The sequence below is a fragment of the Acanthochromis polyacanthus genome, chromosome 9 (assembly GCF_021347895.1).
Source record: "Acanthochromis polyacanthus isolate Apoly-LR-REF ecotype Palm Island chromosome 9, KAUST_Apoly_ChrSc, whole genome shotgun sequence".
Classification (NCBI taxonomy): domain Eukaryota; kingdom Metazoa; phylum Chordata; class Actinopteri; family Pomacentridae; genus Acanthochromis; species Acanthochromis polyacanthus.
This window is the reverse complement of record NC_067121.1, coordinates 23,676,193-23,737,140: the sequence shown is the minus strand read 5'-3', so window position 1 is coordinate 23,737,140 and position 60,948 is coordinate 23,676,193. Positions and strand designations below refer to the sequence as shown.

Below are 60,948 nucleotides of genomic sequence, written 5' to 3'. Positions count from 1 at the left end.
GATACTTTAATATGTGAAAGTTAGAAAACCACTAGTGTATGTGAATCCTAGCTTCGTGCATGCTTGTTGCACTGACATGCCTGATTGGATCATCTGAAGAGTTCTAAGCTGTTGATGATTGATAATAGATTATGGCACTGAAACTAACAAAAAATAATGTCCAAAACAACTTCACCTTGGCCATTAGTGGTTGCATTTAGCGAAAATACCCAATGGCAGTTGCATCCAGAGCAATGGCAGCGTAACCTCGATTCCTTAAGTCGAGTACAATTTTATACCAAAGCATTTGTAGCAGGCATTTTTCAACAATTCTGTCTTCATCTCTCATTGTTGATTGCTAAGTGTGCTATTCCAGAGCGGGATGCAAATGGATTTTTTACCTTATTGATATCAGCCTCCCTTCTTCCACAGCCAAACCAAAACAGTTTTAATGGAACCCAACATTTCCTGCTGCTTCTGCTCATTGAACTCAACTGGAAAAATAAAGATTTGATTTTATTATGAAGCAGTCACAAAAAAATGCAGTGTATTTACCTCTAAGGTTAGGACTAACTACAGTCACATATCAAAATGATTCAAGTCTTTTTCTGCATTTTTTGACAGCAGATCAGTTTTTAACACTGACGACAGTAATTGAATGTGAGCTGCCAGCTACAGTGAGCTGCGGTGACAAGAATCACACCTCCACCTTCTTAGCACTGATGTTGTGCGGAAAACTACTTGTGTTGTGTGAAGCCTTAAATCAGAACACGGCGTGAAGGAAACGTCTCTCACATCTTAATTAAAACAACGTGAATTCATCGAGTTGCACTGTAAACGGATACACATGTTGCTTCTCTGTTGTAATTTTTTTTTTTTTTTTTTGTAAAATTAACTGCTCAGTGAGATTTTATAAAGTATTGAACCACGCTTGCTGTTATCACCAGTAACCACAGGTGTCGCCAAATCAGCCAGCACAGAAACGGTAAAAATCAGAACATTAGTGTTAATTGTAAGGCCAAACATGACAAGATGTCTGCTGTGTTGTGTTGATGTGTTTGAATGCACAGGTTGACCCTTCATAGCATTAACTCAACTTGTGCTTCATAAAAATGTCGATTTAAGTTCAGGACTTCTGAGAGTTGTAAATCCACATATCCTTGTGTATTATTGAAACTAATTCAAAGAATCATAAAAGCCCTTTGCCTCTTTGTTCCACAAGTCTGAAATGCCATTTTGATAGTTCCTGACTCAATACCCTGCGTTACCTCAAATATCTGTTAAACTTTTTCCTCCATATATATATATATATATATATATATATATATTTTTTTTTTGTTCTACTCCCCACACTTACCATTGTATTGTTCGACCTTGAGTGAGATGCTGTCAGGCGCTTTTTAGAACATAAGCGTTGCAGTTTCCCATAATCCACTGGGAGTGTTGAGGTGAGAGCTGTGGCCCAGTAGCACTCTGAGTGGCTGGCAGCGGATCAAAAGCAAACGAGGTTCCTGAGCTCATTCCAATTATAACAGCACACACTATCAACTACAAATACAAACAGCACATAAGTGATAGCGCTGGTGGCCTGGAGGACTGCTGCCAGAGAGCAGGCAGCATGCTAATCAGGATACCTCTTGCCATGGGCTATTTAGGGAATAGCCTCTCATCCCACCAATTCCCCATGCCTTAGCCAGGGAAACGAAAGAGAAGAAGGGGAGTGAATTCCCTGAGTGCACAATCCAAGGACAAAATATTAGAAAATGGATCTTTATCTTTGCTCTTGGCCAATATCCATATTAATTACAAAAAAAGGGAAAACAATGCATATGTACTGAATAAAATATAAAAGAGATTTGTCAAACACATACAAATTAAGACCACCTTCTAATTGCATTTTCTTATGATGCTGATCCCCTCACTGGGCAAGAGTAAAATACCACAAATGTAATTTTCTTTACATTGCATGCAAGTTCCACACAAGCTGTTGTTGACTGGACTGCTATGCTACGGTTTAACCTTTACAAAAGCCGATCAAGGAAAAACAAGATCCTCAGTCATTTGCACATCAGTTCACAGTGTTTATTGCAATTAGTCTGATTATTCATAGCATCTTCCTGAGCATCCTATTGTCGTCGGCCAATCCAGGAAAGTGATTTATATCCGGTCGACTGTCATGGGGGAAGGAAGTGAGATGTTTGGAATTGTTCTGTGGCAACATGCGCACGCCCCCACTCACACGGACAACCCCTCAGAGCTTGGCAACTCTCCAGAGCCATGCAGGGGCGGCGGAGTACAGCGGGAGTCTGAGTGAGAAGCACACATTGTGCACTGCGGGACCCCACCAGCCCCGGCCCGAAGGCACAACTCTCAAGGACATGGAGAACTGGGGCAGAGAACTTCCAAGCTTCCCACTGTTAGGGCAGGCTGAGAAAAAAAGGGAAAGTTTCCAAAGTGTCTCCGTCTGTGCGAGCGTAGCTGGTGAAATGTGTTGTGAAGTGAAGTACGCCGATTCTCTTGATCTGTAAACACTAATCTCGCAAATGTTTCTTGAATATACGGACGTTCCCAGGTAGCGTGTTGATGGAGGTGAAAATAAAACTGTAGAATTCACATCTAAATCCAATTATGTGTTAAAAACAGGGGTTACAAGTCATACAGGTGGGTTGCAGGCAAGTAAAATGGGGTTTGAACGAAGGAGCAACAGTCAGGCAGTAATACTATGTGTGTGCACGTAGATGAACATGACTGTGTTTGTGTATTTATCTCAGTGCATCCACACTCTGATCTCCTAGTCAAATATAATTACTGACTTGTACGACATCCCAGCAAGTGATACATTTGAATCAATGGCTTGTATAGCCTCATGGTGTCTATGGAGGGAATTGTAAGTCTAAGTTTTGCAGACAAACAAGAATATAATCTAAAAAAAAGCACATTGCAACTTACTGTTCCAAGAGCTGTGGTGTATATTATTTCAAATAAAGTCGCAAATCAGTGCATATTTAGTCTTTGCATTGCGTTTTAGGGTGGATTTGTGCAATGATTTGAAGTTCTTTTGAATATTTCTGTGAAACATGATCGGATGTAGCCCTGAAATAGACTGGCAACCTGTCCAGTGTGTCCCCTGCCTTCACCTTAAGTCAGCTGGGATAGACTCCAGCCCCCTCTGCGACCCTAATGAGGATTTAGCGGCGTATAATGGATGGATGATAGAAAGTGATGTATATTCTGTTTTTATACAAAACTGTACGACAAAAAGGCAATGTCCACGGCCGGGAACGGCAGTGGTAGCAGCAGCCCTTTCATTCATTGTCCTTCCAGTCAGGAGCTCAGGTTTACCGTGGGTCAGCCCTCCCCCCTAAACCCCCCCATTTCTGCATCAGGGGGAAGGAGCCACACTGATCCAAGATTGAGTACCCCCAACCAAACCTTACCACATCGACCCACGCCACCATCCTGGGCCTCTAATGGAAGTCCTGGGCATCCAGACGCCTCCCCCGCTCCGACATGGGCGTCAAGTAGCGCTCTTCTCATCACTGGAAGCAGCAGGCCTCACAGCCCTCCTTTTCTCTCTCTGGGACTGGCTTTTTTGGAACATTGCAGGCAGATGTGTCCAGATGAGCACGTTCTAATTTGTGGGCCCAGGTTAATGCTCCGCCAGAAGCCCCAGAGGATCAATAGCTTTATTTCCCTAAAATGCCGGCGTGGTGAGAACCAACTCACGGGGTGCTTTTAATACCGCCACAGTTCCAGCGATGACTGGGTTGTATTGATTGTGCCCATGTGGAACTACGTGCGCCTTCTGGGGAAGGATCTATTTGTGTCACCCTGGGCTGGGATGGGGGCTCCACTGGAGGAGTAGAGAGCTCAGCCAATGGAGGATGCCAAAAACATCAAAACAGCCATGTTTACAGATTACCCAAAGGGAAAGCAAATTACAGCAATTATGCAGGCTGTGGGAATACTGATATCAGCATACCTGCTATTTTACCTAGAGACTACTTTTTTGAGGCAAGAACACATACAAAACAGCACACTCAATTTGATTTGATGGCTAAACCCTCTACAAAAGATGGGATTTAAACAAAGCACTGCACATCTAATGCATGCAAAACAATGTCTTTCTAGGGGATCACTATGTTTGTGTGTGTCAGGTCCAAAAAATCTTTTCAGTTGTTTTGAAACTCGATATAATAGCCTATCCGAATGTCTGTGCAGCAAGTATGTATCTGGCAGACATAATGATGAACATGTAATACGGACTGTCGTCTCCACCATATTTTATTATTTTTCTCCCAAACAATAGCAATTATTCATTCTTTGTAAACACCGCAAATTGCTTTACAGAAAACTCATTTACCCTTCCAGCATTTATCTCATATATCAGCACGGAGACAACATACAGAAGAGTCTTCTCCAAATCATGGGCCTTTGTTTGCAGCTGTCGTGACATATTCATGACTGGGGCCATAATAGTCAGATTCCTGTTATATCCCCCAGGGAGAGCAGAGAGAATGGTGTCACATCCAATTACTGCGGCACACTGTAGAGGTAAATCAAAACTCGTGCCATGAACTCTGGAATCTGAGGTGCACACACACACCCACACACACACACACACACACACTGCATGAGCAAAGCCAGACAACATTTATATCAACATTGATAGAATATTGGAAAACACATTCTCCTGGTAACTTGGAGGTCATATATGGATTACACAAGGAAATGGGATTGGCTTGAGGCTGTTGGCTGCCTTCTCCTCCTCAAAACATAAATTGACATAAGATCCGGGAGTAAGCGAGGCAGACAACGCTTACTCAAGGTTTTACAGTTATGGATTTGTTCGCCAGTGTGCAGAAATTGAAATTGCAGATGAGGACAATGATTTGGCCCTTATTGGATGAGGAACAACCAGGTCACCCTGTTCACCCACACCTTCTCCATGGCACCAGTAAGATGCTTTTTTTTCTTCTTCTTCTTCTGCAGAGCGAAATGGATGCCTTTGTCTTTTTTTCCTCCACAGTAGTCTTTGGGAGGCCTGGTGGTTTGGTGGTTGGAGGGTATCTCAGCAGTGCATAGCCCCGTTTCACCCTGGAGCGGTGCAAAGCTCCTGCCCAATAAAACAGGCTGCATCCCCAGGGCCCCTCCCTCAAGCCTCCAGTCAGCGCTTGTTTTTGCACCATTTATTTAGTGTGACACATCTCCAATTAAACTGTGGAGGCTGCTGCATTCCCCCCATAACTACCTCTTATACCTCCCCATAGACTTTCTGTCACACTGAGAGTGTGGGTATGAGAGAGTGAAAAGGAGAGTTAGTGGGAGAGAGAGGGAGAGAGAGAGAGAGAGAGATCACATCTTGCCTGCCAGCTATGATCACAATGTCATTTTCTCCTCAGTGGTTAGGAGCCTCCTCTGAAAGGTGCCCTGAATTATAATTATCAAAATATTGAACAAGATAATCATCCTCTTAAATGATGCTGCCACTTCACTCTCACCATCACAGAACATGCGTGGAGTAATGCTCTCCTGTAAGCTTCCCTGATAACTCATTTACAACCACACAGCCAGAGTGTTCACTTTCACAGAATTGAAGACTCTGCTTTGGAATACTGAATGAGTCATCAATGAACCACCACAGACAGATACATACAATTCCAAACAGAGTCCCCCCCCCCCCCCCCCCCCCACTGCTCTGCTTTAAGTTGTGTGTCCATCAATTTAAATTCTTGTGCGCTTAAAGATCTTTCATAGGAGGTGAGAGTCTCTTTGCCACCTCTTCATCCTCCCACAACGGCCCCAGACACAGTCACAGGAGGAGTGACTTTGTCCGACCCCAATACCGTCTGCGAGAGCGCAGCTGAGGGCAGCAGCTGCCAGGGAGGACTGGTGGGGGAGCGCCCAAAACGCCAGCTCTGCCAAGCGGAGGGGCCGGGGGGAGCCCCAGTGGCAGCTGGGAAGGGTGGGGCAGCCAGCTGTGAAGCAGCAGGGTGGTGGGGTGACTAGGCGACGCCACTAAACCTGAGCAGGGATACACAAATGCGCACACAAGCACATACGAAACTCAAACATAGGCAAAAAGTTCACACTTTGCTGCTTCTTTCCTTAAAGCACTCCTCTTGCGCTCGGCCACATTTGCGCACACACTCATCACCGGCACCAAGGCAACCCGAGCAGTCTGTGGCCCTCTTAACACCAACACCGCTGTCCCATCACGTGCTTTGGCCACACATCTGGCGTACCATCTGTATCACTCCCCCCAATGTGACAGGTAGTCCCTCTCCTTCTCTGGAGGGAGCAGAAGGGGAAAGAGGGACATGGAAGGTAATTTTGGGTGTAAATGTGCTCTGGACCTCTCTGGATGCATCTGGACAAAGCAGACATGCTGCTGAGCAGGGCAGGGTCATTATCAGTTGGAAACTGACTACCAGATAGCCGATGAAGACAAAACAATTATATCATACTGTCACATTATGACAGCACCAATAGCGCACGTCTTGTTTATGTTGTCGTCAGGATAAATGCTTTTGCACATTTACAGCCTCTCAATAAAAGGTCAAACATCATAAATTACACAGGTCAGAATGTATTAAAGATTCTTCCAATTTATTATAATGTACAGTTATACATTGCCATGACACAAATGTGACCACCACTTCAATGAGGTGTAGAATGAAAAATATTAAAACAGCCATATAAACAATACCAGAGGACGTTGAATTCCTCTTCTTTATGCCGCTGTACATATGGGATCAATAAAATATGCACCATAATACAGATATCAAGCCAGTGATATAAAACTGCACAACCAGTCTTTACTGTGAAATTAAGGAATCCATTTCAGAACATTATTTTCACATCTTATGTTACATATTTGACAGTAACAATCTTTATTATTCACACACAACACTATTTGAATGACATCAACTTAGACGTTTATTCAAAGGGGAAAGGGATTCCAGCATTGTCAACTAACCAACTAACATTGTAGACTAACGAAGCAAAGTACTTGTCAGAAATATGTTATACCAAGTTTGACCTTTCCCATTCACCAATTTGCAGTCAATGGACAAGACTGAGGTGCTTGTACAGAAAAAAAAAGGCTCCAGAACGCATTAAGTTACAATTTGCAGTGGCACCTGCTACATATGACCTCTTCGGGTACATTTTTAAAATAAGGCCAATGGCCATTCCTCTATCAGGTAATGTTTTCAAAATCTACTACTGATCCAAATGTAATATTTTTTCGTTGTCAAAACTCAACACAGAACACAGCCATTGTTATGAGTTTTTTCAGACCTCAAATGTTTTCCAAATTCAGGTCTGCTGTTCATATTTGTTCTTTGAGGACCTTCTGTGCATGTCACATAATTTTCACATCAAGTATTCAGTGTCCATGTCACTGGAGTAGCAGATCTTAGTGAAAAGTTACACAGTTCGACAACAAAGAAAATGTGCTGGATGGGATCGTCATTAAAGAGCATTTAAAAAAAAAAACATTGACACATACACTTCATGAAATAAACAACACAGCTTTAGTACTAGTTTCCAATGTCTTATACAAAGTTAGCTTGATCTAAAAAGCATAAAATATATTTTTACATCATCACATACATCAAGACATGTACCATGGCCTAGCTGGAAGTTCATCTGGTGCATTATTTCATCTAAAAGTCCCCACATGTTTCCCTACTGCTGGCATTATTGCTTCTTATGATCAGGGAGTTGAAGGATAGAGAAACAATGCACCACAGTAAAATGAAACTGTACATTTAAATCATCTGCTATTCAAAATTTTGTTAGCCCATTTCACAATCTGCAATGCTAAAGGATAAGGCAGTTCCACTTTTAAGGCATTGCTGCTTTGAGACATACTGGACCAGAGGGTGAGTCATGCACTTTGACACTGTCATGTCAATGTACATGATGAACAACCATTTTGTAGGCAGGGATAAAAGCCCAAAGAGAGAGGGAAAATGTATCTTGTATTTTTGAGTGTTGTGTGTTTGTGTCCGAGAGAATCTCAGTGAGCTGAAACCATCATTAAAGTCTGCTTAGCAGTTGACCAGAGGTCAGAGCTCTGAAAGAGCAGAGCTGTGGAGAATGCTGACCATCTCTCATTGCTGGTAATTTCCATACTGGCCCTGTGGAGAGAAATACGACAGACTCATGTTACTGATCTTGTCAAAAAACACAAAGCAAAAGCTTATGTTCACAAATCTCAACAGAGTGCAAACAAACATCTGTGGTTTCAACCATATCCTACTGCAAACCATGATTTATGCCTGCACTGACTGGTATTAACCAGCAGGTGGCAGCATGGCCTCACAACTTGTGAGCTCTAAATGCTAACTTGATACCTTAGGTTTCGGCAGCAGCATGGTAGAGGACGATATTCCTTACTAACTAGTAGACACTAGTTTCAAGTGACACAAATTCAGTGTAATAAACAGTATTTGATGCATTCCAGAACAGGGGTCGAAGTACGTGTCTGGCATTAATGAAAAATGCAATGGAAACCAATTCAGAAAGAATGATTTGACAGTCTGATACATTTAACATTTTAATTCAGATAATGATTTATCAAAATAGTTCTGAAAACCAGTCTTGTAAATTGAAGAGCTTACAGACACAGTCAAAGCATGTGAGCTTTTGGCTGTCTCACTGCAGACTAAGCATGCTGTGTTTCTGGACCTCATGACTTACGATTCGACCCCTGGTTAATAACAAAACAAGAGTAAAATTAAGAAAAGGAAAAACTTAAGAAAAAGAAAGATGGGAAAGGATAAAGACATAAGAGAGACAGAAGAAACATAACAAATGCAAATTAAGGCTAGGTGGTCAAGCGTCTAGATTGGACGTTGAGGTCTTCACAGCAACCATTACCTTTGCTTCTTACAGAGCTAGTCAGGGGTTCAAATCCCCGGGTCTTTATTTCCTCATGTGCCCCTGAATATTCAAAGATAAAGATATCAAAGTGTAGCTGTGGTCCCCACATAAGACCACAGGAAATACAGGGCAACAAATAGATCTCCCTTTAAACACTAGAGCAGTCTGCATCAAGTTTAAGGAAGCATCCTCTTTAAAGCCCTCATATTTCACTGGAATGGCATACCACATTAGCCAGAATATATAACCAAGACTCAGTTTAACAAGTGAAAGACAATACTAACACATACACTCTTTGGGAAGAACAGATTTAACCACCCAATATGATGACAGCATGCATAACATACTACCTTTTAATGTTTACCTTCTAACTTCATTGACATTGATCTCTGGTCTCACTGAGAACTACACAAAATACACAGCTCAGTCTGATAATAAATATAAAAAGGGACAAACTAAGTCTGTTGTTTAGGCTAGTCTCTGTGGCTCTGCAGTGTTGTGGCTATACTCACCTGGTCATAACCGTACGGGCGCTGCTGCTGGCCCTGGGGGGTCCGGGCTGAGGAGGGCGATAGCCCCCATACTGCTGCCCCTGCCCCTGAGGATAGTTAGGATACTGTCCTGGGGCACTTTGAGAGGGACCTACAACAGACATCAAGAATTTAATTTAAAATGATCTACATCTGACAGCCTTAAAGGTACCTATGGACCTTTAAAAATATATGTTACAACACAAACAGAGGATTGAACTTCTTCTAAAACTGTCTGCACGTTTTGTTTCCAGCAGCACACAAATACTGGTCAACATGGGCACTTTATTTTGAATACAGGAGCAGTTAACTCTGATGTGCAGTGTGGGTCAGGAGATACCCATTTCCCGTTGGATTTCAGTCACTTTTGCCCCATGTTGTGCATAAAAGGGGTGAAAAAAAAAAAACCCAACATCTAATGTGAACAAAAAAATGACAAACCTGAGCCCACTCAAAAGATTACTTCCAGTTGAAATATGTATGAGCAGAGATTTACATTGGAGACCAACTTGGTGCAACCAGTATTCACATTATCACCTGCTCCATCTCTACCTGCTGAGGAAGAGGTGTTTGAATGAAACTCAGCTTTATGCTCAAACAAAAGAACCCAGTGTGTAGATATCCCAAGTTTTGCTCATTAACTGTCTCTGCTTCATATTTGTTATCCAGAGAACTTTGGGGAATCGCTATTAATTTACTGCAATAAAAAGCTGATGGATGACAAAAAGAGGATGGCAGATATGTCAGACCTATTTGTTTAGGCTGCCTCCACAACGCCTGACTCAGTAATGAATGAGTGAGTCGGGATGAAGCCAGTGGTTCCCTAATGCAAGGAGACATCAAGGAGATTCTGGTGGTCTCCATTAGAGGAGCAAGCGCCATTTAAAAATAAATAAATAAAAAAATCTCTTCATCAGCCCCCGTACACTGCAGCTATCTTTACAGACGCCGTGAAGGACCAAGCAAAGCCTGACTGGGGTTGAAGTCAAATGAGGCCCACGCAGCATCGTTAGGCGCTCATAATGCCTTATGCTGTTGCGTATAACCTTGTGGGGGCCTGAGAGAGCAAGCATGTGTGTGTGCCAGATGGATCTCACCTCACAGCCTCTGCCTCTCTACTAGCTCATTACTAACATGAGCTCTGGCTCAGACAGAGGGTGAGCGATGGAAAGTTCCAGTGAAAAATTGGATGAGGAAAAAAGCCCGTTGAGCTTTAAGAACTATTCTTACATTTCCAGTCAAATATGTTTAGATACATTTTATTGACTTTGGTTTAAATAGGGCTGGACCTGAACATCCGAATTTTCGGCCGTTACGGTGGTATCCGAATATTTATTTTGAGTTCCGAATATTTGGATTCTCCCCACCCCCTCACCACCACCATCGGACATCACAAATCAATCTGAATATTTGTCATTCATCGTTCCAAATATCCGGAGTCAGGAAACTGCTATTCGGGCCAGCCCTAATCTCAAAGTACAAACTCTAACGTTAGAAAACAAAGATCATTAATAGCCAGTCAATTAAGAGATGTCCGTCTTGAAGAATTATTTTACCACTTTATAATTTGCCTTTTTTGTCATGAGTGCCAAATATAATGAGACCTAAGATGTTTCTTTAATCAAAATGCAGACTTCAACATTTCGTTGTGAGCAGTCTGCACATCCTTTCCCCAATTTCTAAGCACATTAACCAGAGCTGCTCTCCTACTTCCTGAGAACAGTGCGTTACATCAAACTGAAGCACCAGGAGAAATTCTAATGTGTCGCTATCCACCACTGCTGATTAAACGTCTCCTCCACCAAGCTTGAATCCCCTAACCATTCATTAAGGTGGTCCTTTAATTCCTTGCTCTTGATGATGTCTTGACATGCACTTGGCACAGTTACAACAACCACCAACTCACTCAGGAGGAATTAGTATTCACCAGCTAATAAAAATGCATCCAAGGAGAGAGCTGATGGTGCCTCCTACAGGACAAACACGGGCCTCTATTCAGGAAAAAGTAACTCACCGTAACCCTGCTGCTGTGGTGGGTAGCCCTGCTGACCTGGGTACTGCTGTTGAGGAGGATAGCCCTGCTGCTGGGGAGGGCCTTGCTGGTACGCTTCCTGCTGTTGGCCATACTGGGCATTACCTTCAAGGAGGGGGGGTGGTAACGTCAGGCAATATGAGCAACATGTTCACAACTACAGCACAATAGCAATGCAGACACAGACATTAAGTGAAGATTCTTAAAATGGTGTTACTTAGGGACCAATTTTACTGTTAAAAGTATACTAGGATCTGATACCAACTGACCATAAATGACACACACTAGAGTGCTTTAACTCATTTATAGTCAGTGTCTTGCTATCATTTAAGTATCACGCACTGTGATTAAATGTTTGGATACAAATTCTGATGTGATAATCTATATGTTTGTACTATAAATGGTAACAAAAGTGCATCTTTATTTACATAAATGAATGCTTAAACAAATCAATGTCAAAATGATCCTGAGCACACATGAGGAAGGTATAAAGATGTTATCTATTACAGCACTGTTGTGAGGAATTCTCCTATGGCCTATGAATGCCTTCATTAGAATACAGTGGCTGCAAACTGCATTCATTAGAACCTAAATGAATACCTTCAGTTTATTCGTGTATTGCCTGGAATTTACAACAGTAAAAGTAATCTCAGCAGAATAAAATGAAACACAAACCATCATTGAGAAGTTCCTAGAATAAAATAGTGTCTTGATAGCAGAATTCCGAACAGCAATATTTTAGAAATTCATGTTTTGTTTTGTTTTTAAATGTCAAAATGACTGCAATTTATTTATTTCAAAAACAAAAGCAAAACAGTTGTGTTTGAAAGGTCAAAGGAAAATAGTGTAGTCAGTAGAGGGTAAAAACAAGACAAAAAAACAAACCACAAAAAGTAAATGTTAATTGGACAAAGAAAGAGAAGGAGTTTTTGGATTTTCATCTTGGCAATAGAACGTCACTAAACACATCAACATGGAGACACTCTGCAGTGTAACAGCTGCTTGTATAGATTTGAAGGAGAATGCAATGGTGCCATGTTTTGGAAAAACAGTCAGTGGTTTACATGTCACTAGTGCTGTGCTTCCATAATAACACTACTTATTTACTGTGGGTGCACATGATTAGAAGTGCTTATGCAGAATATGAATACACTAAATTGCTACTTCACCGAAAACCCATTCAAGTAGAATGCCATGTGCTCAGAAGTATTAAGTATCACATGGCATTTTTTTCCAGTGAGAATCTAAAGGATTACTATTTGTCTGTAATATAATTTTCATACAGCTTCCACCATTAAGACTAAGATATGACTGTCCCTGCCTTTTCTTTCACACCAACAGGTCAAGTACCTGTCATGACTTTGGGGGCTGGGGTGGGGCTGGGTGGGGGTGGGGGGTCGCATTACACAACTGAAATAGGGTGCACCTCTGGCATGTGGATGTTTCCTCAAAATCAGACACCATATTTAGTCTTTGAGCCCAAATTCACTTTGATTTCCCCAGAAAATAATGAAGAAACTGAAAGTTTGCCTTTGCTGCAGTTTCTTTGCATCATTTGTGTTTTAACACAACTCCTGGGTTGGATTTGTTGATGGTTTTCTCCAAGTGACTGGAGGGTTCTCCTACCTTCTGAGGCTCCCTGTCCTGCGTGACTGTACTGGTCCCCATAGTAGTCTTCCTGCCCTGGGTACTGCTGAGGGGGTCCTACATACACATACACACAACATACACACAAGTAGATTCAAGGTGTTGTTGGACTGGTTGTGTGAGGGGAAGAGTAGAGAGGATGGATTCCTTGCCGCTAGTTCTTGTTAGAAAGCTTTCTTTTGGTCACGTGACTAATTTTATAGAGGCTGGAGGCTTTAGGATACATCTTTAGTCATCAAGATGTCTGTGAGCTACAGAAGTGTAAACAGAGGAAAGGAACAAGAGTAAGAAATGCAAGAGGGTGGGTTAGGGAGAAGAAAGACCAACACTCACAACTTGCACACATAAGAGTCACACTCTGAGGGGTATACCTTGCTGTGGGGGTCTGTAGGGAGGCATTGGCCTCTGTCCCATGACATGATTCCCTTGGTTGACCTGGCCCATCATACCCATTGGGTTCTGTTGTCCCTGGTAGTGCTGTCCGCCACCACCAGGAGGCATGTTATACTGCTGTGATGGAGGCTGCTGGTGCATCATTGGGCCTGCGATACAACCAGCAATGAGCTAACTCTCAAACTGTACAAGATGGTTATTCAAGCTGTATGTGGCTAATCACAAACACTGGTAAATGAGACGATAAGGAAATCAACACAACCGCATGGATACCAAGAAATTGTTGTTTTACCTTGATTGGGCTGCATGTTCATGTTTGGACGAGGCCCATAGTTTCCCATGGGTTGCCCCTGGGTCATATTCATTTGGCTCTGAGCTGGCATGCCCTGGGAGGACGGGACAGTGTGATTGTAGCCACCCATCGAGCCATGGCTGCTGGGGGGCATATTCATAGTGCCACTGGGCATGTTTGGGGGCTGGTTGGGGCCTGGACCAGGACCTTGCATGGGCATGTGATTAGGACCTGGAAAAAAGAAGTACAAGAGACTCATGATTATTGGAAAAAAGAAAAAAAAACAAACCAAAAAAAAGACAGTAGTACACAGTTCTTTATTACACAGTGGTACATTTGAATCTCTCCTTTACTGCAGTTATATATGCAATTTCCTGCTAATATAATATTAAAATGCAATCCGTATCCAGTTAGAACTTTTGTTAATGAGATAAAATGCATGTTAATAAATAGCATAAAAGGCACACAGAATGCATAGGGATTGGGATTCAGCCAGATCAGATTTGGAGGTAGTCAGTCTGACACTGATCAAATCCCAGACAGATGTATAAGTTATCTGTACAATATGACCACATTCTGAAGAAAAAGCATCAGATCAGAAGTTGAAAGGTCATCCAACTTCAATTCCCCTTGCCAACCAATTTAATTAAAAATGAGAATCAGTTCTCAGCCAACTTACCAGGTTAAATAAAGGTTAAATAAAATAATTTTTTTTTAAAAGTTAGGTGGGTTGCATGGTCTGATGAGCCATGTATAGTGATGGGACAACCAGTTTAGCCTAATTCATTTGCCCGTTAAGATCAGATCAAACTGTGGCTACAACACATATTAATAATAGCAACTGATGTGAAGGCAAAGACCTACTGATCTGATGTCAGTATCCAGATCTGTTCAACAAGTTAATGTATGCTTGCATTTTCTTTTAATCCATTTCTCTTTTGTGATACCCTTGTATGGTGTTTGGGTGTGTGGGAACCTCTCATTTTTGTATCAAAAGAAAAATGATATGATGATGAATTATTTTTTCAGATTCACTGGCCTGGGCTCATTTTCTGTGAAGAACATACATGATGACCACACTGATCACACACTCTACACCCCTCCTACACATGTATACTACAGACAGGATGTTCAAATCTACTGGACCCAGGGCTAATACAAGTGTGGAAATTGCAGGTCCTCAGTACCTTTACACTGTCCTACTGTGTGTGTGTGTGCGCGTATAAGTGTGCGTTTTGTGTTTCTGCCCCTGTAGTTGCAACATTATTGCAAAATTCAAGTACCAACATCGTCTGCTCTGACACTGCCGCAAATTTTACCCCCTCTGTTTTGTGGGAACCAGTCTATGTTTTCCTCATACTCTATCCCAGCTGCAAACTGGTTGCGGGACACAATAAATACAGCTTTGCCGATGTGGGTCCTTATCACAATTGACCAAGATGGCCAAAAGATTCACTGTTCAGAGGGCCTTGCAGGTGATTTTGGGAGAGAGAGAAGCGTTTGATGATGATGTGGAGGAAGAGATTTCAGAATGTGGGGATCACATTTCTAAAAATTCAGAGTCTGCCAGTGACTTTGAAGCAGAGAACGAGATTGAGCATCAGCTAGTTCCAAAACGAAGACGAGTCACAGGACCAGAACAAGGCCGTCAGCAGCTAGCAAGTGAAGAAATATGGATGTCAAAAAAAAAAAAAAAAAAGGCGAGATTGAATGGTCTTCTCACCTAAGAAATTAGGCACCCCACATGGCTGCCAATGTGATAAGGATGCAACCAGGGCCAACAGGGATAGCAGTGACTTATGTGCATGACATCAAGCCTTCTTTTGAGCTTTTCATTCCAGATTCCATTCAGAAAAGTATTCTGGATTGCACTAATTTAGAAGGAAGGAGTATTTTTAAAAAGAGAGGTGGAAGACAATGGACTAAACCTGTTTACATATCTACTTTGGGGTTCATATCCTTGTTGGAGTTTTCAGATCCAAAGGGGAATCTACAGAATCCCTGTGAGACGCAGAAACTGGCAGAGAACTTTTCCGTGCAACAATGACTCTGGAAAACTTCCATCGAATTTTTTTCTCCACTCATATCTTGATTATAATTGATTTTTTAAAAATATGTTTTGTTAAAAAGCAAAAAGTTTAATTGCTAAATGTAATCTAAGCAAAGGTAAAGAGCAAATATTAACTATAAATGCTGTTTATGTTGCTTGTAATTGGGATGAAGTAAACATCTGTAGAATATTTTAACATAAAAGTGCTTGATTGTGTTGAATTAAAAACCCCAAAATACAGCAGGTAGACCAGACCCACGAACACTGGATGAATAACAAAAATGTTAACATCGTACAAGGGCAAAGGAAATAAATACAAAAGAAAGTGAACAACAATCAAATATTTCAAAATTTGTTTGTATGAAGTGAGAATTAACACCACGGGGTGGCCACTCTTTTTACTTTGCAGGAGCTATAAAATTACTCCAAACTGGCCATAATTTCGAGGACAGTACCTACACTCCAAACAGCTACAATAAATAACCAGACATATTGAGTCATTCAGTACTGAGCAAGAAGCTTCAGAAATGAATGAATATGATGGTGCTTGAATGCATGGCCATAATGCTGAAGGTCAGAAGCTATTACCCCTGTTGAATGACTCAATATAAATTTGAAAACGAGACTAGGTAGCACGGCTAAAGTATATACTATAGTGGTCTATGACAAAGAGCCCCTGACTTGTGTTGTGTGTGTGATACAAATGGCAATGCCTTTTCTTGACCAAATACCTATTTGGTGTTTGTAATACCGAAATTAACAAAAAAAAAACAACAAAATGTCTAAAAAAAAAAAAGATAGAACTGTAGAGAAATATGTATAAACTATGGTAGAAATGGAGAGCATGTCTAAGACCACCACAGCTGGCAAATCGGTGACATCATCCTCGAGCAGAGCGACCTCCCTCACAGTTCTGTGGTGTTGCTAGGCAACTCAAGTGAGACAGGAACTGAGCGAGAAGGAGAAAGAGAAAGGAGAGAAAGACAAGTAATGGAAGTTGAGGTGGGGGAGTTGCTTACCAGGCATCTGTCCATTCATCTGGTTCTGCATATGTGGGGCTGGAGGGCCACCGCTAACCATCCCCTCAGAGGGCATGTTGTGACCATGAGGAGGCTGAGGAGGGGGCCCACTTTGGTTCATCCCACCAGGGCCCATCGGCATGTTCTGAGTGGGCGGCTGTAGGCACACAACACAGACACAAAAATACACATCAGCCGTCTACAAACACATCTGAGCCACTCAAAAGTGAAGACTCAAGAAAAAAGCTGACAAAAGTCAAGATCTCTCTGCTGCAAATGAGTTTAACTTTGATGTGATTAAATCAATCAGAGACGACACAATCAAGAATATGTGTGTTCCAACATAGTCAACCACAATACGATGACTTAACTAATAGCTACTTAAAAAATTAGCTTTTGGTTCAAAGAGTCACTTTTACACAGATTTTTAGACCAGCCCAAAAAGGTTTTTAACAAGCACCATAATAATGCAAATTGGGGATAAAACAAGAAATTCATTTTTGTAACTAATTTTGTTAAGTGGAGTTTCACTAATTAAAGCATAAAGGATATTTCTGCTTATGAAACAGTCAGAAATAACAGGACATTTCATAGAGTTCTGTCAGTTAAGACAACAGAGATTCTTTGCACTTACTTTAAGTGCACCAGTCATAGTAGTCATCACTACAAAGGCCCATTCTGAGCCAAGAAAAATCTTGTTTTACATACATTTACAACGCACATCTCTCATTGTCACACACACATACACACACAATAACAAATAACACATTATGTCCACTTCAAGGAATACTGCAATATATTTGCAAAGAATATCCATAGCATTCTGAGACTTACAATACACTGATTGACTTAACAAATAAATGTGCATATATTTGCAACAAAAAGACAAGATCAAGGCTTTTGCTTCATTTGTATGAGGAAAACTTAAAAGATGCTAGATTCAACACACCAAAACATGGGACCATCAATAAAGTTTTCCAGACTTTGAAAAGCTCCCATGAGAAGCATGTAAGACAGTAGACAACAATTTTCAAATGCTGAGCAGTAGAACTTATCACTAGCAACACTTATGGTACTTATGTCATTAACAGGTGACAGCAAGTTAGACTGGATTTGTCAACAACAGCAACAAAAAAGAGTCAATCACCACATGTAACTAAAACTAAAATGACACATTTGATGAGCTGCCAGTGTAACTTTGCAGTTTTTTGACACAATATTACTCTGACATCTGAGAATTTTCTTCAAAAAAAGTAGATTTCTTTAGTATTGTTTCAGGTGATTTACCTAAACCCAAGTGGCTTGCTTAGGACATAATCTAATACAAAACTTTAACAGTTACAGTTGAACTTCATAAACTTATAAAGCTAAGAAGCCACATAATTATAAACAACTCATTCACTCAGATCATTTAGCAAGGACCAATACTCACAGCAGGGAGGAGAGACTGCATGTTCTGATTAGAGTCTGCTATCGTGGCCAGGTACACTAAATTTCTGTGCAGCATCTGCTGATACCTGAACAGGAGGAGAGTCATCAATACAGGCTTTGTGGCTATGTGAAATCAAAATTAATGGAACATGTAGAAAAAACAAGAATTCATTAACATACTGTGAACATTCTGCTGTTTTGCCTTTACTCTGGAAGTCCATTATACACTGAATCAGCTGGTTGTTTTCATCAAGTAACTGCAAAAGCGAACGTAGATATTTATGTCACATGTGTAATTCTGATTGACGAAATGACAAATTTAAAACTGTGAACACAAGAGCATTCGGCATGGTTAGTCCTTTGCTTGCTGAAGGTTATCCTGGCGTAATTTCAAAACAAAAGGGGGCGTTTTTGTGAAATGTGAGTGTGCGTTTCTAGCTAACAAAAGACGCGTCTCGCTAGCTAGCCGTCTTCTGCTAACAAAACCGCAGGCCTCCATTCATCTAAAATATAATTCTACATTAGCTCGACAAACCGAGCTAAGTCACGCTGTCTACACATGGCGCCCTGATTCCAGGGAGGTTCATATTCACCGCGCTTTGACCCTTTAACATTGTTTCCGATCTGCTCACTGTCGGACTTGGATGGGCACTGCTACATTGATTATCTAAACGGCTAGCAGCGTTTCATACCATAGCCTCCATCCTGCGACGCGCTAAAAAGATGAATTACCTTTTGTATTCCAGCGGGTGTTATATCACCCTTCCCGCGCTGCCTGTGAGGTGCAAACGCCACCGACATGGTGATACTGTATGAAATTAAAGTGGACTACAGCATAAAAGTCAAAAGTAGCTAACACACTGAACAAATCGGTAGAACTCAGATCAAACAGTTCAGAAATACGATGCAATTTCATAATGCAGTGGTCCGTTCTGGGGGGAGAGCAGTACATTGAAAAACACAGTAGATGACTATTGCTTATTTTGGTTATACATTCATATATGGTGACGACATTAATTTCAGAAAATGCATAATAATTACGCGAATTGATATAGATAGTTAGAAGCAAAAACAATTTGCCGTAAATTAATTACAATGTCACCTATTTTTCGAATAATGGAACAGTCCAGAGCGAGACCAAGAGGCCATGGGAGTGATCAACAAAAGGGGAAACACAGTAGGAGCTCTACCATAGATACTCTGCTGTATGTCTATAGAAATAATAATGTTGCAGATATTTTTAGGGAATAATGGTTGATTCAGTCTTTTTAGTGCTTGTTTTAAGCGTATTAGTTCAACCTTATCGCACTCTTATTCCACAGTGGCCTAACAAATGTACCGAGTGAATTCATATCAGAAATAAAATTATATCTTTGTCTTTATTTTTTAACTTTAGATTGAAATATATTACACTCGCAGAAAACACAAGCCACTTGAATTACGTGCGGTCTGTTGTGCTTTAATCACAACTTTCCACTGGATAACAGACTTTTGGTATCTCCCCAGTTCAGAGGTCATGCGCATGCGCTGTTTTCAACACAAGGAGTGAGCGGTTTGTTGCTAACTAGCTGAATCATTTGGTAGTGGTTTCTAGTTTTACTTGTGATTGTCCGTGCCTTGCTGTACAATGGCGGCAAGATATGACAGAGCAATTACTGTATTTTCTCCTGATGGTCATCTCTTTCAAGTGGAGTATGCACAAGAAGCTGTAAAGAAAGGTTCTACAGCGGTAGGTATTTAAATCAAACTAATGCTAAAGCTAACATTAGCAACATGGATGTCGCTAATTTGCCAACGTCAGTTAGCCGAGCAGCTAGCCGCTAGCATTCACTGTAATTTCTCATGTATTTAGCAAATTGTCTTGTTGAACAGCTTGCTACACATAAAACTGTGTTGCCATATGCTGCGAGCTTCTTGAAGTGCTAACGTGTAGTTCTCAGATGGAGAGAATATTTTATTAATGAAAATGAGAAGAAGGCATCCTTAGCAAGCATTTTGTCGCTGTGTCACTCACAGTGCTTTCAGTTTCACTCTAACAATAAATGAGAGAAACAATAATTGATTTTTATATGCGGTTTGCAAGTTGAGTTTTGTTCCTCACATTTTCTATCCATTTAACCATAGCTTAGACGTTGGGTAACGTCTACATGGTACTTTTAGTGCATTAGGCTGTACAACAAGAGCAGTGAATTCATTTGTGTTTCAAACACCGTTTATTATCTATACATTTGCCACCTACTTATCGAGCTACTGCAGTGGCAGATTACCAGGCTACAAATAACTTCCTTTGTATTAGTGTGTGTTTTGCCTTTTATAGGAAGTGCAGGAATAACTGTTGTCCATCTACAGGTGTTATGTAATGTATACGATTGTATGCAAAAGAAAGTCCTACCTTTTCGAAATAACTGTTTAGGGGGAACTTAAATAATGGCTGATCAGTTTTGTTGAGTGAAATGTCATATATTGCTCTGATCTGCCTTATTCATAAACTGATAGGTGTAACCTTGTAGAGGGCACTGTCGAGGCTGTTTGGGTTCCTGAAACCTGTAACCTTTTCTTTTTTGCAGTATGCAGGAAATTTTGAGGAACACAGATCTTTCTCAGATGTCAAAAATGAGCTGAAGGGACAATACATGTGCTTTTAGTTTACTGTGTGAAATACAAATTATTTAGTCACCTCCTTACTGACATTGACTCATTCTGTAAAGTAATTTTCTTTGGAATTCTGGATACTTGCATCAATACACCACACAAACTGCCAGCCCATTAGATGGAAATATAATATGTTGTCAATATTTAGGAATTAATTTAAATGCTTTTTTTTGTCCTCCTATGCAGGTGGGAATCAGAGGTAAGGACATCGTTGTCCTTGGTGTGGAGAAGAAATCTGTAGCAAAGTTACAGGAGGAAAGAACAGTCCGCAAAATATGTGCGCTGGACGAGCACGTCTGCATGGCGTTTGCAGGTACCTCAGTTACCACATTTCTTTTGATCTGTGAAAATATCTACAATATTTGACATGAGATAGTAGCCATCTATAGCACAAAATACTTGTTTCCTAAATTTCACATTGTATTTTTATTCTTCATTGTCTAACCACTTAACCTCTTTACTTGTTCTTAAGGTCTGACAGCAGATGCTCGTATTGTGATAAACAGAGCTCGCGTTGAGTGCCAGAGCCACAGGCTAACGGTTGAGGACCCAGTGACAGTGGAATACATCACACGCTACATAGCTACACTGAAACAGGTATGTAGCTTTCTTGACAATAATTCATTTTTTCATGCTAGCGTCTTCGTCAGTGGACAAGAACATTATTGGCATTTGTCATCTACACCCTGGTTGATGTTTTTATTCTGCATAGCTGCAAACAAGGGATGATTTTTATATATTTGTCATATTTGTAGCGCTACACTCAAAGCAATGGACGCAGGCCATTTGGCATCTCTGCGTTAATTGTTGGCTTTGACTACGATGGAACTCCCAGGCTGTACCAGACAGACCCGTCAGGAACCTATCATGCTTGGAAGGTCAGTGGGTTTTCGCTTTGTATACTACGCAGGTTTTCTTGTAAGACTTGCTGAAGAATTATCTCATCAGTATGCAAATTATTATTAACTGACTTTTGTGTTTATTGTTGAAATAATAAGGCTAATGCGATCGGCCGTAGTGCAAAAACTGTGAGAGAGTTCTTGGAGAAGAATTACACAGATGAAGCTATTGCTGGCGACAACGAGGCAATCAAATTGGCCATCAAAGCGTTGCTTGAGGTAAGGTCACTTTTAGTCATTGTACTGCCATATTTGGCTTAGACTCTCTGTCATTAATTATATACGGAGATAGAATAATCATCTGCTTCAAAGTAGGATTAACCCGCTAACAAACAGTTTTTTTTAGTTTAAAATTTTAACACAGTATTTCATAAATTGACAAGAGGCATATTCACTTCAAATGTATTTCCATCTACCATGAGTGAATTTATTAACAAGCACTGACTGCTACCAGACAAACATGTTCTGCTGTTGTGTTTTCATGTGGGACTTTGCTTCCTGTAGTTTGGTGAACCTGCCTAAGTGCAGGCAATGAACACAGAAAATGAAACAAATACAATAGATGCTACATTTCAGGAGAGATGTGATCTTGTGTGTATTGTTACATTGAGTGATTTATCTATTTATAGAAATTAAATGTAATTGCTGTTTTAATTGCTGCCTGTGCAAAGGGTCTTGAAACAGTTAATCAAATGCTAAATCATTAGTATTATTACTGAATTAGGCATTGTATTAAAAAACTTTTTTTTTTTTTTTTTTTGCTGATCACAGGTCGTCCAGTCAGGAGGAAAAAATATTGAACTTGCTGTTATCAGACGGAATCAGCCACTGAAGGTAATCCGTGAGGCAAATTTGGCTTTAGTGTTGTTTTCTACTAGTTCTAGTTTGCACATGAGCTAACAGGTATTTTGTCTGCTTGCAGATTTTGGAATCCAAGGAAATCGAGACCCTGGTGACTGAGATCGAGAAGGAAAAAGAGGAGGAGGCAGAGAAGAAGAAGCAGAAAAAATCCACTTAAAGCCAAGAAGTTTTCTTTATTGCACTTGGATGACCACAGCATATTTGGGTTCCAAATATTAGTATGTTTCCGAGGGTTTACTCATTTATCTCATTGTAAAGACCTGAATCACAACTTGAGATTTGTTGATGTTGCCTAAGTAATGCTGCAACAGTTACAAAGGACCATGTTCTTGTACTTCCAACTGTTAGTGTTGTGTGAACACACATACATCTCAAGTTATGGTTTAGGCCTTATATAATGCTTGCAAGAGGTTTTTCTTTTTGTATCATTTACCAAACAGCTCTGATGGCAATGAATCTCAAGTGTTGAAATAGACTGTATGTGACTTTCAGAATCATAACAAACTGAATACTCAATAAAATTGGACTTGTTTGTATGTTTGTAGTTTAAAAAAAATCTGTTGTGTTTAATGGGCGCACTCGACTTGTATTTATAAGACTATGAGTGAAACTGTCATTACTAACGATGCAACTTTTAACACTGACCAGTTCCTTTAAGATTAGTTTAGAGGGTGTAATAGATTATTCTACTCCGTGAAAATACCCGCAGCAGTCTGAAACACTACTGGTGGCACTTAGTGTGTGGCTATAAACTGCAGTGTTTTTCATTTATCAGCATTCTGTTGCACAGACCTGGAAATGGGGAGAAAAGAAGGTAGCTTGGATTGCTTTATAAAGTGCTCACCTTTCCCTCAGTCATTTAAAACAAATTAGTGGTGAGTGAATGAAGTGTCTAATGGTGGCCCAACGAGACCCCTTTTTGCCTCTCCTTTTTTATTTCACCCTAAATTCGCTTATCAAGCAACCACTGCTCTGAATTCTCAACGACACAATTATGGCCGGCGGTGTGGTAGGGCTGCTTAATGGGATCCTGGCCTCAGACCCCAGTGGGAACTTTCAGTGACTTTAATCTGGAGCCCTTTGAAAAGTTGTGCCGTGCTGTGCTGAAGAGCCCCGGGGGTTCCCTCTGACTCTCACCAAAGACATAATGGTGAATGGTAAAGTCCTTCATTTAGAGTCATCTCCCCAAGCCAGGATTTCCTGAGTGGGTGCCCTGGCTGCCTTGACTAGAGCAATTGCACTTTGTCTTGTTTGTGAGTCTTTATATGTTGGTGTTTGGGCTGATGTCAGAAGATCAATTAAGCCTCTTATATGACTGTAGTTCCCATACATGTTATCAAATCCTGGGACTCCAATAATAATAGGATTTGTATAACTCACCCTAAGCTGTTTCATCCATATACTAATTGCTTCTCACGTTGGAATTTGATAGTAAGATACCATCACGTTAGTTTGTTGTTGCTCAGAGAGGTACTGGACAACAAAACTAGCTATAGGTAAACTAATAAAGTTTATGCTGGGTAATCCTCTAGCTACAGAAGTTATCTGATCCATCTTGTCAATAAAGCAAGAGCAGCTTATTCTGTGCTGCTGCTAAGACTCAGTCTTTTGAACTGCTTGTGGGAAGAGTTTTCTTTTTCTTTCTTTTTTTTTCAGCTGGCATTGTTGTTGCCCATAATCAGCGCTACTGTGCCTCAGGACAAAGTCCATCTCTCTCATCGCTGGCTGCTGCTCATCATTAATGCAGAAAATAATGGCTTCACCAGAGGTCATTGACGGAGGAACAAGGCCCGAGGACATGTACTCTCCAAGCAAGAATGCACAGTGCTGCAGGCTGTCGACGCTGCACTGTTTGTATGCACACACACACACAGAGCTTACAGGCCTATTGCAGATACACATAGCAAACACTGTATTAATGTGAATGCGTAACAGATTTCTTTAAAAAAAAAAACAATCCTCACATCTCTTTATCTCTTGATCTGTCATGCACATACACTTTAGGCAATGTGTTCTCATGTTGTAGTTAATATAGAACAAAAACTGAGGAAAAAACATTCCATGTGTTTGGATCTGATTTAAGCATTTGGTTGTATCTAACATCAGTAGCCTGACCCTCTTCCAGTGATAGCCTGGCCTATTCTCTCTTGCTGATTTCCGAGTCGCAGGCAGAATTCACTTTGAGGATCCATATTTTTGTCATTCTAATGTGCCACCCTGTAGCCATATTTTAAAGTATGCCCCTCCTGGGATGCTTAAAATTTGTCAGTGCGAAATGTCCTTAGGTCCAAATAGGGTATCTGCTTCAAGGGTAGAAGCACACAGACACATGCATCCCTGAGGAACTGAGGTTAGATTAGTCCTCAGTAAAGACTGTCTCACTTCTTGTGCTGGATGTCTCAGTGTGTCATCACCAACTCTGCCAGCAGAGGGCAGTGTTGCATAAAAGCAGTTCCCATCATATCGCTTACACTTTCTCTCACTTTTTGTCCTACAGATTGACAGTATGACTCCTCTAGCTAACAGCTAGCAGAATCTACTGGCCACTGCCATGTTTTTGTCTCTGTACTTTTAACGCACAGCCACAAAGGCTCTCAGAACAATCGGATCCACTGAGGGAGAGTTGCTTTGCTTAAAATTGTCAGATGAAAAACCAACATTGCTTGTGTCCTCGAGCGATGGCCAAGCTGTCAAAGTGTGTTGGGTCATAAAAGGCTACGCTCTCAACACTGTCCCTTTTCTGCTTGTCACACGTCGACAGTTACACACATACACTATTTGTGTATAGCAGATTGGCCTGCCTCCACTTCTGCCCTTTGGGGCTTCGCATCAGTATGAAGTAAAGTTTGGGAATATTGGTGTGCCGGCTTACACATCCATAAGTGATCCAAATATGTTTTCTTTTAATGTTCTCTTTTAACTTCTAGCTTCAGGGATATATTTTGAATATCATTCTATTATCTCATATCACACATCTTATCTTCTCTGTCCTTAAATCTCTTTCTCTTCCTCTCTCTCTTTTGCACACATGCATAACACACATTTTCAACTGTTTCCTCCTTGAACACACCCCCACCCCCACCCCCACCCCCCACTCTTATCATCATCACACAGAGCAACATATACAGTTGAGTAACAGATACCGCTGTCATCATTACCTTTGTGTCCTCTGAAAGGTGCAGGGATACTAACAGTTTGTGTGAAGAGACTAAAGGCATGGTTTTGAGTTACCCCTCAAGAGTCACCTGTCAGTGGTTTTGTCTCACAGAAGAATACAAGTGCATCCTTCTCTAATTGAAAGTAGACACCACTGGGCTGGAGAGAGGGAGAAAAGAAGAGGAGGAAATAGAACAGGAGAGATGAGGAAGGTTTGAGCAAAATGAGAGGGAGAGGCAAAAAGGAGCAGACAGAGCTAAAATAAACAATTCCCAGGATGCTGCAGGCCAAAAGCAAATGGCCCTGGGGCTTCATGGCCTCTCAGGGCCGTGGCAGAAGCCAGTCACACACATCACATAGCATTACTCGGGATGGGGTTACAGGAAAATGTCAGCCGACGCATAAGGAGGAACCATCGGCCCATAGGATAATTTGATTGCCTGAGGGAGGTGCAATCTTGCATTCCCACGATTCCTCTCTTTCCACCCACACCCTCTTTTCATTGTATTTTTGAATCCGTTTTTCTTTTTCACTTATTTAATGTTTCCAATTCTGTTGTTTGCTCTGGTAGCCACGTATATTTACAAATGCCCTGCATTACTGTGAAAGGAGGCAACTACCGGGTTCCTGCGGTTTTTGCTACACTAGTTTTTTCTGTTCTCTTCTATCCTCATGGGACTTTATGGGCCATTGGTTTTTAGTGTGGCTTCCGATATCTCGCTCTGTGGCCTGATTTTTGTCAAAATATTCTCCCCACTTATCGTCATACACCCTGATAGTGTTGTGTGTTACATGTTCTATCACTGGTCATCGTACAAATCATGTCCCTTCCAGTCTTGCTCCCGTGGCAGATGCAGTCAAGACACGGTAATGTGGAAATATGAAATGAGTCAGTACATGTAGCAGATGTTTATCCTTAAAAATCCTCTATTTTTCATGATGTCTATTATACAAATGTTGTTCTACCTTGTTGCTTTGTTGTTCTTCGAGCACAGAATTGTGTTAGTGCACGAGAATACAGCTGCATATACGCGCGTGCATTAGATAAAGACAGAGAGAAGGATGGAGAGAGCAAAAGAAAGAGACAGCGAGAGAGTTCAGCGCAGATATCTGAGTGCGTCTGACAGAGAGGACAGCCCTGGAGGCAGGTCCCAGCCCTTCAGCACCGAAAATGACACATGACTGCTTTGACTTTTGTCATCCCCTGTCTCCCTACGCCCCCAAACCCGAGCCTCCAACAAACACCGAGGCGAACGCAGATACACACACTTAAAGACACACAGTCACACACTGTATACTGCTTAGATTACATTATCTTTATCCCCAGGACATGAGCCCTCCTTGTTGGATGACATTTGGGCTTGTGCAGCACTAAGGTTACCTTTCTTTGCCCCTGAGTTAAAGATGCCTGTCTGCAGCATGCATTTGAAATGAAGGACGGGAAAAAAATCAGATGAGAAAGATTTCCAAAAGCACTTTGATCAGAGGCATCAACAGTCACGCACAAACTTGTTAAGCAGTATGTAAATTTGGGCTGATACTGAATAAAGTTGCCAGAATGGCATGAATCCATTGTGCTGCGATGATCAAAATAAAAGAGGGCTTCATACGCTGGAGGGCAAGAAAGTCACAGACATGAAGGTTTTTTTTCCTTCCTCTTTTTTCTACAAAGGGGCTGATGGGATGCAGAGAGGAGAGAAGAAGGGGAGGGAAATGAAAGATAGGGGAAAGCCTGGAAGGATCTCAATCTAAATTAGCCGAGTAGAAGGAAGACTGTGCTGAGTGAGACATATAATTAAAACCAAAGTGATGAAAACATCAGCACTCATTCAGTCACTCGCCAGATGAAATTCTGAAATTGCTACTTGGATGATCTGAAGATGATTCAAAGCTAAAGGTAAACCTCACCTATTGTCAAAGCACACCGATCCCCCATTTACTCTTTACCAGGCCTTCTCTCACCATCCCTCTTCATCCGCCTCCTCTCTCCCTGTTTCTTTATCCCTCCCTCGTTCCCTTTTTTCTCTCCAACTGACACCCTGAGATGAATAGATGCTGTCACTGAGACTCTTGTAGCCTGTCAGTTTTTAAACAAACAGTTAGCAAAAGGATCACTTTCACAGGAAACCTCCCAGTCTGAGATGAGGTTATGGGCTTTAGGTTGTTGTGTCCTGTCGCATGGGAAGACCCACCCTGTGATTGAAGTAAGGAAAATGACCTCACAGAGACACCAGATTTATGCTCTATCAAACCACACTCTACAACATAAACTAAATGCTCCTTTAAAACATTAAATTAACAATTAGTAGTAGTGATAGTACAGTCCTGCATTTTGTCCTTAATGCTAAAGGTTTTATTAATTCTGGCAGCCTGCATCTGCAACTATCTCTGGCAGTCTGATAGGCTGTAATCTAACTGGGAGCCTTTTCTGTCCCTCCAGTATAATGTACCTCCAGTAAATAAGTCCTCTCGACCACAAATGTCCCTGCACTAAAAAGGCCCCTCAAAAAACAAGCCTGACTTCTGTGAGCAAAAAAAAAAAGAAAGAAAGAATCAGCCCCCTCAGGTGTGTTCCCTCTCACTCCTCCTCTCTGCACCTGCACTGAGTCTCTCAATGCCTCTGTGTGTCTCTCCACACAATGGAGACAGTGCATAGCCTCTGGCTCCTCTCTCCAGCTGAGAGCCACCTCTCTCCAGAGGACAGGAGAGGAAAACTGCCAGCACTAACAACTGATCCTGGCAGATAAAGGAGCAGATAGGCGAAGAGAGAGTGCCTTGGACAATACTTGCCTTGGCCTAGTAGCCGGTGCTGCTTCCTTTAGTTCTGAGATGATAACAATAAGAGCTGTTAGGGCGAAATGCTGAAGATGACAAACTATTTTTTAAAAACTCAATTATTATTGCAATTTTACCACTGAATCTTCTACACACATATGTTGCACTATTTGGAAACCCACTCCCCCCTCATGTTGATTAAAACTTGTAGCCTAATCTGTTTCCTTTGCCATCAATTGCACCACAAAAACTGGGCTGTTGAGGCCTTTGTTAATGCGCTGTAATGTAGTAGTGCCAGGCCAGATGACCCAGCACCAGATCAGTGTACCACTCACACTCCTGAGGGCAGCTGACTGCAGCAGCAGTTAGGCGAGACAGCCATCACAGGTCTCCCAGGCCACAGCTGGGGAAGCCCTGGGCCACAGTGTTGACCTAATATGATTAAGTGTACATCCAGCTGCACGAAGGGATAATGTACTGGAGAAGCATTTCACCTGAAGATTGCAAAATTCCCTTTCTCTTCTAATTTCTCCCACTTATCTAGTCCAGTGTGTGGTCTATAAGAGTCAAGCTCCTGGTATTTGTCCTGAGAAAGACCTTGATAGGAATGGGGTATGAGTGAGAGTGCTTATTTTATTCTCTTCCATGCTGCTGCAGGCTATGGCTGTATTAATGCAATGGCAGGGATCTTTGAAGTTGTGACTTTATGAGACAAAAGCTAATTTCCTTTCCTTTGTTCATTATCGAGAGAGACTTCCAGCCGGGCGGAAAGCATGCTGTGCTAATTATTCCATTCATGAGTTGTCTCTAAAGTATGTAATGGATTTCAGTGGGCTTTTTACAGGTAAGCAGAGTGATATGGCAAACGCGCCTCTGTCAACATGCTGCTTCAGAGTGATTACACCCTTTAAATTTATTTAGTCCTCTGTGGGTAAAGATGAGCAAATCTTCAAATACAGTAGCTACTGTACACAGTAGAATAGCACAGACCTGTAAGTTTCGATTTCCAGGTTGAAAGTAAGTGAACTTTAAACCATGGCTGATACACAGCCACACTTTCTGTGATGTCTCACCAAACATATTCTCTGCAGACTTATAAGACCAAAACCACTCCGCAACTCATTAAGATCTGAACCCAATTTCACAAATGAGTTTCAGAGTTTGTAGGGCCAAGTTAGGCATGTGACATAATGGGATTTCCATCTTTCCCTGAAACACAACTTGGCAGAGCATGAAGGGAAATGCAACATTTCACATTCCATCTTCGCAAGCGTACCAGGATTCCACCCACAAACACCTGAGCACTCCCAATCAGCGAGATGCGTGTGTCCTGTCATGGATGTACGATGTGTATCCTGCCACTCAGAGTCACATCAGACAACAGCAACACACACACAAAAAAGGGTGTAGCGGCGGTGCAAGTGAAGCCATATAGCTCCTCCACTGTTGCCTGCTGACACCCCTCCTCTTCCTCCTCCTCCTCCTCTCTCCCCCGCTTTGTTTGTGCTCATTTCATTCCGTGTGCAGCCTCCTGGCAGGCAGGTCAAGGTTTACCCTCGCACCACACACCATTTCCCTCGCACGGCGCCTGGGGGAAGGAACACTCGAGGCCTGAGGCAAGGGCAAGTCCAAACAGCTCGCACAACATTGCCGCCATCACCACCTCTAACCATACGGATAGGAGGACAGAAATACTAACCTCAGAATCACACAGTCGGATCTTTGCCTTTCTTTTTTTTTCTTGCCTTCACCAGTTATGCCTTTTATTCTTTAGCTCTTCCCTGCCCTTTATCTTATTGTACATTATTGATTTCTGTCAGTAGTAAGGTATATGTCTATTAACCGACAGATTTAATAGAGCGACAATAGAAAGCTACTCATTTGTTCCCCCCGTAGTGTAAGTGTTCATTTTGAGAGTCTGATACTAACCCTGGCTAGAAGCTAGTGCTGGATTTTTAGCTGTAAATGGAAAATGCCTGTGGGCTTTTCATTTTCTGGGCCCAGACGTTCCCTTCATGGTGTCGGAGCCCTTGTGTTCACAGAGTTCATGTTTTGCTGCAGGGCTTTTTTTTTATTTTGTTTTATCTCATAGCTTAGACTAGCAGGGCTTTAACTCCCAGAGGACTCCTGCGTAGCAACAGCAGAGATCAACAAAGTAAGTTTGTTTATGTTGGCTGTGTCCGCATGTTGTCGACTTATACATTTCTCAGTCTCCATTTCCTGCCTCTCCTTGCCCCAGGGGAAAGGAGCCCTCTAATTGGATCTTGTTCTAATTGAGCCTAATACTGGAGCTAACCGGAGTTGGGCCCTGTGGCTAATGAAGAGCTGAATCAAAACTAAGCACTAAAACTTTGACTGTGCGTGTGTGTGTGTATGTGTGTGTGTGTATGTATGCCTGCGTTTTTTTTGTTCTGCAGTCTACCATGAATGCACCATTACTCATTTCCGTTCAGGGTCTGTTCTCGTTTTAATTCTTTTATTGTTCTGTGCAAAACATCTGTATTTTTAGACAAGGAACATTTGTTAATAAGCGTCACGATAAAGCGCAGCAATTGTCTGTGAGCTCACTGTCTACATATAAAAAGATATTTTGGAAGTTAGGAAAAGAATAACGAATAATTCACTTACAAACTCATGTTCACAGCAGATTCATAGCAGTTAAGGTAGTGCACTGATGTTGCCACCTACAGGCAAAGAAAGGTATAGAATTGAGCACTTGTACCACCTGCAGGTGATGAGAGATACAGCATTTTTCTTTTACAGCTTTAACCACCAATGGAAATGAATTGCTAAAAAAACTCCAGTCGAAACGCAAATCAGTTGCTTACTATAAAACACCAAACGTCAGCTTTAATTATTTATTTTTTAATTCTATTTTCAAATATGTTGCTCGTTTGCCCTTCCTACACAGCACAATGCCACAGATGTGGAAAGATTTGAGGGAGCGTGCAATTGGCATGCTGACAGCAGGAATGTCAACTAGAGCTGTTGCTCGTGTATTGAATGTTCATTTCTCTACCATAAGCGGTCTCCAAAGGTGTTTCAGAGAATTTGGCAGTACATCCACCCAGCCTCACAACTGCAGACCACGTGTAACCACACCAGCCCAGGACCTCCACATCCAGCATGTTCACCTCCAAGATGGTGAAACAATCGGTTTGCATAACCAAAGAATTTCTGCGCAAACTGTCAGAAACCGTCTCAGGGAAGCTCATCTGCATCTTGACCTGACTCCAGTTCGCCCATTGTTGTGCCATACATCCAAGAACATCACCTCATGTTGACAGCAGGATAATGCACAGCCCCATGTTGCAAGGATCTGTACACAATTCTTGGAAGCTGAAAACGTCCCAGTTCTTGCATGGCCAGCTTACTCACCGGACATGTCACCCATTGAGCATGTTTGGGATGCTCTGGATCAGCGTATACGACAGCGTGTACCAGTTCCCGCCAATATCCAGCAACTTCGCACAGCCATTGAAGAGGAGTGGACCAACATTCCGCATGCCACAATTGACAACCAGATCAACTCTGTGCGAAGGAACAAAACTGCACCTTTCAGAGTGGCCTTTTATTGTGGGCAGTCTAAGGCACACCTGTGCACTAATCATGGTGTCTAATCAGCATCTTGATATGGCACACCTGTGAGGTGGGATGGATTATCTCAGCAAAGGAGAAGTGCTCACTATCACAGATTTAGACAGATTTGTGAACAACATTTGAGAGAAATGGTGATATTGTGTATGTGGAAAAAGTTTTAGATCTTCGAGTTCATCTCATAAAAAATGGAAGCAAAAACAAAAGTGTTGCGTTTATATTTTTGTTGAGTGTATGAAATGAGCTTTAAATTGAACTCTTCCCTACATGTGAGCCTAAATACACACATACTGTATACTCCAGACAAATAAATGTTGTAGTTTTCATTGCCGACAGGTGGCACTGATGTCAACATTTCAAAAGTTTTTTTTTTGGCTGTACTTTTATCAGTTTAAAAGGTGTAAATAATTAAATGAATGACGGCTGAATTCCGTTTTGCTTCAAGTTGGTTCCCATACTCACTATAATTGCTGACTGGGAGTCTTTAATGGAACAGAGCCATTGTTATTAGCAACAGCTGTGCTTTTACTACTGTGACATATCAAATTGTCTGTTGGGAGAAATTCCAATTTTGACAATCATCTACATGTGCAGGTTAAAAAATGATGTTAGTTTTCTTGCTGAGGCAGAGGTTGGGCTGGAACTGCAGGCCCAAACCTGTTATCGCTGCTGCACTTATTTTTTCAGGTCCTATTTCTTTGCATCAGACGCTGCAGCCCTGATGAAAACTCATTTTTGATTTGAACTTATTTTTTCCCCTCCGTCATGCCAAGTGTCAATCCATTGGAAATAAAATGAAATCCAAAATGAAGCCAAGCATGTGCTGCAGTTTCAACAGTTGCGTAGGCAACACAGAAATGGAAATGAATGATGCCAGGTTTTCTGCTAGAGGGCTGGAAAAGAAATGACTGCTCTGTTGCCTCCAACTATGAGTCTGTCTTTTTTCTATAGGTTTATATCTACAAATCATCTTCCAACTTTATGTAGGAACAGACACAGGTGAACACACTGTGTGTAAATACACCAAACAGTCATCATACATCTTTGTCCACATTACAATGTTATTTAATCACATTGCTGCAGAAATATTATGGCTATTTTCCCAAAGATTTCGATTGAGCTTGCATCCATTTATCACAATTCATATCTTATCTGAGGACAAGAAAATTCCTCTGTCCTTTCTTGTGGATCACTGCCTTAGAAGCATCACAGGTTCTGCAGGCTCTGTATGGCTCCGTATGAGTACTTCTTCATATTTTGATTAATTTGTGAGAAAGTGTATCATAGCGGAAGTACAAAAATGTAGTCTTCCCTGAATTTCTGTTACAGCATAAATAGTTTTTAGCCTGTGCAAAATCTCCAGAATTTGGCACTTAAAGGCAGTCTAAGCACACGTGGCTCAACTTAAATCTTGGCTGTTGATTTGGAAACTACTTAGCTGCGTTAGTTATTATAATTAAGAGTCCATTTTATGCTTTCTTTGCATGGATCTTGACAGTTATTTTAAGGAATATTAGCTGGCATGTGGTGTTAGCTGCAGGTGTTGCTCCACTGACGCTAACTGTTAGCTAATTGGTACCAGAAATAAACATGGGAATTGTACCACGTGCACTTAGAGGATACAGTTCTAGTTTCTTTTCTTCCCAGCATCTCATCTCTGTGTTTACAAACTGAATTTAGAAATGTGAATCTGCACTGCACCAACAAAGTTGTGGTCAAGCTCTCACTTAGCCCCATATGCTTCAAATCTATTGTGTTACAGTATGAAGGGGCTCATAACAGCGCTGTACACTGCTGGTAAAGACCACAAGAGGAAGGCTGGGTGGAGACGCAGTACTTGAGGTAAATTGAGGGTCCATCCACATTAATATTCTTATTATGAAATGCTAAACTTGTACTACCTTTATGCTTAGCAACCACTACTGCACTGGTGTTTTAAGATCTTGAAAGGTGGATTTTTAGAAATGCTGCTGATCCCATTTTAATTTAAAGATGATGTGATTTTGTTTTAGTCTGAATGATCAGAAATCATCTTTTACATTATCTGTGGCTTTGTTGTCCATCCATGCATTTTTTGGTTCTAAAAACATTCTGATAAAGTTCTCCAATATATCACAGTAGGAACATTTATCAAAACATTCTGTCATATGTGGTCTCTATAACATCTTGAAAACTTTTTTTTTAAATGTTGGTTCCTCTTTTGTTATCTGGTAACCTAATCTGACAACCCTGACCACATCCTCATAACATTCCTGAATGTTGCAGTTTAAACAGCGTCCTACTTAACTTTTAACCTCTTAGAAACATCAAATTAAATGAGAAATATTACTAAAACATTGCTGAGCATCATGTTAAAATGTTTACTTTAAAACATTTTAGAACTTGTAGGTGCTGTTTGGCAGCATTTTGGGAACATTAACTGCATGCTGGGATACTAGCATATGGAAAGCTAGCAGCTGTTGTGCAGGTAAATTCTGCTTTTTAAAAAAAAAATCAGGCTACAACTGCCAACAATTTGCGTGACTCGTGATATGCTTTTGTTGCTTATTATTGTGAAATTTTTCAAATTGTGCAAAAACATTCATCTGAACAGTTTGATTTTGTCTTAAAACACGGCTTTCAAGGAGAAGACATATTAGTGTGGATGTAGCTTGAGTTGCACTCCCCTCAGGCTCTCTGCCATGTCTCCAGGAGGAGGAGGGCACAGTAAATGGTTCCAGAGCAAATATAGCTTCCAAGCCTCTTGCTCAAGGGTGTAGCCTAAAGGCCAATAGGAAGATTGGAAACACATGAAAGAATGAAACTTAGGTGGGGCTCTAAGTAGTTCTTATGAAATCCAGCTGAATGAAAGGTTTTCTTTGGAGTGTAAGACATATTTAAGACTCACTAGGCAAAAGCTTCCTTTTTTAGGTATGAACACTTGGACATGTATAGACCTGAGAGGATTTGTGTGTGTTTCACAGGCTCATACTCCTTCTAGAGTGGGACTGCATTGCCTGAGTAGCCCTCCAGCTCTCGTGTTGTTTGTTGACCGTATTAAACAAATGGTCAGAAAGCCCATTACTAGGGGGGAATGAATGGAACCCGTGTGCGTATATGTGTGCATGTGTTTGTTCTTGTGCACATGGCCCCACCTGGGCCCTGCAGGTTTCTCTGGGGTTTCTTGTCACCCGATGTCTCGGAGGTGAGAGGGCGGGTGATAATTGAACACTCTCTGGCACTTTTAACAAATGTATTGAAAGGAGGAATCGAAAAACCTGTTAATGAGATTTCCCTCCTCAGGCTGTGCTCAGGGTTATTATTCTTATAATTTTCTTAATCTAATGAGTTACTCAAAGTTTATTTTCAAATGTATTTCTCACACTTACCCTATAGGGCTCCTGTTTTATTAGCCTCCGTTCCTCAGCAGCACACAAACTTTATTAATAAATCAATTTACAATGCTTTGGAGGAGGCCCCTGTTGAGAATTTGGCAGTCAAAGTCTTTCAAAGCAAACAAATTGTAAGACACGGTCTCATATAGCACTGTGTGAATGATGGAACAACACCGGCCCCATACCAAGGTGAACATCTTTGTACTTGGGTTTGTTTACCTCACAAGATGGCTCCTGGCTTAGGGAATGGACCATGAAAATGGCTGCTCTCTTGTGCCTGCAGCACTCTATATAGATTGGAGTTTTTCATGTGGCAGTTAGGCTGCTGGGATATACACCCCAGGGGATGTGGTCTCATTAAGGACGGTTGCTTGGGGCACTTTTTACACCGCTTCCTGTGGCCACTGACCTCCTTTTCACCCGTGGGCTTGCAGCTACACTACAGCTCTGCTCCTTGGTCTCCCTGTCACTCCCAACAGCGCCCTGGGGTCGTCACATGACTCGGGTGACTCCTGACCTGCCTGGCCTCTCGCAACCCCTCCCCTCCTGTCAACGAGTCAGTTAGAATGATCACAAACAGCATTAAGGGTCACATGTGCCCCCTCCAAAATGGCGGTTATGTCCTTGGGCTTTTGAAGGAAGAATTTTCCAAGTTGACAGTGTCAAAACATCATGTCAGAAATGGCCAACTTTATGTGTCATCTTAAAGCAGTACAGCTGCAATATTATTCAAGTGGAAAAACTTTGAGCACTTTGGTAAAACTAAGCCAGTCATCCATCATTTGTAGCGAGGGCAGTCACTGAGAGCAAATTAGTGATTGAAAGCACCTGTCTTTCTGGACCTTCACCTTGAGTTCAAGCAAATAGCAAATGGATACAAGCACAATAATGACATTGCTTCGTCACCATCCTCCCTGAGCCATTTCGGCAGCCATTTCCTTTGTGTTGTGGATCATTTTAGCCACAAGACACACTAGGTTGTGTCAAACACCTAAAGGTGATCCCAGATCCTGACTAAGGTAGTTAATCACTGATCAAAAAAAAAAAAAAACATTGCTGTGAACTTGGGGTATTATTGTGCTTTGCCTGAAGTGTGCAGAGAAATATCAATAAACGTCCCCTCGATCTTCTTTTAATTGAATGCTAAAACCCCAATGCTCCCTGTTGTTTCTGTACTTGACTGGAGACTTTAAACCAGCCCTTTTTTATACATTTTGTACATTTTATGAAAAAGTCAAGAACAAATATTCAAATATTATTAGCAAAAATGCTGTACTCACGCACACAGCATTAGCATAGACAGGACAGGATTTTAAGAGGTAAGCTGTGGGGTGGCCCGGCATAGCTGATTGGTGGATTGAGATATCAGACCAGTTCTCATCAGCACCACCCATACTTAGACCTGCAGGCAAAACAATTTTGTCCTCCACTAGTAAGCAATTAGATTATATTCAAACACACATACACACACAGAGCCTCCACAAACTGTATTCCCCTTATGTAGCATTCTCCCTTCCTCAGTATGACACTTGCTTCCTCCATATGTGTGAGTTTGTGTTAACACGAGGATGCGAGCAGACACACACACACACACACACACACATAGATACAGACACACACCCTGTAGGTATAAGGTTCCAGTTGGTATATCTCTGTCTCTAAGCCCCAGTTTGATGCCCTAGTCTCATGGTATCCAACCCCCACTCTTTCTGCATCCCCTCAGGCTTCTGTGTGTGTGTGTGTGTGTGTGTGTGTAAGATGGCTACTGAACCAAGAGGGCATTGTTTCTCTCCAGCGGGGTTTCATAATTGAACGTTCACATTTATGCACACATTCAAATGGATACTAAAAGTAGAAGCAAAGCACTTAACCATGTTCCACACTTGAATTATCCACGGTGAAACCAAAACTCAAGACTGAACTCGAGATTATTGATGTGAGGCGACTCCCGTACGGCGAAAACATTTCTTTGACGGATGCCCATGCAGCAAATAATTGCACATCCACTGATTGGAAGCTTGCAGGAGGTGCAAACTCCAGTCAGCCTGCATCAGGTTGTGTGTTTCTTAGGCACATGTGTGAGCGAAGCAAGGAAGTGAAAAGACAGCGGGCAGCAGGGACAAACCCGTCAGCCACTCAGATCACATCAGGTCTGTCGGGACACATTGGAGCACAGCAAGCCTGATGGGATATGCCCCCAGGGGTGCGAAGCAGGCCAGATGACATACAGACACAGGGGCAGGAAAAGAAGGAAGGAAGAATAGAGGATGGCACATCCTGCCTCTAATACACAATATGTTCTTGTAACATGCATGCAATTATGAACACTAACCCTGACTACATTATGTACTAATTATACAGTAACGCCATGCCATCATAGCTGTACGCTTGCATACTGAAGCATGCAAGCACACACACTCGACGCTCACAAATAAAAGCATGGGCGCTCTGTGATAGTGTCACAAACATGTAGCCTGGATCTCACACCAGATAACCTACATCTTAAACAACACAGCGCATATGCTAATGTGAAACGTGAAGGCATGATGTTTATGAGCTGCACACGATGCATATGCTTCTGCGTGTGGGTAAATTCACAGACACGCTTGGGTACATATGTCCGCAGGGGCAAAATGGGAAATAGACACTTCTCTTCATGCCTGTTCTTTAATTGGGGCATTTATTGTTTTGTGGTGGTGTTTACTTCATTAAATTAAGGCACATTTCAGAAATGCAGCATGTTTCAAGGTTTATATAAGCAAAATTATGCTTTCAGCCATTAAGTTGCAAATTAACATATCTTTATGACTGTGGGATATGCCAGTTGAAGATGCTTTTACATTTTCACACTAATCAACTTGACTTTAACATGTTGGATTTCAGTTTGATTTGCTTTCATCACAAATATTGTTTCCCCCGTCGGCTGTGTGTGTGTCTGCATGTGTATTTGACGGAAACCGTGTTGGTGTGTTCGTGCAAGTAAGAGCGTGTACACTTGTGTGCTTCTGTTAGTTGTCCATGGCACCTTCATGTCAGCCCAACTCTTTCTTCGGAAATCAGGAGATGTGTGCGTGTGTGTGTGAAGAGGGGGTGTTACAAGGACAAAATGAACTAATGTTGAATATTCCGTATTGGTTTTACTGTAATTCTTTTCTAATTCTTAGTTTATTCAATTTCATCTCCTTGAGGCTGGTAGGTATGGAAATGAGGTCTGTTCTTTTTTTTTCTTTCTTTTTTTTCGCCTGTGTAAATTGCAGCTATCACCTCAAGCCTTTTGAACAAGATTACCCAGATGGCCTTGCGTGGTGTGCCTGAAGTTTTATTTTCCTCCTTTGCCTGCTTTTCCTTCTTGGCTGCAGGGGAAAGGAGAGGGAGCTGGGAAGCCTCCTGAAGGCTCTGGGTGAGGCCAGGAGGCAGCAGCTGTGGCAAAGAGAGATCTGGGGGAAGAAGAAGAAGAAGAAGAAGAAGAGCAAGTTGGGGAGGGAGTGCTCGGGGGCGGATGAGGCTGGTGCAGGGGGCGTTGTTGTGTGCATGTGTGTGTAAAAGGGAGGGAGGGGGGCACCAAAAAATCTAAAGCTGAGAACACCAGCCATTATAAACACCACCCTCTACCTGGCTTGGCTGTCAAGGGGGCTGGAATAACCCTTTGGAGAACCCAAAAAGGGGGCAGGTGGAGTGGGTACGCTCTGGATGGGAACAGGGAGAATTTGGGGGTGCGAACATGTGTTTGGAGAAAGGTGTTGTTTGCAGACAGAGTGAAGTGTGTCCCAGTGTAAACATGGCATTACCACATCAGCAGACACTTTAGCAATACTTACAATTTAAACAGCTAGAATCACACCCTTAAATGCCAGGATTTGGTGAAAAGCATGATAAATAGCAACCTTCTGCCCAGGTGATCATTGTTGTGAGAGTGGTGGGATTTGTCATTGGGTTTCCACTCACCGTGCCCTGGACATAATCTGCTGCTGGTTTTCTGCCCCGAGGAAGAATATGATTTTAATACATTAAGGTGGCACAGAGATAGAGAATTATGCAGAGTTAAAGTGTTCACCTGTTTATTATTCTAACATGCAACAGCCTCCATCCGCACTAATCTCCAAAAGAACACACCCAACTCCCAGATTGCTGATCTTGGCTGGGAGGCAACAGTGAAAAGAGATTCTCACCTGAGATAAGACAAGGAGAGGAGCAGGAGGAGGAGGGGGGGGATGCATATATCACTTAAAATGTACTTACAAAACATAATATTGGGGGAAGAGTTGATGGGAGACAGTGATGCTCCTCTCCTTCCTCTAAGTCACACCTATCCATAAGATATTTCTTTCATGGCTGCACACTCTTGCAAGTGTAGCGTTTTTGTTTGTTTTTTTTGCCATTTTTCTAATACCATTGTCCGTACTGGTGATATAACAAAACAAATATCCCAGCGTGTAACCCGTATGGTCAGCTTTTCCCTCATATTGAAGTGTGTTGTTGGATCAAAATCCCCCCTGTGTTATTTCAGCAACAGCTTTTCAGATGCTGCTGCCAAAGAGTCAATAGTGGGCTATCACTGTTTATTTTCACTCCCTCGATTTGTTTGTTTTGTTAAGGTTTTGCTCTCCATCATAATGAATCACTTTTTTTTTTCATCTTGTTCTTATTTATTCTCATAGCTGGAGGTAGAATGTGGTGGTTGATGAGGGGCTGAAATGAACTGAGCCTTAGCCTTAGCCCGAGGGCTGGCGCATATCTTAGCATAAGTGATGGCCAACCGGAGGGCTAGAGCCTGGCTGAGAGCGCCCTCAGGACAGCAACTCTGACAGATCATGTATTTATAGGTCTGTTGAAAGACCTCTATTGTGTCCCACATAGCCTCAGAGCATGTCTGTCCTCTGTATTATAATAAAGCCGCTGGCCTTACCACTATGATGGATAGGTGGCCCTCGAATGGCAAGCTCCAGAATCATTAGAGCACTCCTAACATGCAGGTCTACCCATGTGAAAGGCTGGCGCAGGGAGGTGTGCTGCCGGTGAGCAATACTGTATAGCTGAGACCTTTTAATCAAGGCTAGGTATCCCTTATTAATTCTCAACCAAGGGAGAGAGGGAAAGAAAGAGAGAGATAGGTAGGGAGAAAAAAGTAAGAAAAGAGTCAGGAATGGGGCAAGTTTGCTGATGCTTTTACCAAAGAATACATTTGCAATTATCTCAGTGGCTTAAAACGCCCTCCAGGCTTTTTCGATGCGGGTTAGAATGCAGCACCTTTAACATTTTTCATGTAGCTTCGCTGGTCAGATTTCATTGCTGCAGAAAAATTTCACCAAAGTCAGCATTCCATCACACCTCCGCCGAGCCATAAAGCGTCACTCTAAAAAAAGTGCGACTATGAAGATATAACTGCAAACAGCAAATGCAGTTTATTTATTAAGAAATTTTTGGAGGAACTCTTAAAAAAAGTGAAAAGAAAAACAGAACTTGCTTGAATGTGCTTTGCACCCCACCAGAAAGGAAAAAAAAAAAAAACAGCTTGACTTTTCTCTGCCTTAAGCCTCACAAGCAGAGTGGTGTTTGAGCTGTTTCCCAATCTCATGTTCTTCTGTTACCTCTGGAGTAGAATATAAATGATTCCCTCTCAGTGTACAGTGTATGCCAAGGGGCCTGCAGCGACCGTAGTCCGGTCTAAAATTCTTCACTGCAAGCACACCATAATTCAAGGCCTGACTGATAAATAAACAATGGAAAGCACAGCGTGTTCTGGAGCACTACCTTAGATTCTCCACTATGAGCACTGTCACACATTACAGTCCAATCACCATGGGGTGAGTAGGGGTCTGACAAGATTTAGGATCTACTGTTTTTGACAGACAACGTGCTTCTGAATAGCATGCTGCAAGATACATGGATACTTAACACAGAACAAAATGGCGGTCGTGTACAGGATCAGGATCTTTGTTAATCACTGTCAGTGAAGAGTAAAGATTTATATGGAATAGTACAAAAAATTTAGTCATTACAGAGAGTACCGAGCCATAAACAGTTACATGCTGTCTTCTGTGGTTCTGGAGAAACTATTTCAAGTCTGACAAAATTGCTGCAGTACTTCAGTAAGTATAGTTTGGGATACATTTTTTAACTATCTTAGTTGTCAGGAAATGTGGGGATGTTAGTGCCAGTCTGTTCCACCAGTTGGTTAGTATACTACTTTGGTTCAGATTTATTATTATACCATAAATACATTCTTGGTCTCCAGAGGATGGATCCTGCTAACTTTGGTGATTGCCAGATTTTATCTCTGGTGCCACCAGCAAGTTTGCATTTTTTATGAAATATCTCTGCAGCAATTGCAAGGACTGAAATTGACACCACTGGTAAGTCAATGTATTCCATTCATCCGGTGAACTATTGATTGCTGCGACAAAACTTGCCACACATGTTTGCACCCCACTCAGGATGAATTAGGCGCCTATTGGCAGTTCTTTAACTTTTCTCCAGTGCTGACATTGGGTCAAAATATTACTTTGCTCAGCTCTTCAAAGCGTGACTGGACACTATCTTGACAAATATTATATTCTCATCGTAGCTTGTGTTGCACTTAGACAGTGCTAGTTAGCAAAACCATGCTAGCACGCTGAAGTAATATGGTGACCAATGTGAGAGTTATAACTGTTCAGCATCATCATGACCGTGACATTAAGAGCATCTCTCCACTGTACTCCAAAAGTTCCAAGTATTGTTGATCTGGCGTCGCTCTTTGCATAGATTTCATCTAGTTGTTGCTTGCATTGTTTCAGAGTGCACTTGCATAAAGATAAGCTTTTCTCAGCTGTCCACTGTCGTGATGCTTGGTGCCTTTTAAATCTATGTATGTCAGCAGGTGGCACCAGACGAGATGCCAAATTCAACGTACAATGGATAACACTGTCCCTGCTTTTCAGCCTTGAGACTGAATTGTTGGTCTCCTCCTTTAAAATTAAAATTGTTCAATTTATTTTTGAGCCAAACTCAGTAGGATTTGTTCTTGTGCTCGAAAAAAGAGTATTGTTGGCTTTAGTCACTAGCCATCCACCTCCACTGTTGCTTGACTATCCAGTAAAACGCTGCTGCCAAAATATCTTGTATGACTGAGCTGACAAAACCACAGAGGAGGTTATCGAAGCTTACTGGGTTAAACCATGTTTTATGGATATTTTTGTGGGTTGTTACAAGTTGCCTTGGGTTGTTACAAAAAGAAATCATAGGGACATCGAGGACTATGTCTCACTGCAGAAACATAAGTGCATATTTCTACTCTGCATGCTTCTCAAACAAGTTAATTCATCAGTACAGGCACCAAGCTCCTCTTTTTGTATTTATACTGGCTCCGTTCTGCGCAAAGCTTCGAATTTTTATAACTCAAGCAAAGCCGCTGTAGCGTATTATTCTACAAGCGAGTGTCCATTTGAGATATTACTCCACCAGCGATTGTCCATCTAAGATCATTAAAAGCCTCAAAGACTGTGAAGGCATTCATCACACAGATGAACTAATTTTTCCACTAGAAATAATGGGCAGAAATATGTGACCATTATATTATAATAAAGGTATTTATGAGCCTTCAATCTCACAGCCTCACTATGAGATATCTTTGAAAATTTGAAATCAGCTCCTGAGGCTGAGGGTGGGGGAGGAAGGGAGGGAGAGAGAGAAAAAGAGAGAGAGAGAGAACGAGAGAGAGAGAGAGAGAGAGAGAGTGAGAAATGGCAAGGGAGAGATGTGGGAGTTGTGCTTTGCTTTTTTGCCATAGGTTACATTTATAATTATCTTGCTGGCATAAAATGGCCAAGAGGCTTTTTCAATAAAGGTAGGAGGCACCTACAGTACAAAATATTACCTACAGATCAACACAGAACAAGAGAGAGGACTGCAGATAAAGGAAGGCAAAATCCAGTGCACAGTATCATCTTAATAAGTGTATTTAGTTAGAACATTCATTAGGAACTAAAGCCACTGCTTGCACTGGGCTGCAGAACTGAGCACTGAGAGGGCTGATGATCTGAAGACGAGGTGAATGAGTCCATCCACTGACCTTCACTAGTGGTGAGTAAGCAAAGCCCGAGGAGCGAGGGAAAGATGGCCACAGCCACTTTCTCCAGGGCCTACTCTGCCTTTTGATGACTGGAAATAATCACTAGAGAGAAAGCAAGTGAAAGAGGCATGATCACAGACACACCACAGAAGAGAGGAGGATCTCAGATTGCTTTATACTCCTCCATACCCCTGTCCTCTAAAGGACTGGAAGTCAGTTTCTTAATACCATTCATCTTTTCTGCAACCGCCCGTGTCCTGAGAGGAGAATATCTCTAATTCCTTTTCAAGTTAGTCGGAATACAGGAAGTGAGAAGCGATAGGGATGGACAAGGTCTCATTATACCCGGGCTGCCCCTCAGGTGACAAACTTAAAAAAATCACATAAAGTGCACAAAATGTACTACTGGATTGAAACCTAAATACATGTTCATTCTCTCTTCCAACACCACTCTGAACAACATTTTTCATTTAATAATTACTGTTTTTCACGGTGATCCATTAAAAATGATGCTGCCTATCAAATTTGCTCCTTAGATATATGCCACTACAGAAAAAAAAACATTCTAATTGAGTTAGATGAGTGAAGGGATGCTACTGTCAAGGCAGAAGCAGAAAATGGTAGCCTTCTGCTGGTTGAAAATTGCCTAAGTATGTTTATGTTCTTTTCATATTACTCTTTAATTACTTTGTTTAAAGGGCACAAAAAGTAAAGTGTAAAACCAACAAGCTGTGGTTTTATGTTTTTAGTGCAATATGTATTTGTATCGACACAGGAGTGATATCAATATTTTAATTTAAGGCAATAGTTCACTAATAAAAAATGCTTATATATATTTTGGGCTGCACAGTGGAATAGTGGTAAGCACTTTCACCTTGCAGCAAGAAGATCCCCGGTTCAAATCCCGGCTTGGGCCTGGGATCTTTCTGCGTAGAGTTTGCATGTTCTCCTTGTGCATGCGTGGGTTTTCTCTGGGTACTCCGGCTTCCTCCCACAGTCCAAAAACATGCTGAGGTTAATTGGTTACTCTAAATTGCCCGTAGGTGTGAATGCGAGTGTGATTGTTTGTCTGTATGTGTAGCCCTGCGACAGACTGGCGACCTGTCCAGGGTGTCCCCTGCCTTCGCCCGAGTCAGCTGGGATAGGCTCCAGCACCCTCCCCGCAACCCTAGTGAGGATAAAGCAGTGTATAGAGAATGGATGGATATATATTTTTTGGATATTTAAATGATTATACTGTATTAAGTATTGTTAAAAATGATCCACCAGTCATATACATATTGTCTTAACGACTAAATTTGAAGTCAGTCAGTTCTAATGATTTTAGTTCAGATTTCCTTTGTTTGCTACCTGCACCATGAATGCTTAATTAGGCCCCCGAAAAATGTTAGATTTTTATGATTGAGAACAAAGCATTGCTGTGTTCCACTCACAGTTGCACCTCTAGCCTATGAGAATAGCAGTCAGTCAAAAGGGAATCTGGGGCAAAGAGGCCTGAAAGGGAGACATATAGCATAAACCGTAGATAGCCGAAGAAAGTGGAGATTCTGCCAAAAGGGATGGAGACAAGACGACAGGGCTCCGTGTGGGATTTCACTTTGGATTTTGGCCCTGCAGGAATATGTGGAAGCACAACTGACAGGACTTGCGTGGAGAAGTCGGCTCTATTCAATATAACTAAGTAAAGAATGCCCCATGTAGTCACTGATGCACCAGCATAAATCCTCCAAGGTACAATATTGCCTTGGTAGCTCGCTTTACCTCTCTGGTTGTGGAGAGCTAAAACACTACATAATGTAAAAGATTTTGGCCTCGCTCGCCACTAAGTACATTCAGAATGCTAGAAATAATCCAAAGATGCACAACAAATGCAGCACAACAAATGCAGCACATTTGTATTTTTGAGGGATTACTTACTAACCACTGTGCAGATATGTAAACATAAGCCCTGGTAAAAACAGCGGACAGACACCATGAGGACTTTAGCTGAGATTTATTTCACTTTTTTTTGCTACATTCCTCTTTACTCAAATCTAGGGAGCGTAGGTGGGTCAGTCATCTTAGAAATACTTTATATCCAACTTCATATCAATATGTGCTACAAATAAAAGTGATCTTGGAGTGGGTAGTACAATAAGCTTTTAATCTGTTCAGTCATGTCGGAGGCAACAAATTTGCTTGAAAAAGATTCAATGTAAAAAACACAAACACATATACGATGAAAATTTACAGGTCATGACTCAGAGGAATATTATGATCCAATTAAATAAATTCCCAAAGTAGCACATGGGGTTTGTAGTTCATACTCCCCAAAGAGGCAAATGGTGTGACATAATAATTTACAAAATTATTTTTTACTGTATATAGAATGGTTCTTTGATGTTAAATTCATACTAATGTCAACTCTATTTGACGGCACGAGCCGATAAAATAACCTCAAATTAAAGTCAAAACACTTCATTGGTATCACAATATTCAACATCATGTTAATTAAGAAAAAAAAGATGCTGTTGTTGAAACTAACCGTGTATGACAACTGAGACATTCTGTACTGTAAGCAACACATCAGTGACCTTTTCAGAACCAGGGGTAAAAACAGACTTAGCCAATATGTCAGTGAAACAACAAACCCAAGTCACTGGTGACAAGCTAGGCAACACACTACATCAGCAATAAAAGCCTTGTTAATTTATATGGGTAAATTGGAAATCATACTCAACCTAATGTAGGTTCCAAGTTTTAAAACAAACTTTGTTTGGGGATCCAGCATATATAAATCCTTTTTAAAATTGGTTTATGGGGGCTAGACAATCACAAATGTCCTTGCAATCTCAAACTTATCAAATGTCTTGTATCTTCTTATGGCAAAAAAATCTCCTGTTGCACTTCATTTTTACTCTCTAGATGGTTCTCAAGTTTAAGAAAACAAAAACTTAAACAAGGAAATGAAGAAAAACAGAGTCCACAGAGCTCTGCAGCATCAAGCATTTTGGCTGCCACAGAAAAGTCTAGCACCTCCTACTGCTCAGGAGGCTTCTAGTCCAGCTGCTCCTGCTTTATCCTGTTTGAATTGGGTCCTCGCTGACTTGTCCTCCTCAGTTCCCTCCTCAGGACATACTCGCTGAATTGGGATGAATCGACACCTCCGCCGCAGGAGCCGGCTATCTCGAAGCCACGTTGTTGGAGACGCTCTAGAACCTGAAAACGGGAGAATGAGACCGAAGGACGAGGATGTCAGAAGCAATACAAGACATCGATTATAGAGGGAAAAACTATTAGCATTAATCATCCAGTGACAGGCAATGCTCATTTATCCATCTTTCATAGTCGGTGTGAAAAAAACATTTGCGGATCAAGGTAAACTGCGATGCTATAACTTTAATGTAACCTCTAACCCTTTGTTTACCACTGCAAAGCTGAAAAACACAGAATCATCCAGAGTTCCTCCAATTATATGCTGCTGCGTTAGTGCTAAGTCTAGCATTGGAAACAGCTTTGGGAGTAAGCTGCAGCAACATACGGCCTGTGACGGGAATTTGGATGAGACTTTCACAAGACTTTCACAAAACCAAGAGCCTCTCATATTGCCTCATGCCTCAATTTCATTGTTTTCGGGTGTATATGTGTGTTTGTCTGCGTGTGTGTGTGTAGCTGTTCCTGATCTCGCAGCCTTGCAGACATCTACAGACGTGTCCGGGGGGGCTGTAGGATCACATTCCATCGAAGAGGCCCCAGGGAGCAGTGAGGCTTTCTCTCTGCCACTTGGCTCAGTGTGGGCTGCTCAGCAAAAACCGCCCCCCCTCCTCTCCCCATTTCTCCCCCAGGCCCAAGCCTCCGCCAAAACTACAAAGGTCCCCCTACTGCTGGCAGCTCTCTCTGCTCCCCTTCCTTCTCTCAAACCCCCCGCCCTGCCTCCATTAGCCGCAGATACAGCATTCACCGCCGGCGTGCTTTAATAACCAAACAGGATTATGGGCTCTGCCTGGGGACAACCTGCCAGGGAGCATGCTCACTCTCTTGCTCGCTCTCCACGACTCACACACTTAAGAGACGGGTTTGTTTGTGTGTTTTTGAGAAGGAGGTGGAGATTCGACTTCCTCAGATGGAGACACATTCCAAATCATTGTGAAATCTTTTCAAATATGCCTCCCGTTCATCATTTATTGACGCGTATTGGAGGATTCTGCCATCAATGAATTAGTGGAATATCAATATATAATCAGGGAAATGCAGTATTGCCAAATACATGCTGATTATAACAGCAGAGTTTGACACAATGAAAGATTTTAATCTTTTTTTTTTTTTTTGCTCAGTGAATGGTGCAATATGTATTTCATGATATTAAAAGCTTTCTTTTTAAAGTTTTATTCTTGTAAGTAAGGTTTTTGCCTGGGGGCCAGGGTTAGGGTTAATTCTAAATCCTTTAAACACAGCGTAATGTACGGTAATGGCAAATGTCAAGTGCACACTGACCTTTAGTTCTCAAATAAACATACTACAGGTCAATTTTTGAATAACGAATTATGTCTGAACAGATGCAAAGCTTATTGTTTTGCTTCCCTTGAAATAACAACTTTCTCAACATCTTAAAAGTTTTGTTATCATGTGTTAGCGAGATGTCTTTGATCCACAAAATAGTGATACATCACATTTGTGCTACCTAAAATCAGTGCTGATATTTATTTACTTATGCGTTAAAATGTACATTATTTCTCACTGATCTTACTAGAAAACGCGTCCTTTTAATTCTTCTTCTGACATGCTATCAAGAGAAGCAATAATAGTTGAAGAGCGGCCACCTAAAAGCTTAAGTTCAATATGGATCAAGTACCAGTTCACAAAACCGTAAAACACTACGAGCCATGATCTTACATCTACCTAAGTGTTTCCACTGCATCCTGAATTGCCAACTTCCTAATGCTCTCTGACGCTCTGCCCTCTGTTCGTTCATTCATTTCAGTCCCTACCAATGTAAGCAATTCCAGCACATGAAACTCTACCATCAGACTGGCAGTGATACCCAGTGCACAGCTAAGGTTTTTTTTTTTTTTTTTTTTTTTAAAAAAAAGCCAGTGTTACAACAGATGATAAGAAAAAGCTACTGAAACTGACCATCCACCAGCTCTGGAGCCAAAGTCAAGATTATTATTCCAGTCAGTTCACAGTAAAGTGAAGATGGTGGTAGACTTGTGTAATGATGGCCTGCTAAATGAATGCTTTGATGAACTCATCAAAGAACATTTTTCTGCAAGGCTGTTCTTGTGATTTGATTAGATTAAAAAGATAAGAGTTTGCAATCAGACATCAGTAAAAGTTTGAAAGCCTCTACTATAGCAGCAGATGAAACCAAGCTGAATGAACAGATCATCACCTCAGTCAATTCCTTGGGCATACATTTGGAATAAAAAATATATAAGAATGTCACTTTATCTAACGTTTGAGGTTTTGGATTTATTAATGAATGCTAATTGAAATGCTCAACACTAAAGACTGCCAAAAGTCTCCATTACCTGGACAGAGTTGAGGTGACAATACCCATTGAGTGGGAAGCGGATGACGTGCGTGGAGTCATGGTTCCAGCCGGCATTGACGGAGTTGCACATGACGTCGCCAATCTCTGGAAACACGTCTTCAATCAGGGCCTTGTCACCGCTGAGCGTGATCCTTTCTCCCAGGTCAGGTGCAACGCGCACCACCAAGCACTCGCAGGGGCGCGACACCCGACCTAGCTCCTGGTCCTGACGCCAGCGCTCCAGCTCAGCAAGCATGGGCTGCAGCTGGAAGTATCGGGCCTCCTCATACAGCAGACTGTAGTCCTGTAGGAAACAGGAAATAGAAATGTGAAGTGGTTTGCTTTCATAGGTTACACTTAGCCCAGCAAATATTGTTTGTTATTTTAAATGTGTGGACTTGGGGCTTCATTTATGTGTGATCCAGTGTAATTGAATGTGCACTGCTAGCCTAAATGCAGAAAACAGTATATCCTGCTACGCTAGAGAGCAAAATAACAACAAAACAAAGTAAGCACATCAGTTTAAATTGGCTATTTTTGTTATAACATGGAGCCAAACCCCAAAAAAGAAACAAAACGAGTCTGCGTTCTACATGAACGAGCAACAAACCCTAGTCAAGACACCATTCAGCAAAAATTAGAAAAGATCCAAAGTGGAGGAGATGTAGTGCGACATGTAGCACAGGGTTTCATGGGGTAGAGGAGCAGATCCTTTACCCGCAGGACTGCAGGGCCTAAATTGCAGCACATTCCAGTTTTCTCATGCTCCTCTCAAAATCTAGCCGATGTGAATATGGCCTTAGACTGAACTTGAGCCTGCCTTTTGTCTTTGCTTATTTTAACTGACATACTTTCCACTGATTGACTCTCACTGCGGACAGTCCATCAGATAATGTGCCTATTTGCTTTCTCCCAGGGCAAGTTAAGTAATTACTGACTAAATGATACATGCAACCAAAAAGAAGGAATGCTAATGTGTCACATACAGTGAGTGTCACCGTGGATGGACACTTGGCACAAGAACATAGGGAGCTGTCAGAAATAGCATGCCATGTGGTCATGGATGCATTCATTTATCTCAGTGCATGCTGACCACTTTCCTTAAACAGAATCTTTGGCTGCTAATGGCCTGAGGCGACCAAATTGCTCCTCTTGATGAGGAAATGCATTATAATCAAGATTCGTTTGGCACAGCCCTGATATTTTGTCTCCAGCATGAGAACTGTTTTCAGCAACTCAAGGAGGACCAGTGACCAAAGGCATTCCACGGCCTTAGCATTCATTGTGTGTGCTAAGTTGTAGGACTGCTGACTGGCTGATGGGACTTTACAGTTTCTAGGATGGACATCCACTCACTTTGAAGTCGTCTGGGATGAGGAGCTTGGACGTCCTGAGGAAGTTGAGGATGTAGCGGAACATGTGTCCATCCCTGTCAATGAAGTAGTGCTGCTTCAGGCTGTCCAGGACTATAGGCTCTGTGCCATCAAAGAGACGACCAATTCTACCCAGAGAGAGAGGAGGGGTGGCGGGTTAGGCAGAAAGGGAGGAAGGAAGGAAGGAGGCAGGAGGACAAACATGGAAAGATTACCAAAATTGTATTTTTTCACCGTTTTCAAACACAAAATTCATAACATCCCTTAAGGCATGAATTTAAGCTCCTGTTTTGGGATCCATCTTGGTTATTGGAGGTGAAATGATGAAGCAAGAGCATGTGGAAAGATTGACATTTCTCAAGAAAAGAATAAGAGAGAAAGAAAGAGAGAAATAAATAAATAAAGAAAGAAATTTAAAAACAGAGGTGGTCTGGAGAGGTCAGGGCCAGCTGGTGCTCGGTTGCCTGAGGCAGGGTGCCATTCACCCCGGGGCCGGTGCTCGGAGCGACAGTGTGGCCTCCCAGCCTCCAGATGGCTCCATGCCCCTCAGCTCTTTACTGCTGCTGTGACATCTGTCAGAATAACCAAGTTGCTTTTGTCTGTGCTCTGCATCCCGCACTTGAAGCTCCTGCAAATTGTTTACTCCTCAAAATAACTGCGAGCTTTGCTTCACAAGGAGACATTTTGCGGTACCACCTGATAAAACCGAAAACAAATGACAGCAAAGATTTTCTATCTCCTCTAAGTGTATGCATGAGCCTGTATTTTTGATTTGAAGAGATGTGACATTTGACTGTCACATGCCAACATTAAAAATTTAACAGGATGACATTAAACTGAGAGGAAATTCTGACAAACACGTCTGGTGACAATCGCGGGACAAACATTCAATTCTGGACCCTGAGCCAAAAATGCACCTTTATCACACACTTCAGATACATTTGCATGATATTGTAGACTCACCGGGATTCTGGGAATTTTGTTAAGGTGGCCAGACTGCTGGTGTACATGTGTCCGCCTACATCGATGTGCACAGGAGCGTTGGACTTGGTGAGCTGTGCAGGTGTTGGGATGCCCTGGTTACTCAAGGGAGACACTGGTGACCGTGTGATCATAGGCCTGGACATGCTGGAGCGATTATCCTGAGGGAGCACAGAGGCAGGAAATATAGACAAAGGTAGGTGAGACAGCCAGGAAAATACAGTTAATTCCATTTTTTCCCCGGCTGCAAATCAGAAATAAAAAGACGAAAACTCCCCGGGGGTTTCAGAGATTTTGAATATTTCAAGAGATAAAAGAAATAAGAATCAGACACAACAATCTAATTCTTTCATTCCACAGTCAAGAGTGGAAAAGAAAGGGTTTTTTTTAAAATTCCCTGCAAGATAGAGCAGCCTGACCTTGACCTGAATGTTGCCACAATCCAGAAGCATCCACTCCTGTGGGCCATAATCTCCAAAACCAAATTAATTTGGAGCATCAATCTCAGTCTAGGAAATGAGCAATAACGGCTCTTGATTTGAATACTGTAATAGGATTTGGAGAAACTGTCTCATGTTAACCTACAAACACCATTAACAGACAATTTCTGTGGAGAACAAAATGACTTTATCCCCAAAAGTTTCAGACACTGAGAGGAGGATGGAGAAAAAATATTCCAAGTCACTGAGGATGACTGGACTTAAATGTCAGAGAAGCAAAAGACAGAAAATGTTTCACAGAAATTACAGCAGCAAACAGAAGACTGTGCCTGATATTAAAATTAGACAATATGTGCGCAGCCTACATGTAAGGACAACAAGAAGGCGAAGAGTTCACTGCATCTAATAAAACCAAAGTGTTCGCTCGTGTAAAAGTGACAGGTCGGCGTCAGTTTCAAGTTATTTCCCTGCTTTCCCCCCCTCTCTTCTCTCCACAGACAAAATCGGACTTTTACGCGTTTACCTGCGCCGGCATCACTGTGGTTGGAGAGGAAGTCACCGAATGGTCATTTTGCTTGAGAGATGCTGCGGGAACGGGCTCTCCTCTGACAGCGAACATCAGTGAGGGCTCCCTGCACTCCGCCGCTCGGATCGGGAGCCGTTTGAGGGAAGCGTGCACCGACTCATCCACGGAACTGATTGGACGCGGTCGCTTTCTCGCTTTCTGATGCGTTAAGTCCATGATATCCGTTTCGTCCATTACAGCTCAGACTTAAGGTTAAGAGATAGGACGGCGGTTTCTTTCTCTCCCTCTTTTTTTCTCCTCTCTTTCCTTTTATTTCTCCAGCACACCTGCCAAACGAGAAGAGGCGTGAAAAGCGGGATAGCGAGCACCGGGGGAAGAGCGGCGCCGTGGCTGTCACACGGAGCAGCTTCTTTGCAGTGGCTGGGAGAAGTCAAAGCCCCCGACAACATTAGCATTGTAGCGCCCGCGGCTCTTTTGGGCTGTCGCTGTTTCAGTGGCAGGTATGTGTGTCGCATTTTCGCGACTAAAAACAAATCCTGCCTAACAGATTGTGATGGTGTCGGTTATGCGAGTTAACACGCACATCTGGACCTTCCACAGCTGGCCTTTGGCCCCCCTTTTGGAGCAGTGTTTCTGCGCGCGGTCACCTCCTCCCCCCTGATGCTGCTGCTGCCCATTGTTCAAGAGCAGATTTTTTTCCCTCCAGCAGGTCAAACCCTCCTTCAACACAATAATCCCCACATAGTTCAGTCATTCACTGTGGCCAACCTTTCCAATCACCCGGACAAAAAAAAAAAAATGCCCTCCTGATACCCCATGTGCACATATACTATCATGATCCTTACAGTCTCACAAAACACACTCAGCAAGAGCATTGTTAACAAAGCATGTTTAGGGTCAAACACTCTTTTCAAACAGAATATTAACAGCAACTGAAGTGGCCTCTAAGAGCACAAAGAAACACTGCATCAGAAGCACCACATCACATCCCTCCAAAACAGCAATCTACCCTCAGAGCAGACGCTTCAAACTTCTTCTTGATCTCTCTCTCATTGGCTACATGCCTGGCAAATGTAAGAGTTACTGTATGATGCATTGCAAAACCACCACACTAATGATATCACGGAGTATAAAACCAGACCACAACATGTCCAATTGCAGTTAAAAGTACTGCCACAGCACTCTCCTGGGCTGTTTTTTTTCACATAGAAAATGCAGGGAATCCACAATTTTTAATAACATTCAGATTAAAATTAATTAGTTCAACCACTGGCCTTAAAACATCCACATTCCTGCTTCTCATTGGCAGTGTGAGTTTCACACCTAGATACCCAATTAGCAATTAAGCTTGCCTTTGAGTGTAGGCCTCCAATGCGGTGTGTGATCCTGGTCTGATTTGCATGCCACTTGTGCACGCGCTGATAAGCGCAGGCAGCAGCCATACATAGTTTTAAAATTCAACTCCAGAATCCCTCGCAGAAGGCAAAGGGGCCTGCAGGGCAAAAGAGAGAGAAATCACATGGCTGCTCTTCAAAAGGGGACCTGTGTAAGGCAGCCGGCAAAGTGCGTGGGATCACACTCAGAATGCAGGTAATTTGTTCCCTGACTAATTTGTGGAGATGGTGGTGTGTGTGTGTGTGTGAGAGAGAGAGAGAGTGTGAGTGTGAGAGAGAGGGAGAGAGAGTGTGAGAGCGAGCGTGTGCGCCTGTGGAGAGTAAGTTCTGAAAACAGCTTGGTGGAATTGGATTTCCTCAAAGCCTTGTCATCGCAAAGGTGGATTGAGTGTAAAATCTGTAAGGCATTATGGAAAATTGCAGGGGAGAAAGAAGAGAGAGTGAAAAAGAACGGGTGGTTGGGTGGGTGTGAGGAAGGGGGGGGGGTTTGGTTGAGGGGTTCGTGAGCTTCTTATATCACTAAATCACTCCGTTAGTGGGAAGGAAAAACATGCCGTGGACATCTTGAACCGGCGGCCTCGTTACGTTTTTTTCACTTTTTCACGTATTTAGCTTGAGAACAGTTCAAAGGTCGCAAACTTGACCAGAATCCACAACTAAGCATGTGATGGAGGGCTCATGTGTGATGGCTCATACATCATCATCCATCAGCCAGGATGTGCAGAGAAGATCCGCCACATGACACCACTTCTCCTACCTGTTGCCATTTTGAATTCACCACAGTGCTGCAGACGTCTGCCGTGTGATGATGTTTGTGAAACCAGACAATGCGTATGCGTTTCGTGAATCTGCTCGTTTACCCGGCTTGTGTAATTTCGCCGCACCACAGTATGCACAAACAAATCTAAAACAGGCACAGGGCATCAAAGCCGGCAGCACTTGAGCTGTTCCTGTTACTCCTGCTGTTTTCCACCAATGCTCTTTCACAAACAGGCAAAATCAGAATTTTAGCGTCTTCCCCTCAAACTTCAAGGAACAAACAGTACAGCTCTGGTTTAGTAAGATAATTAAGGATTACACCAACTAAAGTGCCACAAACACAGCAAGCAAGCAAGCCTCTGTCTGCTATTGTAATATTCAAAGGGCCTTTTGGGATCAGCATAAGCAACAAACTAACTTTCAGTTGTCCATCCCACAATGCAGCTCTTCACTGTTTCGACATATCGCACAAGACACAATTAGCATTTCAGATCAGAGCATTAACATTCAGTTCGAGGCAGGCAGACTGGTATTTACATAATCTGGATGGGTTGTCTCTGCTTTGTTGCCCACGGCCATTTGTTTCAAATGTCCACACACACAGACAGCTACAGACTTTGGGTTAACTTCAGTCACTGCAAGTTGTAAAGGCAAAGAAATGCCAGGTAGTGAACTGTCACAGCAGCCTGGTCTGATAAATATTGTAGGCCGGTTCACTAGTTTGGTTTGTATCCCTTTGGACTATAAAACTGGACTTTTGGCATTTTAAGGTAACTACACACTGCTGCAAAACAAAAGGTAGTGTTTGTACATTTCAGTAAAACTTCTGACAGTGTCATTAATCTTACATTGTCTTGTCTCGCTCACGCTTTCATAACTTCTGAATAACAGTCATCTTTTTGGGTATAAAAAGGCACGCCATTTATGAATACACATATTTTTAATGAGCACAGAGACATGGACTGTGTTTTGTGTTATGTCAGTCTTACAAGCCACAACTTCAGTCTGACTATTTTTATATTTCTTAGTAAGAGCATTGGCTTTGTAAGTTTGTAGTGAAAAAAAGTGACATCTGTTCCATGTATAAATACTTTTAGTGAAAAGATGAAAAGATTCCATGCAAGATGAAACTACAAGATTATAAGATTAAATACAGAATCCTAACCTGCTCTTTAAAGTGAAATGGAAATATCAAGAATCTCTAGATTACATCTAACTGTAATATTCATTTTCAGTGCTTCTGGATCATGGCAAACAAATATGTTTGAGCATAAAACAATGAACTATGTCAGAAGTGTTAACAGTAAACTGGGCTGACACAGACTTTCAGATTTTTCTTAAATGTTACAGCAGCGCCCTGATATTTATCAAGCCAAATCCCATAATCAGTCCATGACTTTTACTACAAATAGAGCTACTTGTCTTCTTCAAAATCATTCTTTGTGAAGTTACTGCAGCTGCTCATCAGCGTGACATCACGGACAGGGAAGTGTGATCAGTGCTGTGTGGCTGCAGGCTGTTGGAGACAGTGGTGCATGTTCATTGGCACAAACCAAATTGTCCCAGGGCGCAGGAGTGCCAGAGCCACGGCACAAAGTATAATAACAGCATTTATCTCCAAGGCATTCCAATTTAGCAAGTAAAGCAAAACTTCAAACTTGTTGTGGAGTTACACAAATGTAATGTGGGCTGTTTTTTTTTTTCTTTTTCTTTTTTTCCCAGCAATGCCCTTTCCCATGAGCTCAGAGGTGTGTTTGTTAGGTGCACTGGGAAGCAGAGCTACAGGAGCAGTGACACAGGATGGTTTTGTTGCAGCGCCATCAGGTGATCAGTCCTGACAACCCAACATCTCATTCTGTTTATTCATTCACCTCCTGGAACTGGTCAAACTGGCCACTGGCTTTCAATTCAGGCGACCAAAAGTTAGACTTTTATAATGTTAATTTAAGTGTCATCCTGCCTGAAGCTTAATGGAAAATGTTTAAGTAACCAAAAATGCAATCCGCTTATTTGTTTAAGATGGAATCTATAATATTATGCAAAGTACACACTTTATCAACAGAAGTACAAGTTTTAACACACAATGAGGCAGTACAAGTAAAATAAGTCAATTTCGTTACTTATTACTTCTTAGTAACTATATATCTGCCGATTTGCATCCGGACCTTGGAGTTGATTACGCACGGCGCGGTCAGAAAGCCAAGAGAGGGGAGAAGACAAAATCCGCTCCTATTTTTGTCCTCTTTGACGTAAAATATGATTATCCCAACATGGACACGGCTTGTATTAAAGGATGATTCACAGATTTTACATTGACGTGTGTAAAAAGGTACATCCTGTCACACAGAATAAGAAATACGCCTGCGGCAAAATTACTCCACAATGGCGTCTTTCATTAGAAGATCTGGGGCAGCCAGGAAATGGAAAGGTTTCGCGACAAATCTGACTTCAAAAAATCTTTAGGGGAACGACAAACGCGGGTTTAAGTAAGTTATGGGCAAGTTGTACAGCAACAGCGACACGGAGACGGTGATGTTTTCGGAGCTGAAACGCGCCAGGAGCGAATTCACACGGTGGATAAGTAGAGTGTTTGCTCGACAAGATCGCCGTCTAATCCGCTGTTGGTTCACATCAGATGTGCCAAAGCCTCCTATATCGTAGACACTCGCATACATTTGTACAGTAAGCAAGGAACAATAGCCAGGAAGTGGTTAAATATTTTTTAAGAACTGTACCGCTCGAATCGCTTGGCACATGCGTAAAAGCTGCTGCGCCTCAATGTCCCAGTCCATCCAACCTCGGAAATAATAGCAAACCAAATAAATCTTCGCTTACCTGAAACATAGAGCGGCATAAAGTATCTTTTTGAGCACCTTTTCCTTCCGATTTGGCCCACGATCTGCTTCTCTTCCTACACCACTGAGAAATGCAATAGCTTGGCTAAGGTAGACAGAACAAAATACAGAGAATACATGCTCCAGGGCTCCGAAACCCCTCAAGGCAAAGATCAGGATACAATTAGCTCATGTCTCTGCCCCAGTCTAAACCAATCTGCAGAATAAAACTGCGAGCAAAGGAAGAGATCACAGCAGTGCCTCAGTCTTTGTTGAGTTTATGTTTTTATAAAATCAAATAAATAATTTTTTCTGCATTTACAACACCCTCACCCCTCCTGCCTCCAACTTGCCTATTGCCTCCTTCTCGCAGAGAAGCTGATTTTAATCGTTATGATTAGTTTTGATGTAACGTTCCCCCAGGCGATTTCTACAAATGGATGGAGTGTTTCTTTGCCAGGGAGGAAAAGCAGCAGCTGATGATAATTATATAGATTGTTGGTGGAGTCCTTTGATTTTTTTTTTCTCCCCCTCTTTTACTTCTCAAACATCTAACCTGTCTAGTCTGCCTCTTTTAACGCATGCCATACACACTGCATGTGCGTCAGGCAACTTGTTGATTAGCATAGAATCAACTTATTAAATTAATGGAATGTGGTTAATGAAATTCTCACTCTCTGCTCTCTCTTTTGTAATCTTTTCAGTCTCTTTCCTCCCTTTGGACAACCTCCAAATGACGTAGTTGTATAAATAAGCACTTGCAGCTTGCCTTGCCTCAATCAAGTCTGAATCAGTGCCTGAGGGTGATGTGCGAGCTCATTTCAAATGTTCAACCATGCATGATTTCAGGAAGATTGAGGCACTTCTGAGGCTTTTAGAATTACTTGGGGGATGCACACAGTAAAGGAATTACATGTTTAAAGTCGTTGATAAGTCAACATGCATAATCATTCTGTCTGAGTTGAGAGTGCTATTTTCTGCACATCTGGACACAGAACTGACAGTTATTCCTTTACATTCTGAACAGTTATCTCCATGCCGTACACAATGAAGCAAAGCTGAAACATCTCTTGCGCCCCCTACTGGTGAGAGCATCGACTTCTTATTTGAAAAGCAGCTTTGTAACATTACCCCAACATGAGAGGCAGAGAAACATGAGGGGGGGAAAAGGGACAAAAAAAAAGCATGTGAGACAAATATTTACAAACAGATTGTGTATTTTAATTTTCATCCAGGGAGAAATTCAAGTTTGTTTTTAAATGCGAGCAACAGTGGAATAAAGATGCCACGTCGAAGGAGCAGTGACTGATGGATGCAAGAAAACAAACCAAAAAAAAAAAACATTTTCCAGTCCCCTCCATCAAAGGAGTTTCTTTCTCAGAGCATCTTTTGCAGATGACAAACAAAATTGCTTTTGAGGACGAGCCAGTTGTCCCTTGCCCATCTGATCCAGCCATTAAACTTTCCACTTTTTAACCAGCATGTCCCACAGGAAAACAAACACAGGATTAAAGTGTTAAGATGAAGTTATTTGCCCGAGAGGTTACTGGCTGGTGCACTGTACACCAAAGCCTCAGCTATTGAGGATGCCGGCACATTTTTATGCCATTAGTCTGACAAAGTATAGTGAACGGAGAACACCCGAGGCCTTAAAATCCCATACGTTATCCATTTTGCACACAAATGGAACCCATTCCTAATGTGGTCTCTCTCTTAAGTATTTCAAATATGCATCAGATGTTGTAGAAACAACCGGTGGAGACTGTTGGACGCACGTGATGTTGGAGGCCAAAAAACTGAAGCCGTTGTTCCAGTGTTGCAGGGGAAGGGTGGTACTTTACTTGGATCTAAGTCACAGCAGCAACAACAGGCGAGCACTGGCTGGCTCTACCATATTTTGGTGGACAAATTATCCAGATTGGTTGCAGATGTAAGTTTGCTCCAAACAGAAACTGCCTCACTTTGAATGACATCATAGGGTTATAAATCCACACACTGGAGAGAGGAGAGGAAGGCTGGAAAAGTCTCCCTGCACGCTGGGAGTTTCAAATCTCATCGCTGAAATGTCTCACGGAACTCGGAGTGATTATTATTTGGCTATCAGTTCCTTCAGTCGCAACTTAAAACTAACTGAGAATGTGTTTTGAAAGAGGAAAATACATGTTCCTCCTCTTATAAATGAAATGTAAAATTTGAACACACCCTTTCTCACTTCGCTCCACTCAAGAGTTTTCCAGTTATGGCTGAACTTGGCCTGTGGGGGCTAATGTTCGCAAAGTTTAAATGAGTACTGGTGAATAATGTCGACATCTCTGAGTTGGTTTATTGACTTTACTTTCTTCTTTACTTTACCTGCACTGCATTATAGCGTTCACCATTATCCCATTAGTGTGCTAGAGTAGCTGCTATGTATTTCACTTTTAAGGTGGAATTTGGTACCATTAGCTGAACGGAAGGCTCTATTTGTCACTGCCAATTTAACAATTACACAGTCTAGACATTTTGGCTGCTGAATATTTATTTTAATATTCATGAACTGACATCTTAATAAACTTGATTTCTAGTGTCAGATGTGATCCGAGGAGCTAGATGCGCTAAAACCACTGGACCCACCAGATAACACCGGGTCTGTTACTCACAAGTCGGCGGACAAAGAGGGATGTTGCGTTCGCCTCAGACCATGTTAATAACTGCTGTTGTACTCGCCACACCCCTCTGATGGCCTGTGGTTATGTAAGGGAGTGGGATGGATGAGGGAAAGTGCTGAAGCCGCTCCAGATCCTGACTCAGTTTGCCCTGCAGGGTTGCAGAGTTTTGGGCCAGAACTGTTCATCAAATATTATCTTTGGCACAATGAAATTTAGCTTTGGAAAATGTCTCCATAGCTACGGCGTAGTCTAAGTCATACCTGCAGGTGCGGCCTTCGAGGGCTAATTATTAATAATGGTAATTGTGCAGCAGAGAAGCAATTTTATTCAGTAATGCAAATAGTGAAACCGAGGAACACGCCTTTGTGCTGTATTTGTGTTGCTGTTACAGTGAGGTTGTTTCAGTTCACAAAACACATGACAGAGACTGCTCTACTCTGTCTACTCTGTTTGCTATTTGATCAAAAATCAATATCACTTTGTACGTAATTGAGGAACAATGAAGATCCCTATTGTATGGGATCTCTTGTTTCCCCACTTGTTGGCTTCCCCTCGCAGCCCCAGATGCACCCATCCCACCCACAGTGGACAGAGGAGTCAGTGACACTACTATGAGGGGAAGAGAGACAAGAGGAGGGGGCTGCTTGGGTAATGCTGGGAGGCTCTAATAAAATGTAATCCTATTATATGGTTCCCACTAGAGGGCAACAATAATAAAGGTTTCCCTAATAACATGAGCAGACCAAACCCAAATGGAAAACAGCTCCTGCGGTCAAGTCCCACACTTGTACATATATCCTCTCATTAACCCAATTGCTGTTGGGCCACATTACACCGACAGGCCTTCGAGAT

At 41.9% G+C, this 60,948-nt stretch overlaps 3 protein-coding genes across 4 annotated transcripts; 1 reads left to right on the top strand and 2 right to left on the bottom strand.

The window, feature by feature from the left end:
* Positions 1 to 6,571: 6,571 nt before the first annotated feature.
* LOC110956941 (SS18 subunit of BAF chromatin remodeling complex) lies at positions 6,572 to 19,186 on the bottom strand. Its single transcript, XM_022202718.2, is given in 11 exon segments — positions 6,572 to 8,126; positions 9,384 to 9,418; positions 9,421 to 9,513; positions 11,416 to 11,538; positions 13,060 to 13,137; positions 13,452 to 13,622; positions 13,766 to 13,996; positions 16,835 to 16,991; positions 18,267 to 18,351; positions 18,446 to 18,522; positions 18,998 to 19,186. Coding segments are annotated over 11 exon segments (1,146 nt in total). The 5' UTR covers positions 19,067 to 19,186; the 3' UTR covers positions 6,572 to 8,099.
* A 590-nt stretch (positions 19,187 to 19,776) lies between these two features.
* psma8 (proteasome 20S subunit alpha 8) lies at positions 19,777 to 23,213 on the top strand. The gene is made up of 7 exons (XM_022202704.2): positions 19,777 to 19,994; positions 21,104 to 21,230; positions 21,390 to 21,514; positions 21,673 to 21,795; positions 21,916 to 22,035; positions 22,588 to 22,650; positions 22,739 to 23,213. The coding sequence occupies exons 1-7, from the start codon at positions 19,893 to 19,895 to the stop codon at positions 22,832 to 22,834; spliced, it is 756 nt and encodes a 251-aa protein (XP_022058396.1). The 5' UTR covers positions 19,777 to 19,892; the 3' UTR covers positions 22,835 to 23,213.
* Positions 23,214 to 45,607: 22,394 nt separating this feature from the next.
* Positions 45,608 to 57,731, bottom strand: LOC110956919 (BTB/POZ domain-containing protein KCTD1). 2 transcript variants are annotated; one of them, XM_022202693.2, is made up of 5 exons: positions 57,450 to 57,731; positions 51,478 to 51,656; positions 50,498 to 50,642; positions 49,140 to 49,445; positions 45,608 to 46,827 (listed from the first exon to the last, which is right to left on the bottom strand). In XM_022202693.2, the coding sequence occupies exons 1-5, from the start codon at positions 57,456 to 57,458 to the stop codon at positions 46,666 to 46,668; spliced, it is 801 nt and encodes a 266-aa protein (XP_022058385.1). In that variant the 5' UTR covers positions 57,459 to 57,731; the 3' UTR covers positions 45,608 to 46,665. The 2 variants fall into 2 exon arrangements, with proteins under 2 accessions (XP_022058385.1, XP_022058378.1); XM_022202686.2 differs by lacking the exon at positions 57,450 to 57,731 and adding an exon at positions 52,459 to 53,208.
* Between the last annotated feature and the right edge of the window lie 3,217 nt (positions 57,732 to 60,948).

Bases quoted from the DNA above. Each gene is read 5' to 3' on its own strand.
- psma8 (XM_022202704.2), top strand. From the start codon at position 19,893: ATGGCGGCAAGATATGACAGAGCAATTACTGTATTTTCTCCTGATGGT. The intron at 21,796-21,915 runs GTCAGTGGGTTT...TGAAATAATAAG, and splicing joins GAACCTATCATGCTTGGAAG to GCTAATGCGATCGGCCGTAG. The intron at 22,036-22,587 runs GTAAGGTCACTT...TGCTGATCACAG, and splicing joins CCATCAAAGCGTTGCTTGAG to GTCGTCCAGTCAGGAGGAAA.
- LOC110956919 (XM_022202686.2), bottom strand. From the start codon at position 52,695: ATGGACGAAACGGATATCATGGACTTAACGCATCAGAAAGCGAGAAAG. The intron at 51,657-52,458 runs GTAAACGCGTAA...GTGCTCCCTCAG, and splicing joins CCACAGTGATGCCGGCGCAG to GATAATCGCTCCAGCATGTC. The intron at 50,643-51,477 runs GTGAGTCTACAA...CTCTCTGGGTAG, and splicing joins ACAAAATTCCCAGAATCCCG to AATTGGTCGTCTCTTTGATG.